This window comes from Schistocerca piceifrons, chromosome 1 (genome assembly GCF_021461385.2).
Source record: "Schistocerca piceifrons isolate TAMUIC-IGC-003096 chromosome 1, iqSchPice1.1, whole genome shotgun sequence".
Classification (NCBI taxonomy): Eukaryota; Metazoa; Arthropoda; class Insecta; order Orthoptera; family Acrididae; genus Schistocerca; species Schistocerca piceifrons.
The window spans coordinates 516,264,614-516,336,702 of record NC_060138.1 but is presented as its reverse complement, the minus strand read 5'-3'; the positions used below and the strand labels follow the sequence as shown (position 1 = coordinate 516,336,702).

General features: G+C 42.2%; 1 protein-coding gene across 1 annotated transcript; it reads left to right on the top strand.

Moving 5' to 3' along the window:
* The first annotated feature begins 26,256 nt into the window (after positions 1-26,256).
* Positions 26,257-57,097, top strand: LOC124743995. Its single transcript, XM_047248893.1, has 2 exons — positions 26,257-26,701; positions 56,486-57,097. Exons 1-2 carry the CDS (start codon positions 26,369-26,371, stop codon positions 57,095-57,097), a joined length of 945 nt encoding a protein of 314 aa, XP_047104849.1. The 5' UTR covers positions 26,257-26,368.
* Positions 57,098-72,089: the final 14,992 nt, after the last annotated feature.

Sequence of the window (72,089 nt, the reverse complement as noted above, 5' to 3'; positions counted from 1 at the left end):
CTGGCGTTCCCCAAGGTAGTGTTATAGGCATTTTGCTGTTCCTTATCTATATAAACGATTCGAGAGACAATCTGAGCAGCCGTCTTCGGTTGTTTGCAGATGATGCTATCGTTTATCGACTAATAAATTCATCAGAAGATTAAAAAAAATTGCAAAACGATTTAGAAAAGATATCTGAATGGTGCGAAAATTGGCAGTTGACCCTAAATAATGAGAAGTGCGAGGTCATCCACATGAGTGCTAAATGGAATCCGTTAAACTTCGGTTACACGATAAATCAGTCAAATCTAAAGGACGTAAATTCAACTAAATACCTACGAATTACAATTCCGAACAACTTAAAATGGAAGGAGCACATAGAAAATGTTGTGGGTAAGGCTAACCAAAAATTGCGTTTTATTGGCAGGACACTTAGTAAGATGTAACAGATCTACTAAGGAGACAGCCTACACTACGCTTGCCCGTCCTTTTTTAGAATACTGCTTGCGCGGTGTGGGATCCTTACCAGATAGTATTGACGGAGTACATCGAAAAAGTTCAAAGAAGAGCAGCACTTTTTTGTATAAACGCGAAATATGGGAGAGAGTGTCACTGAAATGATACAGGATTTGGGGTGAACATCATGAAAACAAAGGCGCTTTTCGTTGCGACGGAATCTTCTCACGAAATTCCAATCACCAACTTTCTCATTAGAATGCGAAAATATTTTGTTGGCGCCGACCTACATACGGAGAAACGATCACCACGATAAAATAAGGGAAATCAGAGCCCGCACGAAAAGATATAGCTGTTCGTCCTTTCCGCGCGATGTATGAGATTGGAATAACAGAGAAAATTGTGAAGGTGGTTCTATGAACCCTCTGCCAGGCACTTAAATAGGATTTGAAGAATATCGATGTAGATGTAGATGCATGTAGAAATTCCGTTTCCTCTTTGTGAGTAGATGGGTTCCTCTCAAGCCCCTTCTCATGAGTTTTTTCATTTATATCGTCCACAAGACTTTTCTACTGTGGGCTAATTGTTGTTTACCATTTTCAAGTTAATCAAGAAAAATGGTCTCTCATAACGTCGCCGTCTACCTAAAAGTAACCCCTTATTTGTAGACACTGAGTTTCAAAAGTACATCCAATAGAGGAAAATTCTCAGTAATTCACATGCACAGACGAGAAATTTTATTTCATTTACTTGATTAAATTAGAAGGAAACTATGACTATTTCAAATAATTGCGAAATCAATGATAGTATAGCTGAACTGTCTGCTAACCACGCTGCAAAGTCAAGTGTGCTTGTTTCTAGGTAACTAGATGTGACTCGAATGTCAACAATAAGAAAGAGCCTTTTCGCTGGAACTTAGATAAATACACTTACGGGAGTGGAAAGTACGACACTATGAACACCTTGATGAAACTGATGCTCCAGCATTTCTATCTCTGTGCGATATATTGACTAAAATTTCATCCTTACGAGAGTTTTTTCATCAATATAGAAAAAAAGCCACAGCTACTGATGAAGAATGGCGTGAGAACAAAATGTCTATTGTATATACTTTACTGAAACCCTTAGATTGCAGATCGCAATACAGCAGGCTCAGAGGATGTGCATGTGCAGCTTGTTTCTGTCTTTCAGTGGCATGAGAGATTTGGGAGCGTTATACCGACTGGTCGCAGGGACAGCGGGTTTAATCCACTGACTGCAGAACGAAGGATTCCTAGGTGGACTCAGGACAACAGTGTCCTATTGTAAACAGCGAGGGGTCTCAGTGATGTGGCGGTCAGATGGACACCAACCTGTCCTTAGATTACGTGGCGAGAGGTCATAGGAAACTACGATTTTCCAGACAGCACCCTCCAAACGTGCAATAATTATTTGTGGGGATTTTAGATATGACAACACAATTGATTTGGTAATTATTCAAGGAAGGTATTCTGCTTACCAGTATATGGCAAAAATAGTGAACCCTGCTTTCATAACTTTCGTGAGGAGGGTATCGAATGATATATTCCTGTACGATAATGCAAGACCCCAGACTGCAGCACACACCATAAACGCCTTGACGATTTTACAGATCCTTGACAGGCCTGTCTCTTTTCCTGGTTTGTCAACCGTAGAGCGTTTCTGGGATGTAATGGGAAGATGTATATTTTTATACCTACCTCTAGCCAGCAATCTTCATTAACTAACATAACATGTATTTCAAGCTTGCAAAGAAATTCCGAAAGATGACATTCAGTGGTCTAGACGCTGTTTGCTTCCATGCTGCAACGGATATGAAAGTGCATTCACATCAGTGGGGGCCACATCTCACACTGATGCTGATGATAGACATCAATTCCGAATGGAATAAAACTTCAATGATTTAATACCATTTTTGTGATGAACGTAACGTGAAGTTTTACAAATATCAGGAAGGTGCTTTATTGGAGTAACACTTTACCACATCTGTCAGTGTATGATACACGTCTGTTCTGCAATAGTCAGTACATTCACTAATGCACAAAAATATAAAGACGCGATCATACACAACAATGAAAGACGACATAAATGAGAAGAAGAGTTACTCCAGCAGTCAGCATAAGGTAAAGTAATTCAAGATGTTCTCGTTCCTCAGGTTATGCAGAAACATCTGCCTTACAAAGTCTCTCCTGAGAACACTACCAGCTACTACAGGATGTCCGGGTTAAACGTATGATAATATAACATGTGGTAATTTGAAACGTAATAAAGATCTTTCTGTGTTTACTTGGTACTTCGTGCAGAAGCCCATAATTGCTTTGTTAACATAAGCGAGCGTCCGTAGTCACTTTGGATTCCATCTCAGAAGGTGAGACGTGCGCTTTCTCTCGCGGAGCTGAAGTATGTTACACTGGTGCCACAACTCCCTCGTGACGTATCTTTCAACAGGATGACACACCATGCCATTTTGCGAACATTGTGAGCAATTTATTGGATCACGAGTTCCTAGATCACTAGATTGAAAGAGGTAATCCATCGCTTGCTTGGCCCCTTAGCAGGCCAGACATTTTTTTTCTGTGGCGTTTATCAAGAATCAAGAGTACCAGACACCAGTTCGTGATCCACCATCTCTGCACCATTGCATTCGTGCAGCTACCGTCGATGTTACGCCAGTAATGTTGCAAGAAACTTGAAAAAAAATTGCAATCGCCACTAACGGTACACACATTGGGGTGTATTAGGTGTGTAAAAAATCATTTTTAGTTACCACACCCGTAGAAACCTACCAGCAATACATATCGCAATTACTTCTCATGCTATTAAATTTTTTTTAACTTAACTTGGATAGTATATTTGGACATACGGTAAAATAGCATTTATATGTTTCTCGTCTCTAAGTTATCCACGGCTCTACGTTGTGTACTGCGCACTTTTTCGATTTAACATGCAAAGTTAACCCACTTTCACGTTTTCCATTTATACGTTTTCGCATTTTTACGCTATTATTTTTACTTCCCCAGAGTCATTGTTGTCACTCTAATACATTATAAAGACCAAGAAATCGTCACGAAGCGTTCCATATATGGTCTGGCAAGTAATTGTTGGTTTGCTGTCTGCATGCAATCTCGAACTCATTATTGTGGGCCATAGCTACAGTAGTGTTTCGCCACGATAACTTGACGATTCCGCTAGTGCTGCCAGAAGCGGAGGAAATCGACACTACTTTTAAAAAAATGTTCAAATGGCTCTGAGCACTATGGGACTCAACATCTGAGGTCATCAGTCCCCTAGAACTTAGAACTACCTAAACCTAACTAACCTAAGGACAGCACACACATCCATGCCCGAGGCAGGATTCGAACCTGCGACCGTAGCAGTAGCGCGGTTCCGGACTGAAGTGCCTAGAACCGCTCGACCACCGCGGCCGGCTCACTACTTAAAAGATACTCATTTGTCCCCGAGTGCTGCCAACGTCAAGCTGCCCTTAGATGCCAAGTACTACGTCCAAGTATTACGTCCACTGGCAAGTAACTTCAGTAAGCACGTGCAGAGGTGTTTACTTTACAAGTAAGACTTACTCAGGTTTACTGCTTCGAGTCACTGGGGCAAGTTTATTTCAGGAAATTTCTGCAAGTACTTATTGCAGAAGTGCAGTTCTCCTTAAAAACCAGAGCAGCCCCCACTGTTGCTGCATTATTATTAATAAATAAAAATCGTGACGAAACACAATATAAAAAATAGAAAAAGTGCTAGAGGAGTACATATTAACGATATCAAGAAACTATAATGAACTAATCATTTAGATTAAAAATGTTGACGATGTATGCATATTTCATACATATCTTGTCTATTGTGGAATCAAATATTCGATAAATGGAAACAACAGAGCAAAGTGTCTCAAAACACCATATTGTACATCTCATCAGAAATTGCCTTTTAGTTACTCTTCGATCTTTGCATGCAGTATTTACCACCTTTATCACAAATGTAATGCATTTCTGTTTACGGTAACATTAAAAAACAGCTAAAATTTAAAGTCTTCTTTACTGCCTGTCCACTTTCCCATCTGACGAAACATATTGACCGGTACACTCATTTCCCACTTCCTTAACTGATGGTGCCAATTATACGGGTTTAGGAGTTTCAACGGTATATGTGTTTCAGCGCAATCTGTCTTTGTGCCATTCTCCTTTTCGACAGTGATATTTTCGCACTGATAGCACACAACTTCTGCAAGTTTGAGAGATACTTCAACAGAATGACAAATTCTGCAAGTACTTGCAGCAAGATGGGAGAAACTAGAACGAATTTTCTCTCTGCTGTGGACTGTGCGCTGGTTTGAAACTTCCTGACAAACCAAAACAGTGAGCAGGATCGAGACTCGAACCTGACACCCCGGTCTGGCACGCAGTTTTAATTTGTCAGGAAGGTTGACGCAAGGAACTGTTAGCAGTAACTTTTCAGATATTGTGGATCGTAATATTCTACCCAAATCTGTGATTTGCGAGACAGGCAAATTAACTGCAATGACTCTTGAGGGAGGCTGAGCTGTCACCTAAAATAAAGAAGGCCACAGAGTAATCCGTTTACCACCCTACAAGCGCTATCTAAATCCGACAGAATTGGCGTGGACCAAAATAAAACCATTTCAGGGAGAACAATGTCACTGGTGAAACCTCGAAGGAAAGACTGTAGAATCTTGTTAATGTTGCTGTCCTTTCAGTTACTGCACAGGACTAGTAAGATTACTGCAGAAAAGTGCAGCAGCTGGAACAAGGGTATTGGACACGAGATGGAATAACGGAAATGATTATTGATAAAGATCACCAAGCGCTGATGATGACGATTCGAATCAAACACAAATGACAGTGATCTATAGTGAACATCATTTTGACAATTGTTCCAGACAAAGTTAATTACACTTTGTAAAGATTACTGCTGTGCTGTGTATAATAAATGCATTGCCCAAACAGATCCAAAAATCAGTTTTTCATTTTCGATTGATAGTGTCGTAAGTTGTACATTCATATACTTTCATTTTTCATTATTTACCATAAGTTGTAAGTAAAACTCTGGAGCATAAATATGTCAACAAATAAGGTGATTTGAAATCCGATGCGACGGAAGTTTCACTTAAGCGAGCAGTATCTCCGCGAGTGCCGGTTCTGATTTCGCATTAAGACAAAACGCGGGTAATGGTGCCAGCATTGCTGCAAGCAGCAAACGTTGCCTTCCCCTCATCGCCGGCCGCTGTGGATAGATAGATAGCTCTGAGCACTATGGGACTTAACATCTGAGGTCATCAGTCCCCTAGAACTTAGAACTACTTAAACCTAACTAACCTAAGGACATCACACACATCCATGCCCGAGGCAGAATTCGAACCTGCGACCGTAGCGGTCGCGCAGTTCCAGACTGTAGCGCCTAGAACCGCTCGGCCACTCTGGCCAGTTTGATTTCAAAGACCAGCAAAAAAGAAGTAATAATATTTTTATAAGTGAACTGAAGCACTGCTAATTTATACGCATTCACAATCTCGAAGTCAGGATTAGACTGGGTACAGACATTTCCTGAGGCAAACGTTAACTTTAACCTATTTCTGATTAAACGGAATAACTACTCGTAGTGCATACATGTTTGCATAAAGGTTAGTCTTAGACTCCGTTAGACAGTCTCTTATTATTTCCCGCCTGCCCACGCAGGACGCACTTTCGTGATTGATCGGTTACGTCCACCAATCATTCGTAACATTAAATTATTTCTTTTATTAATCATTGTAGCTCATTTTTTACTGACTGGCATTACATAGACAACAGTATGAGTAAAGTCTTTAGCATTGTTAGATTGGTTAATCATTTAAATATTAAATACTGTCATACTTCGTCATGTGAAATACTGCCAATAAGTGAAAGGTGAAGCTGCCGATGTGGCCGAATGGTTCTAGGCGCTTCAGTCCGGAACCGCGCTGCTGCTACGGTCGCAGGTTCGAATCCTGCCGCGGGCCTGGATGTGTTTGATGTCCTGATGAAGGCAAATATAATTAGTTTAAAAGCAGTTAGCGATAGTTTGTGTTCTTTGAGAGTTATGGCAAAATTTTTCAATATTACAATGATGTGCGCCTATGCCTGTGCAGAGGAATCAGATGAATATGAGAAGGATGTATTTTACTTCAAACCGAAGGAGGACATCGGCGCAATGTTCAAAGGCATGATGCAAAAATGATCCTTGGGGATCTGAATGCAAAAATAAGGCAAGAAGAACCGTACAGAAACATAATAAGAAAAAAAAGTCTGCATGAAATCAGTAATGATAACGGAATAAGGCTGACAGAGTTCGCCAATGACAAGAGATGATAATAAAACGTACATGGCATCCAAGGAAATACATTAAGAAGTGCACATGGGCCCCGCCAGATGTAGTTGCAAGAAAGATGTATTTGCTTTCTTTGTCAAGATTAAGGTCATGGCAATTAACTAACGGAGAACTCAAACAATGTCATTGTAATAGATTATTTATATTTGCAAAGATGGTAAGGGTACTTTACTGAGTTATTTGACGGAAAGGGGGAGGGAACACGGAGGAAACCTTGAATGTGGAAGAGGAGGAACAGGATTTGGAACTAGAAACTATACATAAAGGGCGCACAACAGTTATTATGGAAGCTGGAGTGGATGGAGACACAGATCATTACTGTTAGACAGACGATTGATGTGGCAAGAATCAAAAAGTATAGCGGAAAAGTAAAACACAATATAGAAAGTCTCCAAATTAAAGAAATGCAGGAACAATACACGAAGAAGATACAAGAGATTATCGAGAAAAGAAAGAGTACATGGAACAAAGGGGATAGGGGAACTAATTGGGGGATACCGAAAACAGCCACCAGTGCAGCCATGGAAGAAGTACTGGACAGGACAGAATACCAGAGAACAGTGAAATGGTTCGAAGAGGAATGCTCACTGGATATCCAAGAGAGAAATGAAGCGAGACAAAGAATGCTGCAAAGGAACACAACACTAGCGGCGGAAGACTAGCGAGAGAAGAGGAAAAGAGCGGATAAGTTACGCAGAGTGAAGAAAAAGTATTATGACAGGAGGGAGATAGAGCAGTTGGAGGAAATGAGTGATAATAATGAGATACGAAAGTTCTATGGAAGACCTACAGAAAGGAAGAGAGGATTCCAGGCGAGAGCAGTGTTCGATAAGGATGGAAACGTAATTGGAGATAAACAGACTTTCCAATATTTATGTATTCGTTTTTTTTTTGTCAAGACTAAGGTCATGGCAATTAACTAACGGAGAACTCAAACAATGTAATTGTAATAGATTATTTATATTTGCGAAGATGGTAAGTGTACTTTACTGAGTTATTTGACGGAAAGGGGGAGGGAACACGGAGGAAACCTTGAATGTGTAAGAGGAGGAACAGGATTTGGAACTAGAAACAGAATCAGATGTGAAAGAGCTGGAAGTCGAACCACCGGACTTAGAGGAAGTGAAGAATGCAAGTAAAAACTTAAAGAGTAATAAAACAGCAGTAGAAGATGGCATAGAGGGCGAATTATTAAAATTTGGGGGAAAAAAGATGGAAACGGCTGTTAATGTTAGTGAGGTTGTCCTTAATGACAATGAAGGCAACGCTTGACAAGTTCAGAATAGAGCACGAGTTGTCAGGAGAGTTGCATGTGGGGAGTGGGCTGCGGCAGGGAGGTGAGATCCCTGGGCTACTCTCTATCTTAGCACTACAGAAGGGTGATTCAGCAAACACCAGCCAACCCAGGGGGAACAATCTTTAACCGTCAAGTCCAGGTGGTAGCATAAGATAGTCAGGACATGTACAGGGAATGCGAGAAACACGAATTGTTAAGAAAGTGTTTATAGGAAAGCTTAAAGGGAGAAGGGGAGAGGAAGTCCCAAGAAAGTGTGACTTGAAGATATGGAGTTCCTCAAAGCAGCTTGAGTCAGGAGTTGGAGGAGGACCGCAATGGACAGAGAAGAATGGAACAAAGGAGATCTCTGATTTCAAAAAATGGCTCAAATGGCTCTGAGCACTATGGGACTTAACTTCTGTGGTCATCAGTCCGCTAGAACTTAGAACTACTTAAACCTAACTAACCTAAGGACATCACACACATCCATGCCCGAGGCAAGATTCGAACCTGCGACCGTAGCGGTCGCGCAGTTCCAGACTGTAGCGCCTAAAACCGCTCGGCCACTCTGGCCAGTTTGATTTCAAAGACCAGCAAAAAAGAAGTAATAATATTTTTATAAGTGAACTGAAGCACTGCTAATTTATACGCATTCACAATCTCGAAGTCAGGATTAGACTGGGTACAGACATTTCCTGAGGCAAACGTTATCTTTAACCTACTTCTGATTAAACGGAATAACTATTCGTAGAGCATACATGTTTACTTAAAGGTTAGTCTTAGACTCCGTTAGACAGTCTCTTATTATTTCCCGCCTGCCCACGCAGGACGCACTTTCGTGATTGATCGGTTACGTCCACCAATCATTCGTAACATTAAATTATTTCTTTTATTAATCATTGTAGGTCATTTTTTACTGACTGGAATTACATAGACAACAGTATGAGTAAAGTCTTTAGCATTGTTAGATTGGTTAATCATTTAAATATTAAATACTGTCATACTTCGTCATGTGAAATACTGCCAATAAGTGAAAGGTGAAGCTGCTATCAACCCGAATGTTGGTTGGCCGGCCGCTGTGGCCGAGCGGTTCTAGGCGCTTCAGTCCGGAACCACGCTGCTGCTACGGTCGCAGTTTCGAATCCTGCCTCGGGCATGGCTGTGTGTGATGTCCTTAGGTTAGTAAGGTTTAAGTAGTTCTAAGTCTAGGGGACTGATGACCTCAGATGTTAAGTCCCATAGTGTTTAGAACCATTTGATTTTCGAATGTTGGTTGGCACGCCACAATGTTTAACTAGGCATGATCCTTCAAATGTAAAGAAGGACAGCAGTCAGCGCAGAATCCGTAATTTATTGCAGATCTAGATTTCGATTACACTATAGTCATCATCGGTGCTTTACCAGAAGAGTCATACAGGCATAACCATGTCAGAGCATAAACGTGTGACCAGCAACGGCGTCGGTTTAGTTTCTGTCTCGTAAATACGTGTTTATGCTCTTACATGGTTAGGCTTATATGAAACTTCTTTTAATATACCTGTGGTGACTGTTATAGTCGAAATCTAGATCTACAATAAGTTACGGATTCTGTGACCGAATGCTGCCTTCTGGTACATTTGAGTATTCGACGGCCGCTGTACGCCACTGGTATTCAATGGATTCCAATTAAATTAGGCGTGATCCTATTTTAGGGAGTACGTCGTAGTCAACACCCGACCTCTGAACTGACTTACCCATCCATTTAAATGGGGATCTACAGATTAAGTGTACTCACAACCATGGAGCAACTCGCCATTTTTTACATTAACAAGTACTTCAATGAGTGAAAGATAAGTAAGCCTTTGATTTCGAGGTCATGCAGTGACATCTACTAACTTGTGGCACACAAACAGCTGCAAGTCAAAATTCCTAGGTACATCACATACATACAATGTTACTAAGGCTTATGCTATAAAGTTTTACATAACATCGGAGGATGGAACGTGTACAAGATATAGCAACGCAGGTGGTCTCAAATATGTCTGACTAATAATAAAGTTCACAGAAATGTCGTAACATCAGGAAGAAGAAGATGTTGTGTATATCAAGGCCACTAGAGACACATTTTTTGATCACTTGCACGCTTATGAAATAAGGAAATAGCTGTGGTATTTTGAAGGACAGGTAAGGTATTTGCCTGAAAACTTTGAGGAAACCGATGAAAACTTAAGTCAGGATGGCTGAGAGGGGTCCTGAGCCCACTCCTCCCGCCTTCTGCGCTAACTCGCTCGGCACGTGCGTAATGATGCTAGGAGTCATTTATTCCTTCCATATACAGCTGCGAATGGATTAGTCTGAATCGCTTGTACGTTTTAGTTATTTGTTGAGTATGGATGTAGACGTAGATATCCTGTGCCACATTGAAAACTCTGTCAATCGGAAAATCTTGTAGCCACCCGGAAATCAGTGTCCATTCATATAGATTTATAGAATGACATTTATTCACTAAACCAATATCACTTGAGATTATAACGGAACATAAATGAAAAAATCCAGAAAGAGTCTCTGGTCAAACGGTACGTACTCTCACAACTAGCGCCCATAATGTGAATTCTATTGACGAAACAGAAGAGAATACTTTTCTACTTTCTGCTAGTGACTGATGAACAGACTTTGCACTATTTATGTATTTGCTTTCTTGGTCGAGATTAAGGTTATGACAATCAACCAATGAAGAATTCAAACAATGTCATTGTAATATATTATTTATTTCAGTTTACAGCGTAAAACACTGCAGAGATCTTCTTCCGCAGCGATGAGTGGTTGGGAAAAAAATCATTCGATTACCTAGAGGCGTTTAATACGTACTCAAATCGCTCTTTCATACGATTAAGGTACTGCAAGTCTGAATCAGTATGGCTGAACTGATTTTAAATCACTTTTCAGTTGTTTGCATATGCATACGCTTAGCACGGCTTGAGAAAGCCAAAATTCAGTAATAGTATGAATCACATAATTATAACCTTTTAGATGCAGTGAGAAAAAACTGTGTTTACTGTTCACACAGGGCGTTGCGCAAGAAACCTGAAAGCTGACCTTATTCAGAGTGACTTTACCTATATATTATAGAGCAAAAATATCTTCAGTAACGCTAGAGAAAGAACTCTTAATGATTTTTGATAGTACACCGTGTGTTAATATGAACTATTAGCGAACCCGGCAAAGCTCGCAATTGCTAAATAGGGAATTGTATATACGTCCTAATCTCCGTCTCTTCCTTCTCTCCTCCCTTTCTTTGCCCATCTCCTCCTCCTTTCGCCTCTCACTTCCCATCTCCTCCCCTCCCCCAATCTCTCTCCTCATCCCCCTTCTCACTTCATCTCCTTCCCCCTTTCTCCGTCCATTTCTCCCCCCTCCCCTCCTTCTTCATCCATCTCCTCTCCCCACCCTCTCTAACCTTGAGTCTTTTTTATTGGTCTATTGTCTATTGTCAATGACAGTGTTTCTCATTATATTAATATCTCAGTATGTAGGATTGCAAAGTTTCGCCTGATTCAGATTCTATAGTAGTATTGTAGTCATAAATCGGTAAGCCATAAATACAGCATTTGTCTTTCCTCTTAAAACTGGTTGCTACGAAGAGAACAGAACAGCACACTGTTTTGTCTAAAATATATATAAGCAAAAATAATATATGGGGAAGAAATAATTTGTCTAATGGTTTAAATGCCCTGATATCTAAGTTAACACTGACTGAGAAAAAGAAAAGAAACCATACATTTTCACAGAACAGCATTGTCTTTCTTCCTGTCGGCATTAATGGAAATTCTATACATTGTTCAAAAAATTACATAGCTTACGTTCGTCTGAATTTTTAATAGAGCATCGTGTAAAAACTGAAGTAAATCGGTCGATAACTTTTTGAGCTTCTTGCTAACAATGTTTCCCCTTTATATACTATGTATAAATTTGTATACCACATATATTAAAGAAATATGTAGCCTATGTCCATCCGAGCGTGTATTAGAGTATAATGTTAAAATTTGAATTAAATTGGTCGAGAACTTTTCGAGACTTTTGCTAACATCGTTTCCCCTTTACTTACTACATATATTTTTATATGCCATGTATCTATAAAAGTATGTAGTCTATGTCCGTCAGAAAGTTTGTTGAAGTATGGTGTAAAAATAAGAAAAATACCGGTCAAGAACTTTTCGAGATATTTAATAACAGCGTTTCCCCTCTATGTATTACATATATATTTATGTACCACATATGTTAGAAGTACGTAGCCTATACCAGTTCGTACATTTGTTAGAGTATCGTGTGAAAATCTGAAGTAAATGGGCCAAGAACTTTTTGAGATTTTTGCTGATAACGTTACATATTATTCTTATTCTGTGTTACATATACAAATTTTGTAGAACCACGTACGAGTAGGCCTATGGGCGTTCTCTACCGTGTGACCGAGAATGTTGTGTTCGACCAAACGCAGGCAATCAAAGAGCGGTGAAACGAAATGGAAACATGAAACGACAGAGTGTTACGTTGAAATTGAAGGGTGCCATTTCAGCATGTTAAGTGAGCTCGACCGGGTTCCGGGAATTGAATTAGTCCTACCGTGGCATTTCAGCTTGCACTGAACGTGATTCTATGAAACAAATGCGTGTGCGAAGCCAATCGATAAGAGTCGTACGCAACGATGAGCGGGTTTTTGATCATGCAATGTGTTTATAAGGAAGTAATGCTCACGTTTCAGATCATTCAAACAAAATGGTTCAAATGGCTCTAAGCACTATGGGACTTAATATGTCATTAGTCCACTAGACTTAGAACTACTTAAACCTAACTAACCTAAGGACATCACACACATTCATGCCCGAGGCAGGATTCGAACCTGCGACCGTAGCAGCTGCGCGGTTCCGGAGTGAAGCGCCTAGAACCGCTCGGCCACACTGGCCGGCTCAGATCATTCCGTGGCGTTCGTGGAATCTGTATTGCATCAGTTTCTTTCAACATAAAATGATACATTAGAAGCAACAGCGCGCGCCTGAGGGAAATATTCTAAATGAAGTTTACTACGTTTGTATAAACATCCCACTGAAGTCACGTTAGCGAGATACCCTAACCTATCGCGCTGAGTATATTGGGTCGGACCATTTCTTGGTCCGAACGAACTTGAAAGTAATGGTCAATTTGCAGCAACGCCGACAACTTAAGCAACAAAATGCATTAATAATCAGCCTTAAAATTGATTGCAAGCACTTTAAGATCTACCTGATGACGATGAAACGCAATGGTTTAAGTTCTAGGATTCAGCGAGTACATGAGCTGAAGAGGCAGTTGGACGACGGAGAGTAACACAGAAAGAGCGATGTATCCAAGACTGAATTTGGCATCTTATAGATAAAAAAGAATGATGAAGCAACAGCGGGAACAAGCTAAGGCTTAAGAAGATAGCTAGACGAAAAACTTCCGAGTTAGAACTTCGAGTCATAATCAGTTGGAGAACCGACAAAAGAAAAAAAAAATAGTGGTTTGAGCGGAAAGACAGAGACGTCCCAAATACTGCCTCTTGAAATGACAAAAGGATATCAACCCTATCGTTCGAGAACTTATTGCAGAGCATAGTTTTTTAAACGTCCACATAAAGAATAAAATGGCAAACATCTTCCCAGAAGGCATGAACAAGCTAATCGATGGGTTAAAACTTGGAAAATGAGACAGAAATGCAAGAGCTAATGTGAGAATCGTGATATTACAGAAGCCGAGATGCGCGCAGCAATCACAACAATTAAGGATCTGGATTTTGCTGATGGCATCGTTCTTCTGGCAGAAACACCACAAAGTATACAACTAAAGGTACTACAAGATGTTGACTGACATCCAGTTATGTCGGCAGCCTTATCTGTAATATCGGAGATATGATGCACACATCAGCAGCAGAATTGGGAAAGCTTCGGCAGTCTTCCAACGAATGCGATCAGTACGGCAATTAGATTCTCTAAGTACCGAATAGTTATAATTAAACTTTCCCTATTTAACACGTTATAACACGAAAACTAGTTACCGTCCAAGTACTAAACTTGGCAGCATTAATGTCCTGAGTATAGGGTGCTTGATTTCCATGCATCACAGCGCCACCGTCCAGTTCCAACTATGACCACCAGGTGCCATGCTCAGTCATCGTGATTCATAGTCTACACACCTGACCAGTCGCAGCGCACTTGTTGACGTGTCAACAAGAGCTTGGACAGAAGAAGCAGGGCATCACTGGTGAACCTCTTTTATCAAAACAACAGTAATGCGCAGCTGTACTTCGAGAATATCACCGGCTGCAATGATTACGGAAGGATCCTCTTTCTCCACCTTCTGTGCGAAGCATGATGAAAAAGTTCAAATCAACTGGAGAACTGGGTGTCGCTCCCGGAAGAGGCCGACGACCGGTTGCACCACAGGTGGTTGATGAAATCGCTGTTGCTATGACAGACAACGCTGTGCACAATTCCCGATCGTCAAGCAGTGCTCTTGCTCTGTCACGACAGTTGAAAATCCCGTGGTTCACTATAAGGAAGGTGCTTCGAAACATTCTCAAATGATATCCATACAAGATCCGCACCACAGTTCGCGCAGCGCGGGGCAGCTGCGTGGTCTTTAGGTGTCTTGTCGCAGTTCGCGCGGCTCCTTCCATCGTAAGTTCGAGTCCTCCCTCGGGCATGGGTGGTGTTGTCCTTAGCGTAAGTTAGGTTAAGTAGTGTGTAAGCTTAGGAACCGATGACCTCAGCAGTTTGCTCCCATTCGATCTTACCACAAATTTTCCACAGCTCGCACAACGATGTGTTGACTTCGCTCTCCACCTTCACGTAAGGTCTGAAGTTGACGAGACCTGAACCTGGACCATCCTATGGATGGACGAAGCTAATTTTTCTCTGACGGGTGGGGTGAACACACAGAACCGCCGAGTGTGGGGATCTTCACCTCCAGTCACTGTGCATAAAGTTCCTCTGTGTGGCGAACGTGTCACTGTATAGTGTGGCTTCATGGCTACATTCACCATTGGTTCTTTCTTTTTTGAACAGGCTGGCGCTCAAGGACTAAAGACGTGCAGTGTGAATGGCCAGCGTTACTGCGATATGCTTCGCCAGCATGTCATGCCCGCCCCACAGGAGAGAGGTGCATTGAACTCAATAGCTTTCATGTAAGATAGGGCAGCACCGCACGTCGCTCGTGAAATTCACCTGTTTCTCCGGAACACATTTGGAAACGATCGAATTATCAGACGATCGTTTCAAAATGCTTGGCCAGCACAATCACCTGATCTCACCCCCTGTGATTTCTGGTTATGGGGCTACCTGAAGGATAGGGTTTACCAGGGGAACATTCACACATGTGCTGATCTGAAGCACAGCATATCAAGAGAGGTAGCCAGAATACCTACGGATATGCTTCTTTCTGCTGCGCAGAATGCAATCCTACACTTTCAGATTCTTCTGGACACTGACGGGCGCCATATTGAGTCCCTTTTGTAGAAGTAATGGTACCGTAGCAGCACATTAAAAGTGTTTCAACTGAATTGATTCTGCATTATTTCTCTTTCCCGTGTCCTTGACACTAATGGTACCAAGTCTGGTCCATAAGGCCAGTACGCAACTTCGCTGGAGACCTGTCAACCATCGTAGCCGATAGTGTAACACAAACGGTAAAATTTTGTGAATTGTCGAACCTCCTATCTCAAGTGATGGGGAAGGGTCAATAAACCATGAGTAAATAGTTCAGCCCTTGTTTCTTTTTTAAAAAAATTATGTCCATTAAACAGCATCTGAAGCCAGGAACAGTACTGTTTTCCTCAACTACGAAGATGCTACTGTGAGTGGAGACAATAATTAACGAACTTCGCGGGAACAGTAGCTGGGTATTTTAAGCGTCATGTCATTTGGCATAATGATGTTTTACCTATTATTGGCGGATTTCAACACAGAATCGTGGCCTGTGACCTACTAACAAGCATTATGAATTGTTTACAACTTTAACACGTCTCCAGCTTTCTACCTACCTCTGTGTGGAACAGCTGATTATTAATGGACAAGAAAATATCCCTAATCAGACAGTGATGTTTAGCTTTCTCCATTTTCATATTACTCCCAAGAGATAAGATTTCTTTTCCCATTACACTGAAGACATTTCATGATACTGAAGAGAGTAACATTTTTCGTTATACTTATTAAAGCTAGGTCGTAGAACTGTTGTCTGTTGTGGTGTTCCATATCACTCCGCTAGAGTCACGTGTAACCAACCCTCCGTCTACCTGGCCAACGAATGGTGATCACTAACTAAAAGCTGTATAAAGATTAAATATTTGGGAGAGTGCAATTGTCCGCGGTTTTGTTAATTACTTTTGCTGTGTACCGAGGGACATCGCATGTCTTAAACGTTGGGTGGCTATCGCAGTAACTCCACGAGATGAAATACCTGCGTGGGCGTTTATGCACGTTCCATGCATCTTCATCCCAGACTGGAGCAGCGCGATAGTCCAGAGCAAATACCCGCAGCTTTACAATACTGCGAGTGATCCAAGCAGCTTGTAGAACGTTCATTTATGTCACACATTTATGTGATAGCTGGAGAAGTTAACATTTGTGATGTTTTCTATGTTAAAGAAATCTAGTACATACGAACTTAATGTATGAGAGGGTTACGGAAGGAACTCTACCTGTTCATTTATGAGAGTTTCATATTATTTTTAAGGATTCTATTTCGAGTGTTACGACTGTAGCAGTGACGAAGGCCGATAGGTCCGCACCGCCACGGTCGAAACACAAATCCATTTCAGGTGCAGAAATTCAGAACTACGACACATCGACAAATTCAAACCAGAAGACAGTTATGGCTCTGAGCACTATGGGACTTAACATCTATGGTCATCAGTCCCCTAGAACTTAGAACTACTTAAACCTAACTAACCTAAGGACATCACACAACAGAAGACAGTTATGGGAACATCAGAAGGTACACAACTCTAATTTTTAATTCGAGTGTCAGCAATCTCGATATAATCCTGGAATCCATCTTATAGAGAAAGAGCATAAAAATAATTTTGTTTTGAATTTCAACTGTAACGAATCTGACTGACATTTTTAACGTTTGTTGTTGATCTCTATTAGAGTCACCGAAAGCTCGGAAACTGATATGCTCTGGTGACTGGGAGGTGATACATAAACCCTCCCGTGAGAAACTAAGCAGTCACATGCACAACAAGGCGCTTGCAGACTTATTCTGTACTAAAATGAGACCCTTTCTTGTGGGTTTGAGTGCGTAATAGATTGGTATGTCGTACATATACTGTGGTGATACAGTTTACATCCCCTTGCGGAAGTAATGGGTGTGATGGGAATGGCAAGGAGAAAACTACGTACTGAACAGCAGATCCCCTAAAAGCTAGGTGAGATATGAGCAACAGTGCGATTCCATTTATCAGTTTGAAAACATGTTGACGACATCATTGAGGCATAAAGGACGATTCAACATTTGTTTGCAGGAGGTGTCTGCAGTCCAAGTATACACTGAAATCATCGCGCCACCGTCAGGTCAATTAAGATCACTTCTTTAGCCCTCTGGAACGGCCAAACACAGCTGTCACATTTTCACTGCTAATGAAACCAAATTATCCTTGCTATTCCAATTTTTCAAAGAGTACGTCATTGGCCCCTTACTTAGCTTGAATTTATCGCGAACCTCTCGCCCAGCGCTAAGTCCCAAGCGACTGGAAAAACGTGCAGGTGACTCGCTTATTCAGGGTGAGTCACTAACTATTGCCACCTAGAATAACTCCGAAAGTATTACAGTAGCTGCAAAGTTTGTGGGACAACAAATGTTGCATGGGACAACGGGAGCCATAATATGACATTGGTTTTTATTGCGAGATGGTGTGGCTTCAGAGATATGAAAGTCAACTTTTTTTTTTAATGGGATGCTATACTTTGGTACTTATTTTCTGATAGCGGATATCGAGACGAATCCAATGATGTGTAACAGTAAGGTCTTTGAAGGTCAACAAAGGTCACAAAGGTGGCATGAACGCCCATTTAGAGAAGGTGTTCGAAGTGATGACCATTGGTATTAATGCAGTGCTGCAATCTTCTTATCATGGATTGAGTGGAATTCCTTACCACTTCGGCGCATGTCGAAGCACATGCTCTTACAATTCTCTCTCGTAAATCGTGTAAATAGTAAATATTCGCCGAATACGGAGTATCCATTCAACGTGCCTTTGACATGTAAACACCATTCGACGGTTTCGCAATACAACACTAATAGGAACGGTACGACTAGTAGCGTCGAATCAAGCGAATGTGAATGATGTATTCCTTCGAAGAACAAGTCGATATGCTTCTCATTTACGGAGAATGCCAACGAAATTCAGTGAGAGCTAGAGACTTATAACCTGAAAGATATCCTCAACATACTCACCCTACACATAGTACATTTAAATATGTGTATGATAAATAGAGAACAACTGGATCTTTAACGCATCGAAAACATATCTGGCAAAGGAAAGTTAGTAACAAGGAAACAGAAATTGGTACTCTTGCCACTGTGGTTCGAGATTCTTGTGTTTGTTAGCGTCAAATCTGAAAGGAAACTGGCATGAGCCAGAGTAGTGTTGTTCGTGTGCTGCATCGCCATAAATATCATCCTTACCATATCAGTTCCCACCAAGAATTAACTGGTACGGATTGTATGCGTCGCACTGTATTCTGCCGATGGGCTCACCTTCAGATTCAGATGGATGAACATCTATTAATTTGATTTTATTTACTGACGAGGCTACATTCACGAACCATGGAAATGTTAATTTGCATAACATGCATTACTGGGCGACTGAAAATCCATGTTGGCCGCGGTAAGTTGCACACAAAAAACAATGGTCGGTGAATGTATGGTGTGGGATTTTGGGGAACATAATTATAGGCCCCTATTTCATTGAAGAAAATCTTAATGGTAGGAAGTACACCACATTCCTGCAAGAAACACTAATTCTGTTATTGGAAGAAATACCTTTAGGAACAAGGAACAGAATGTGATATAAACAGGATGGGTGTCCGGCACATTTTTCGCTGATGGCTAGAAATGAGTCGCAGGACAATTGCCAAATCGTTGGATTGGACGCGGAGGAGATGTGTCGTGGCCGGCTCGTTCGCCAGACTTGATATATCTGGATTTTTTCTTGTGGGGATTCGTAAAAGACACTGTTTATAAAGATGTTCCAGTTACACCTGAAGATATGCCAGAGAACTGTCAGAGCATGTGCTTCGATAAGTGCCGATGTGATAAGGAATACCAGTCAATCCATGATGATAAGATTTCAGCACTGCATTGATACCAATGGTCATCACTCCGAACACCTTCTGTAATTGGACATTCATGTCACTTTTGTGACCTTCGTTAACCTTCAAAGACCTTACTGTTACACATCATTGGATTCGTCTCGATAGCCGCTATCAGAAAATATGTACCAAAGTATAGCATCCCATTAAAAAAAGTTGACTTTCATATCTCTGAAGCCACCCCACCTAGCAACAAAAAACCAACATCATGTTATGGCTTCCGTTGTCCCATGCAACATTTGTCCCACAAACTTTTCAGCTCCTATCATACTTTCGGAGTTATTCTAGGTGGCAATAGTTAGTGACTCACCCTGTATAAGAAGGGTAAAAGAACGGACCCGAAAAAATACAGACCAATATTCCTAACTTCGGTTTGCTGCAGGATCCTTGAACATATTCTCATTTCGAATATAATAAATTTTCTTGAGACCTAGAAGCTTATGTCCACGAATCAGCGTGGTTTTAGAAAGCATCGCTTCTGCGCAACTCTTTCGACGAAGATCAACAGACAGATTCCATATTTCTAGATTTCTGTAAAGATTTGACACGGTGCTACACTGCCGACTGTTAACGAAGATACGACCTTATGGAATAGGCGAGTGTTCATCAGTGAAAAGGGTATAGTCAGAAGTGCACCGGGGGAAGTGTTATAGGACAACTATTATTCTCTATACACATAAATGATTTGGCGGACAGGGCGGGTGGCAATTTGCGGTTGTTTGCTGATTATGCTGTGTGGTGTACGTTAAGTTGTCGAAGTTGAGTGACTGTAAGAGGATGAGTTAGACAAAATTCCTAATTCTTTTGATGATTGGCATTTAGCTCTAAATGTAGAAAACTGTAAGTTAATCCGGATGAGTAGCAAAAATAATATCGTAATGTTCGGATACAGCATTAGTAGCGTCCCCCTTGACACAGTCACGTCATTTAAATATCTGGGCGTAACAATGCAAAGCGATATGAAATAGAACGGGCATGTGAGTATTGTGATAGGAAAGACGAATGATCGACTTCGGTTTATTGGGAGAATTCTAGGAAAATGTGCTTCATCTGTAAAGGCGCCACATGTTGGACCCTAGTGCGATCTATTCTTGAGTACTGCTCGAGTGTTTGGGATCCGTAACAGGTCAGATTAAAGGCAGACAACAATGCAGTTCAGAGGGAGGCTGCTAGATTTGTTATCGGTAGATTCGAACAACACGCAAGAGTTAAACGGAGATGCTTCGGAAACTCAAATGGGAATTCGTGCAGGGAAGATTCATTCTTTTCGAGAGAAACTATTGAGAACATGTATAGAGCCGGATTTGAAGTTGATTGCAGAACGATTCTTTAGCTTCGGACATATAATGCGCGTATGGACCACGAAGACAAGATATTTTTTCCTCGTTCTATTTGCGAGTGTAACAGGAAAGGAAACGCCTAGTATAGGTACGGGGTACCCTCCGCTACGCGCCATAAGGTGGATTGCGGAATACAGACGTAGATGTAGGTATCAGTGGAGAGCTCCACTGCGGCGTGCTACGGTACTCTGGGACGGGAATTTCGGTCTGTACCAGGCCGACAGACATCCATGTCTACTGCAAACAAAAATTGACTGTTGTTGTTGTGGTCTTCAGTCCTGAGACTGGTTTGATGCAGCTCTCCACGCTACTCTATCCTGTGCAAGCTTCTTCATCTCCCAGTACCTACTGCAACCTGCATCCTTCTGTATCTGCTTAGTGTATTCATCTCTTGGCCTCCCTCTACGATTTTTACCCTCCACGCTGCCCTCCAATACTAAATTGGTGATCCCTTGATGCCTCAGAACATGTCCTACCAACCGATCCCTTCTTCTGGTCAAGTTGTGCCACAAACTTCTCCCCAATCCTATTCAATACTTCCTCATTAGTTTTGTGATCCACCCATCTAATCTTCAGCATTCTTCTGTAGCACCACATTTCGAAAGCTTCTATTCTCTTCTTGTCCAAACTAGTTATCGTCCATGTTTCACTTCCATACATGGCTACAAATACTTTCAGAAACGACTTCCTGACACTTAAATCTATACTCGATGTTAACAAATTTCTCTTCTTCAGAAACGATTTCCTTGCCATTGCCAGTCTACATTTTACATCCTCTCTACTTCGACCATCATCAGTTATTTTGCTCCCCAGATAAGAAAACTCCTTTACTACTTTAAGTGTCTCATTTCCTAATCTAATTCCCTCAGCATCACTCGACTTTATTCGACTACGTTCCATTATCCTCGTTTTGCTTTTGTTGATGTTCATCTTATATCCTCCTTTCAAGACACTATCCATTCCGTTCAACTGCTCTTCCAAGTCCTTTGCTGTCTCTGACAGAATTACAATGTCATCGGCGAACCTCAAAGTTATTACTTCTTCTCCATGGATTTTAATACCTACTCCGAATTTTTCTTTTGTTTCCTTCACTGCTTGCTCAATATACAGATTGGATAACATCGGGGACAGACTACAACCCTGTCTCACTCCCTTCCCAACCACTGCTTCCCTTTCATGTCCTTCGGCTCTTATAACTGCCATCTGGTTTCCGTACAAATTGTAAATAGCCTTTCGCTCCCTGTATTTTACCCCTGCCACCTTCATGATTTGAAAGAGAGTATTCCAGTCAACATTGTCAAAAGCTTTCTCTAAGTCTACAAATGCTAGAAACGTAGGTTTGCCCTTCCTTAATCTAGCTTCTAAGATAAGTCGTAGGGTCAGTATTGCCTCACGTGTTCCAACATTTCTACGGAATCCAAACCGATCTTCCCCGAGGTTGGCTTCTACTAGTTTTTCCATTCGTCTGTAAAGAATTCGTGTTAGTATTTTGCAGCAGTGACTTATTAAACTGATAGTTCGGTAATTTTCACATCTGTCAACACCTGATTTCTTTGGGATTGGAATTATTATATTCTTCTTGAAGTCTGAGGGAATTTCGCCTATCTCATACATCTTGCTCACCAGATGGTAGAGTTTTGTCAGGACTGGCTCTCCCAAGGCTGTCAGTAGTTCCAATGGAATGTTGTCTACTCCGGGGACCTTGTTTCGACTCAGGTCTTTCAGAGCTCTGTCAACCTCTTCACGCAGTATCTTATCTCCCATTTCATCTTCATCCTCTTCCATTTCCATAATATTGTCCTCGAGTACATCGCCCTTGTATAGACCCTCTATATACTCCTTCCACCTTTCTGCTTTCCTTTCTTTGCTTAGAACTGGGTTTCCATCTGAGCTCTTGATGATCATACAAGTGGTTCTCTTATCTTCAAATGTCTCTTTAATTTTCCTGTAGGCAGTATCTATCTTACCCCTAGTGAGATAAGCCTCTACATCCTTACATTTGTCCTCTAGCCATCCCTGCTTAGCCATTTTGCACTTCCTGTCGATCTCATTTTTGAGACGTTTGTATTCCTTTTTGCCTGCTTCATTTACTGCATTTTTATATTTTCTCCTTTCATCAATTAAATTCAATATTTCTTCCGTTACCCAAGGATTTCTACTAGCCCTCATCTTTTTACCTACTTGATCCTCTGCTGCCCTCACTACTTCATCCCTCAAAGCTACCCATTCTTCTTCTACTGTATTTCTTTCCCCCATTCCTGTCAATTGTTCCCTTATGCTCTCCCTGAAACTCTGTACAACCTCTGGTTCTTTCAGTTTTTCCAGGTCCCATCTCCTTAAATTCCCACCTTTTTGCAGTTTCTTCAGTTTTAATCTACAGGTCATAACCAATAGTGTGTGGTCAGAGTCCACATCTGCCCCTGGAAATGTCTTACAATCTCTGTCTTACCATTATATAATCCATCTGAAACCTGTCAGTATCTCCAGACTTCTTCCATGTATACAGCCTTCTTTTATGATTCTTGAACCAAGTGTTAGCTATGATTAAGTTATGCTCTGTGCAAAATTCTACCAGGCGGCTTCCTCTTTCGTTTCTTAGCCCCAATCCATATTCACCTACTACGTTTCCTTCTCTCCCTTTTCCTACTACCGAATTCCAGTCACCCATGACTATTAAATTTTCGTCACCCTTCACTATCTGAATAATTTCTTTTATTTCATCATACATTTCTTCAATTTCTTCGTCATCTGCAGAGCTAGTTGGCATATAAACTTGTACTACTGTAGTAGGTGTGGGCTTCGTATCTATCTTGGCCACAATAATGCGTTCACTATGCTGTTTGTAATAGCTTACCCGCATTCCTATTTTCCTATTCATTATTAAACCTACTCCTGCATTACCCCTATTTGATTTTGTGTTTATAATCCTGTAGTCACCTGACCAGAAGTCTTGTTCCTCCTGCCACCGAACTTCACTGATTCCCACTACATCTAACTTCAACCTATCCATTCCCTTTTTAAATTTTCTAACCTACCTGCCCGATTAAGGGATCTGACATTCCACGCTCCGATCCGTTGAACGCCAGTTTTCTTTCTCCTAATAACGACATCCTCTTGAGTAGTCCACGCCCGGAGATCCGAATGGGGGACTATTTTACCTCCGGAATATTTTACCCGAGAGGACGCCAACATCATTTAATCATACAGTAAAGCTGCATGCCCTCGGGAAAAATTACGGCCGTAGTTTCCCCTTGCTTTCAGCCGTTCGCAGTACCAGCACAGCAAGGCCGTTTTGGTTATTGTTACAAGGCCAGATCAGTCAATCATCCAGACTGTTGCCCCTGCAACTACTGAAAAGGCTGCTGCCCCTCTTCAGGAACCACACGTTTGTCTGGCCTCTCAACAGATAACCCTCCGTTGTGGTTGCACCTACGGTACGGCTATCTGTATCGTTGAGGCACGCAAGCCTCCCCACCAACGGCAAGGTCCGTGGTTCATGGGGGGAAAAATTGATTACGTATTTTAATTTCCTCGAGGCGGTAACTAAAACTTTACGACTACTCCCGTCCCATTAAATTAGCAGACGGAACGAACACGAGAAGCAGAGCATGAATGATCATCTTTTTGTTGGAATCATGTGAATAACACAACGATCATCACCAATATAAACTGGGACTGTTGTTGAAAAGTGTCCGTTATAAATAAAAAAATTACTTAGTAAAGAAGTAAGCGGTACCTTCCAGTAAGCCTTAACGGAAGAAAATTCTTGCAATAGCAGTAAATTTGTCCATAGGTTAACCATTTTCCTGTCATTAATTAAACTATCGAAAAATTATTCCTGTCGCCCGTTTATTTTGTTCATAAAACGGCGTAGCGCACTGCAGTAGGCAACAACTTATACAATCAAAATTTTCACACATTCCGCTAGCGAATGAAATGTATACAAAGACGACACTGCTTATAGAATAGCAGACAACGGAGTGATGAACAAGCAGTAAGAGGTGTGGAGCAACGGGGAATCTCATGCTTTTTTTAAGGATGAAAAGAACCATATACAGAGCAGTTGCAGCATAGCGCACGACCATGACAATGGCTATATCCCCAGAGCAGGGATAGTCATCCTTTTCACGTACCGCCCGCTTTTTTACCTGTGTTCATAGTAAAAACTAATCACCCACGGGTTCCACAGCAATGGTTATTTATAAAGTAGGGAAGTAACTTTATGTTATAAACCTTACAAAGCAGAGTTATGGTAAGTTAAAGTGTATAATAATAATAATTACTTACCAAATATTTTGTGTCACAATTTTATGAAAACCTAATGAAATTTTTTTAAACCCTTACGCCCATCACGAAAGCTGGAACGCCCACTAGTGGGCGGTAGGGACCAGGTTGACTACCACTGCCCTAGAGTACGAAATCTTTTCGTGCTGACTAAATGGTTGCATCACTATATGCACCCATGAAAACGATACATCTGGATAGTCGGTGAGTTAATTGGGCCTCAATAAGGATGCCTCTTGGTTCGTCTAACGCTTATATACTGGTGAATCTCTAGCCGTCAACGGGACGTTACATTCTGTTTAAAAAAACAAAATATGCCAACTTGCATTGACTTCTGCCATTAAGTCCGACAAACCATTACATTTGGGAAACAAATGCAACATGAATATTGGTAGATACAGCATGTTGGCATTAAACCCATTAATGAGAATGATCTGAGTGGGATATATAATGCCCACCTATCCTAAGTGCGAGGCCGGGGTACGCAAAAACGTACTTTGGAATTCCTGAAAATGTACTTCACATCCATTACGCAAATAAAAAAATTAAATTCGGCTACGTATGCAGAAGGAATGAGACAGGGAAGATGCTACAGAGCTCGAGCGAATTACAACTCACAAGCAGTGGGTTACGCTCGTGCAGTGAGCTAAGTGTTGCCTGTCTCTGATGTGGTTGGATTATTGCGAATAATTATATGAAGAACGAACATCACAATTGAGAGCTCTAGTTTGCGCTCCAGCGGGCCACCCTCTCCCCCCTTTACCCCTCTCCCCCTGCAACAACGATCGATGCTCGCGTTTCAGGCCACAGCAAAACGAGTGCCCGGCGCGGTGCGTGCACGCATGCTTGCGTGCGCGCGTGAGTGCGTGCGGGACGGCCAGGGCGGAGCGGACGTGCATGATGGCGTGCGTGCTAGCGTGCGTGGCGGGTCCGCGAGCTTGTGTGTGTATGTGTGTGTTTGTGCACGTGATCCTGCGTAGCTGCGACCGTCTATATGTGTGTGTGTGTGTGTGTGCGTGTGTGTGTGTGCGCGCGTGTGTGTTTGTGCGCGCCCCTCCCCGGGCGCCGAGGCCGCAGTTCCCTTCGCCGCCGTCCGTGTTTGTTCGCACGCGTTCGCCGGCCGCGGCGGCGCACCAGCTCAGTTGTTCGTTCGCATTCGCGGCGGACGCAGCTCGGCCGGTATCCCGCGCTCGCCAGCGCTCGTTGCCCAGCGCCTCAGCTCTCGTTCCACAACGCACGCCACGTATCGGACGAGAGCCGCTCGGCGGCGTCGCGTCGAGATGGAGTGGTCCAATGACCTGTCTTTGCAGCTGATAGAGGCTTACCGCGATCGGCCCGTTCTTTGGGACGTCAGCCACAACTATTACAAGTTGGCCAACCGTCGCAACGAGGCTTGGGCTGAGATCGCCAAGCTCTTCAACTGCGACGTCATGGAGGTGAAGAAGAAGATGAATTCGCTACTGTCGTCCTTCCGCCGAGAACGACAGAAGGAGGGGCTGCGGCGCTCGGGCACCGGCCCGGAGGAGGTGTATCACTCCACGTGGTTCGCTTTCAACAGTCTCAAATTCCTGTTTGACAGATACCGGCCTCGCCGCCACAGGCACAACTTTGAGGTGAGTTCTGCCAACAACAGCCGCCCTATCTGTTTTCTGAATGTTATATTTACTGTACAAATTGCACGTAAGTATTCTTTTTTCCGCAGGCTGTAATATATTGTATACAGTGCAGGTATGCCTTACTCTACTAAACTACAATAGACATAGACGTCGCATGAAAGTTTACCGCAAGTGTATTTCAGCTAACATCCATATTGTTGTGTCTTATTGTCTACAGTCCGAAGACTCATTTCATGCAGTTCTCCATCCTCGTAATCAACCCTCTTAATCTTTGCATAACTACTGCAATTACTTCCCTGACTGGGTGTTGTGTGATGTCCTTAGGTTACCAGAATGAGATTTTCACTCTGCAGCGGAGTGTGCGCTGTATCGTCCTTAGGTTAGTTAGGTTTAAGTAGTTCTGAGTTCTAGGGGACTGATGACCGTAGATGGTAAGTCCCATAGTGCTCAGAGCCATTTGAACCATTTTTTGAATTACTTCCTTTTGAAACTGCTTACTCTAAGTAAGTATTGGCCTTCCTCTGGCAGTTCTCTACGTTGGCGAAATTAATGATTCGTTGATGCCTCAGGATGTGCCCTATCAATCTATTCCTTTTTTAGTCTAGTTGTGCTATAAATATCTTTTCTCTTCAACTCGATTCAGTACCTCCTTATTGGTTATCCGACCCAATGATCTTCAGCGTTCTGCTGTAGCGCCGTATTACAAAAGCTTCTATTTTTGCCAGCACCGTGTGAAGTCCACATTTCCCTTCCGCATAACCTACACTCTAGACAAATATCTTTAGAAAAGGCTTTCTAACACTTAAATTTACATCTCCTGTTAATAAATTTCTCGTTTTCAGAAAAGCATTTCTTGCTATTGCCAGCCAGCAGTTTATATTCTGCTTCGAATATCTTTAGTTATTATTATTATTATTATTATTATTATTATTATTCTAAAGCAATCTACGTGATGAGAATAAGAAAAGGTCTGTAACTGTATAAATACATAGGAAAAGACTAGTTGTAGGCTTGAGCAAAACAACAATGAAGGCTTTTAGCTCAGTTTCCCCATTGTAGACCTGTTGAATGGCGCGCTGTTTACGTTACAGGCATCGTTTGAATTATGCCCTAACAGCACCTGTCTTTAGTCATTTCCCAGTGATTTCACACAGACGAGATTTTTCGGGTTTTACTGCCTTCATAATGTTAGCAGATGTCCAACCAAACTGCGTTCATTTTTCCCATAAATGGAATCATCCAGAAAGGCGGAAACATGGAAACATACTATTCATATACATATTATGAACATCATGGAGGCTACGAATATCGTTTAACCGTTCAGGATATCCTCCAACTGATAAACTCAGGTCATTGTACAGCTCTTGGAAAATAATATCTATCGCGTAGTTTTTAAGAATGAAACATGACTAAATACTGTGTTTCCTGTCAGAGTCCGACCATTACAGGTCACATTATGTGAGGCGGCAGGATTGAGATTTGGGCGTTCTATTACACAACAGGCGATGCCCAAAATCATTTCTTAGTATGACGTTTAGGACTGTTTTGGATGTAGCCAAGCGAATTCCTATTGTATATCAGGGTGTGGAACTAGAATGTCTTCTCCGTTATCTTTGCAAATGAGCCTTGAAGTCCGATACGGAGCGACCATGTTGTCGACTTGACTGTTCAGCACGATAAGCGAAAGATGAAGCCCTGTGCTGTAACGTAACAAATATGTGAAAACGAGACTCGAAAATTAGATAGTCGTACGCCTTTTATTTTTACTTCCAAGTAGTGAGGCTTTGTCCGTAAATAATTTCAGACACTCAATGACAAAAGCACACCCAAAGGCTGGCTGTAATTCCTTTTGCTTCAAGCCAAACAGTTTTTCATTGGCGCCAGTAGTTTGATGATGCATGTAATAATGAGCTGAAGTTGGTGGCAGTCAGGTTCATCACCGATATTGTGGTAGCCAGCAGTTATTTTTTGTTCACTGTTCGTTATTAAACTCTGCAATGTACATCACTTGAACATTTATCTATACAAATAAAAGTAAATTGCCATATGTATGAAAGAACACCTAAGAAATGCTCAACTGATTTTGTTGATTTCTTTCTGTTTTTGTGTTCGTAATTGTCAGGTTAAAGCTTGTATGAATGAAAATTTTTCGAAAATCCACCGGAAAAGTCAGAAATTAGGATGGTAGTTTTGCGCGGAAATCCCAGTAAAATAAATGCGACGGTGGATTTGACAATATAGGAACATAACAAAAACAAATTCCGCACTGAACAGTGATATTGCGCTTCAAGAAAGGAATACAAATAAAACCAGTATTTCAATGTTATAGTTGGTGATCAAATCTTTGATGTTGCAAAGACTGAAGTGATATCAATTCGTGGTAATTTGGTGTGTTGTAAACATTCAATTTGTTTCAGTTCGTGTTTTCTTTCATTTGCGTCGAAATATCGGACGGCGTACGCGCAGCGCTGGCCAACTACATGATGACGAAGTGCACAGACAGTGTCTGGAGGCAAATCCAATAAGAAATTCCCAAGCGCGATCCATTATGACTCTGGAACAACGGATACAGTGAGTTCGACAGTTGGACCTTACGCACAATATACATATACACGTTCACAGTAAACACTTTCAGTAAACCGGCTGCGAGAAAAAACATGCTAAACTGTGCTGTGAAAATGTGCGGTTTTGTTTTCTTTCTCGCAGTTACTTCTAACACACAACAGGAAAGTTGTGTTCGTGGCTAACTTTATAATCTTATCTGTTCCTATATTAAAACCATTCGAAATACTGTCATTAAAGCCACTGTCCCCGCACAGATCCAGCAGCTGGGAAGGTCTCTCTCATACCCCGCGTACTAATCATTCCAGCAGATTTATCCACTCATTTTGACTTCTATTCCCATTCAAGGTTCTGTTTGCAATAACAGTACATAAGGTCAGAGATAGGTGGGGGGAGGAAATGGATATATCGAAGGGGGAGGAGGATATGGACAGAGATATGAGGGAGGAGGAGATGGATGGAGAGAGTGTGGGGTAAGAGATGAACAGTGAGCGGGCAGAACTTGATGAACATATAGGGGGGGGGGGGGGGGAGGAGACGGAGATGAACAAAAGGAGGGTGGAGAAGGAGAGGGATAGAGAATGGGGGGGGGGAGAAGAAGATTAGGACGTATATCCAATTCCATACACATTTAGCAATTGCGTAGCACTGTCAGGTTTGCTAGTGGTTTATATTTACAATTACACTTTACCAACGACTTTAAGGGTAGCATAGCTACGGTGTCTCTTGCGGAACTTGCACGCAGCTGAGGAGCACATTTCTCAGTGGAGAGATTCATGTGTAAAAATTAATTGTTTGTACGTATTCGATCTGATAAAATTATCTTTGCGGCTCGTGCGCAACTTACTCATTGCTGAGGAATATGCTTCTTTGGGGAGACATTCTAGGAAGTTTTAACAATTCTACAAATGAAAGGCGACAGTACACTGGTGGGATACCGGGTTTCACTTAATAGGTCGGAGGTCCATTACAAGCTCAGTCTCATAGGATGCAGGTCAAACACAAGAGGAGGGTAATTCTAAGCAGATTCGGTATTACTGCCGTAAACTGGCGTGGCTGTATTGGGAAAGAACAAGAGCTCCAGGCTCAAAGGGAAAGCGTACGTATCCCACTTATAACGAAAATACATGTTTGAAGTCGGTGGTACGTATAAAACATCGTCCGAAATTGTACTAAATTCTTTGTCTGATAATTATTTGAGCAATTAGTTCAGGACGCCACTCCAAATATAAGTGGTTGCGTAACATACTTGACCCCTTAGCAACAAACAAGCCTGAGCACATAGGGAGCATCACGGCGGATCCTGTGATTAGTTACAGCGAGACTGAATATCGTAACATCCAAATCCACCAAAAATAAACGCAAAGTACATCTACTTAAAAAAGCAGAAGGAAATCCATTTGATGTCTTCGTAAGAGACAGTCTCCGTTCCTTGAACCAACTATGTAAGAGTACACAACGTGTGGCTTAATTTCGAAGAAATGCTATGGACTGCAATTAAGAGATGAAAAAAGCATGCCAGATTTAAAAGGACCAACATCTCCAACATTAGCTTTAGTTTACTGGAGCTTGAAGTTCAGCGTGGACTTAAATGTGAGATGCTTTTAATGGTTCCCACAATGAATCTCTGTCCCGAAATCGGGCAGAAAATCTAAAGAGATTGTGGTTGTATGTAAAGTACACCAGTGGGTAGACATGATCACTACCGTCAAGCGCCATAGCAATGGTAATGTTAACGATGACAGTTTCATTAAACAGCGATTAGTAAACGAGGTCCGCCTGCTTAGCTGGGGGTAACGTACTCGCCTCCCATGCAAGCGGACCCGGGTTTGATTCCCGGCCGGGTTGGAGATCTTCACCGCTCGGGACTGGGTGTTGTGTTGTCCTCATCATCATTTCATCCTCATCACCGGCGCGCAAGTCGCCCAATGTGGCGTCTACTGAAATAAGACTTGCACTTGGCGGCCAAACTTCCTTGGATGGGGCCTTCCGGCCAACGATGCCATACGCACATTTCAATTTTTTAGTAAACAAGGTTTTCCGAAATTCCTTCACCAAAGAAGACGAAGTAAATATTCCAGAACTGGACTGAATAACAGTTGCAAACATGAGAAACTTTGAGTCGGTATCCTCGATGTAGCGAAACAAATATTATATACCTCTTAGGTTGCCTTCAGAGTATGCTTACAGAATAGATCCACATTTAGCAATCTTGTATAACCACGCTTTCGACAAAAGATCATACGTAAAGATTAGAAAGTCGCGCATATCGCTTCACTACACAAGAAACGATACAGAAGTAATCCACAGAATTATAGGTTCGTATCATTGACGTCGATTTGCAGTAGGATTTTTGACCGCACACTATGTTCGAACGTTATAGCCTCATAGGCCCTCTGCTGATTTTAAATTGTATAAACGATTTAAGAGGTAATTTGAGCAGCCGTCTTAGATTGTTTGCATATGAGGCTGTCGTTACGGTCTAGTAAAGTCATCAGGAGATCAAAACCAATTGCAAAATAATTTAGATGAGATATCTGTATCGTGCGAAAAGTGGCAGTTTGACTCTAAATAATCAAAAGTGTAAGATTATCCACTTGAGTACTAAAAGGAACCCGTTAAATTTATATTACCCGATATATCTCTCAAATATGAAGACCATAAATTCAACTAAATACCTATCGATTACAATTACGAACAACTTCAATTGGAAGGATCACGTAGATAATTGTTGAAAAGGTACCCAAAGACTGCATTTTATTGGCAGAACACTAAAGAGACTGTCTATACTAAGGTTGTCCGTCCTCTTCTGGAGTACCGCTGTGCAATATGGGATCTTTAACAGATAGGATCGACGGAGGTCATCGAAAAAGTTCAAGGAAGTGTAACTCGTTTTGTATTATCACTAAATAGGGTAGAGTGTTACGGATACGATATACGAGTTGGGGTGGCAATCATTAAAAGAGAGGTGTTTTTTGTTGCGGCTGGATCTGTTCCAGAAATTTCAATCATCATCTTTCTCTTCTGAATAAGACAATATTTTGCTGGCGTCCATCTAAATAGAGAGAAATGATCATCGTAACAAAATAAGAAAAATCAGAGCTCGCGCGAAAAGATTTAACTCTTTGTTTTTTCCGCGTGCTGTTCGGGTGTGAACGGTAGAGAAACAGTTTAAAGGTGGTTCGATTGCTCCTCTGCGAGGCACTTGAGTGTGAATTGCAGGGTAGTCCTGCAGATTTAGATGCAGATGTAAATATAGATGTAGAAACAGTGCTCCAGCATCTAGTTCCATAGCGATAATGTGATTCCTCACAGGATTAGTAAAAGACGATTACTGCTCGAAAACATGAATCTAGAAATTTCTGTGTCCACCAAAATTGTCCTGATCTGACCCCATATGATTTTCCCAAAAATAAAAGAAACTATCTGCAGTGTGGAAGTGGGTGTGTGTGCCCCCCCAACAAAGAAATTTTGAACAACCCTGCAAGGGATCGTTTCACAACTCCCTTACTAAGTGTCTAGGGATGATTTGCCGATGCGTAAAACCCCTTGGGAACTTCTCAAAGAAAATATCATAATCAGTAGTGGTTCTGCCTTGTAGCAGCCCCCCCCCCCCCCTCCCACCAGGCATGATACTGTGCCACCTCGCCTTGTACCGTGCATCTCTCTTCAGTTCTGGATAGTTGTCCTTTTCCTCCCTTACACTGTTTTGATATCACAATCTTCCTCTCCCTCTCTTTCCTTTTTCTATCTTTTCAATTCCTTCCCAGTTCCTTTTCTTAAGACGTGGCGTAGATTTTTCTTCCTTTTCCTTCTGGTGTCTAAGAGGCCATCCACTTCCCCAGCTCTTCTCAACATTCCTCGTTCCCCATGCTATCCTCCCAACTCACACTCTCTAGTTTCCTCGAAACCCATTCTGCCAGTTCCTTTAGACTTCTTTCCTCGTAGTTTCGGTATGTCCAGGTCTCCACCACATGTGTTGCAATATTTGGACATTGTGGGAAAGAGGTTATAAAATGAACATAAATAAAAATAAAACAAAGATAAAAGAGTGTAACACACTTAAATCAGGGGACTTTGATTAGTAAATGAGACGTTGAAATTGAGAGAAGTGTTCTTCCATTTGGACAGCAAAATAACTGATGACGAGTAAGGTAAAGAAGATGTAAAATGTAGACTGGCAATGCAGAGAAAATAATATTGAAAAAGAGAAACATTTTAATATTGCAGTATAAATTTAACTATTAGCAAATGAGAAATATAGTTTGTTGGTGCATAAGTTCGTAGCGTTTTTCTATGAGTTTAATAAACACAACAGGTACACAGAAGAGAGACTCTAGTCATCAATAATATATTCTCCTTAACTATTTACAACAGTCTGCCAACACTGTGGTAACTTCTAGGTACCGCCACTGCAGAAATCACGGGGTTTTGAGGCGAAGAACTCGTCGAGTCATTTTCACAGCGCATTTTCATCCGGAACGAAATTTCCTTGAAGTTGTTCGATAGAGAGTAGAAAAAGGTGAAAATATAAGGACGCGAGATCAGGTGGGTGCGGAATGACTTCTCAACCCAATTCCTGAATAGTCTTGTTTGTCAATCTAGCAGAATGCGGGCGTTGAGAAGCACTATTTCACGCAGTCTTCCAGGTGGTTATTCTTGGATTTCTTCTGCAAGACGCCTGTATCGTTGACAATAAATGCTAGCAGTGATGACTACATCTGGGGGTAGCAATTCGTAGTCCACCACACAGTCGCTGTTCCACCAGATACATAACATTATCTTTTGCGGATGCGCGCAAGCCTTTTTACGTGGATATACTACTTTGTTTGCCCAACCATTCCTTTCTTTTCCTTATATTAGCCAAAAGAGACCATTTCTTGTCACCAGTAACGATATAGGATTGGAATGGTTGGTATTGTTCACGACCCAATTGACGACGAGCAAGCAGAGATGCACATATGGCCACTTTCTGATTTTTGTGATTTTGTGATTGTACCCGTACATAGACACAAAGCCCATGCCTACTACATTAGTACAAGTTTATATGCCAACTAGCTCTGCAGATGATGAAGAAATAGATGAAATGTATGACGAGATAAAAGAAATTATTCAGGTAGTGAAGGGAGACGAAAATTTAATAGTCATGGGTGACTGGAATTCGTCAGTAGGAAAAGGGAGAGAAGGAAACATAGTAGGTGAATATGGATTGGGGGGAAGGAATGAAAGAGGAAGCCGCCTTGTAGAATTTTGCACAGAGCATAACTTAATCATAGCTAACACTTGGTTCAAGAATCATAAAAGAAGGTTGTATACCTGGAAGAATCCTGGAGATACTAAAAGGTATCACATAGATTATATAATGGTAAGACAGAGATTTAGGAACCAGGTTTTAAATTGTATGACATATCCTGGGGCAGATGTGGATTCTGACCACAATCTATTGGTTATGAACTGCAGATTGAAACTGAAGAAACTGCAAAAAGGTGGGAATTTAAGGAGATGGGACCTGGATAAACTGAAAGAACCAGAGGTTGTACAGAGTTTCAGGGAGAGCATAAGGGAACAATTGACAGGAATGGGGGAAAGAAATACAGTAGAAGAAGAATGGGTAGCTCTGAGGGATGAAGTAGTGAAGGCAGCAGACGATCAAGTAGGTAAAAAGACGAGGGCTAATAGAAATCCTTGGGTAACAGAAGAGATATTGAATTTAATTGATGAAAGGAGAAAATATAAAAATGCAGTAAATGAAGCAGGCAAAAAGGAATACAAACGTCTCAAAAATGAGAGCGACAGGAATTGCAAAATGGCTAAGCAGGGATGGCTAGAGGACAAATGTAACGATGTAGAGGCTTGTCTCACTAGGGGTAAGATAGATACTGCCTACAGGAAAATTAAAGAGACCTTTGGAGAGAAGGGAACCACTTGTATGAATATCAAGAGCTCAGATGGCAACCCAGTTCTAAGCAAAGAAGGGAAGGCAGAAAGGTGGAAGGAGTATATAGAGGGTTTATACAAGGGCGATGTACTTGAGGACAATATTATGGAAATGGAAGAGGATGTAGATGAAGACGAAATGGGAGATAAGATACTGCGTGAAGAGTTTGACAGAGCACTGAAAGACCTGAGTCGAAACAAGGCCCCGGGAGTAGACAACATTCCATTAGAACTACTGATGGCCTCTGGAGAGCCAGTCATGACAAAACTCTACCATCTGGTGAGCACGATGTATGAGACAGGCGAAATACCCTCAGACTTCAAGAAGAATATAATAATTCCAATCCCAAAGAAAGCAGGTGTTGACAGATGTGAAAATTACCGAACTATCAGTTTAATAAGTCACAGCTGCAAAATACTAACGCGAATTCTTTATAGACGAATGGAAAAACTGGTAGAAGCCGACCTCAGGGAAGACCAGTTTGGATTCCGTAGAAATGTTGGAACACGTGAGGCAATACTGACCTTACGACTTATCCTAGAAGAAAGATTAAGGAAAGGCAAACCTACGTTTCTAGCATTTGTAGACTTAGAGAAAGCTTTTGACAATGTTAACTGGAATACTCTCTTTCAAATTCTGAAGGTGGCAGGGGTAAAATACAGGGAGCGAAAGGCTATTTACAATTTGTACAGAAACCAGATGGCAGTTATAAGAGTCGAGGGGCATGAAAGGGAAGCAGTGGTTGGGAAAGGAGTGAGACAGGGTTGTAGCCTCTCCCCGATGTTATTCAATCTGTATATTGAGCAAGCAGTAAAGGAAACAAAAGAAAAATTCGGAGTAGGTATTAGAATTCATGGAGAAGAAGTAATAACTTTGAGGTTCGCCGATGACATTGTAATTCTGTCAGAGACAGCAAAGGACTTGGAAGAGCAGTTGAACGGAATGGACAGTGTCTTGAAAGGAGGATATAAGATGAACATCAACAAAAGCAAAACGAGGATAATGGAATGTAGTCAAATTAAGTCGGGTGATGCTGAGGGAATTAGATTAGGAAATGAGACACTTAAAGTAGTGAAGGAGTTTTGCTATTTAGGGAGTAAAATAACTGATGATGGTCGAAGTAGAGAGGATGTAAAATGTAGACTGGCAATGGCAAGGAAATCGTTTCTGAAGAAGAGAAATCTGTTAACATCGAGTATAGATTTAAGTGTCAGGAAGTCGTTTCTGAAAGTATTTGTATGGAGTGTAGCCATGTATGGAAGTGAAACATGGACGATAACTAGTTTGGACAAGAAGAGAATAGAAGCTTTCGAAATGTGGTGCTACAGAAGAATGCTGAAGATAAGGTGGGTAGATCACGTAACTAATGAGGAGGTATTGAATAGAATTGGGGAGAAGAAAAGCTTGTGGCACAACTTGACTAGAAGAAGGGATCGGTTGGTAGGACATGTATTGAGGCATCAAGGGATCACAAATTTAGCATTGGAGGGCAGTGTGGAGGGTAAAAATCGTAGAGGGAAACCAAGAGATGAATACACAAAGCAGATTCAGAAGGATGTAGGTTGCAGTAGGTACTTGGAGATGAAGAAGCTTGCACAGGATAGAGTAGCATGGAGAGCTGCACCAAACCAGTCTCAGGACTGAAGACCACAACAACAACAACCCGTACACCCTATTTTTTAATCTTCCCCATTGCATGCAAATGTCGCACGATGGTGGAATGATCACAGTTCATCAAATCAGCCAGTTCTCTAGTACATTGACATGGATCATTCTGGATTAATGCGTTTAAACGATCTTCATGAAGTCCCCATGCCTTTATGAACGTGGGGGACCACTAATGTCAAAACGAGCCTCCTTAAAACGAGAAAACCATTTTATTGCCTTGCACTGTCCAGGGTTATTATCTCCATACACGGCGCAAATTTTTCTGGCCGCCTCCCTCTATTGATGACAAATAGAAGAATATGTTGGAAATATTCTGATTTCTCCATTTGGCACTCCATTTTCTAGCGTCCACAGCCCCACTATCTCCAAATGGCAATATGTGAACCAAAATAGCAACAGTGAACTAACTACAAATGGAAATGACTGTCAACAAATAAATCCATAGCAACCGGAATATCAACAGCGAAATAAAAACGCCATGAACTTATGCTCCAACCTATTATTTGTCTGGAGTATGGCCTTATATAGAAATGAAAGGTGGACGATAAATATTACTGAAAGTGATAAGAAAAGAATAGAAGCTTTTGAATCGTGGTCTTACAGAAAAATGCTGGAGATCAGATGAGTGAATATGATAATTAATAAACAGGTACTGAGCAGACTTAGGGAGAAAATAAATTGACAGTACAAATTCACTAAAAGGAGGAATAGGCAGGTAGGATTCATTATGATGCACAAAATAATAATTTGATGATGGAGGTAAGTTTGTGACGAGGGGGGTTGGTGCAAGGCGTGGTGGCGGGGCTTGGTAGATTAGAGAGAGAGAAAGGTTTTATAATTCCAAGCAGGTTCAGATGAATGTAGACTGCAATAGTTATGAGGAGATGAAGAGGATATATTAGGGCGGAGAGAGCCTAAAACCAGTTTTCTGATCGGAGACCACAGTAACGACAACAACCTACATTCCTTCAGCATTTCGTTATGATTTTTTCAACAAGGTCTCTGCCAAAGCATTTGGCAACCCAACGGCAATTAGTGCTGCATCATTTTATGATTTTGAAGAGTTGCGCTCTAACCTTCTTTCCTTTGGGAAACTCTCATTATTTACAAATCATATTTTCTGCAACAGCCTGCGAATGTCGTATCGAAATTTTACTTTTATAGGCATATATGTTTTAGAAAGCGCTAGATTGTACATCTGTGTTTCCTGACTGCAGACGCAAACATGAAACGAACAGTATGTGGTACAGGGTGACAATTATTGAACTATATGACAAAAACGTAAATTAGTTACAAACTACGGCGTGCACTCACTTTATTCAACATGTAAGCCTCACTACAGATACTCGGATTCAGGTTATCACCTATTCGATATGCCTGCCATCATTGGCAATGATGTGACGCAGACGAATCGCGAAATTCTGCATGACCCGCTGAAGTGTCGGAACATCGATGCAGTCGATGACCTCATGAATGGCTGTTTTCAGCTCAGCAATGGTTTTGGCGTTATTGCTGTACACCTTGTCTTTAATATAGCCCCACAAAAAGGAGTCGAAAGTGTTCACATCCAGAGAGAGAATATGCTGGCCAATCGAGACCCATGCCAATGGCCTCTCGTGACCGCAGAGCCAGAATGCAGTTCCCAAAGTGCTCCTCTAAGACATCAAACACTCTCCTGCTTCGATGGAGTCGACCTCGGTCTTGCAGGAACCACATCTTGTCGAAATCAGCGTTACTTTGGATAAGGGAGATGAAATCATCTTCAAATCCTTCTCGTACCGTTTGGTAGTCACCGTGCCAGCAAGGAATATCGCACCGATTATTCCTTGACAGGACATTGCACACCACACAATCACCTGTTGAGGGTTAAGAGACTTCTAGATCGCAAAATGCGGATTCTCAGTCGCCCAACTGCACCAATTTTGCTTATTCAGAATGAAATTTTGACTCTGCAGCGAAGTGTGCGCTGATATGAAACTTTCTGGCAGATTGAAACAGTGTGCCGGGCCTAGACTCGAACTCCGGACCTCTGCCTTTCGCGGGCAAGTGCTCTACCGTCTTCTTTTTTTTATCGTTGTGTTTGGTCGTTGCGGCCGTCACATGACATCCGGTCAAGTCCGTATGTTGATCCTTCCACTCAGTTTTTTATTACAGAGGCCAACCAGCTCTCTGACCGAACACGCTGAGCTACCGTGCCGGCATCCGTCTGAGCTACCCATGCACAACGCACGCCCCGTCCTCACAGCTTTACTTCTACCAGTACCTCGTCTCCTACCCTCCAAACTTCACAGAAGCTCTCCTCCCAAGCTCGAGCCTCGGTCCAGCACACAGTTTTAATCTGTCAGGAAGTTTCAATTTTGCTTATTGACGAACGCATCCAAATGAAAGTGGGCTTCGTCGCTAAACCAAAAGAAACCATGCACATACTAATTCCCATCATGCTCCGCGGCCAACCGTGCACTTTGAACGTCCTAACGCAAACCTTTCAGAAGTTATGACGATTTTATTTCATGTAGTTCGGTAATCGTCATCCTGTTATGTAGTTCACTAAGGATTCAAAATATCTTAGATAATCAATATACAGCAAATTGCTCCCCTTCTATCATCCCAACTAAAGTGATTGCTTTGATGTGAAACGCTTTCATTTAAACACGTTTCCTGTTGCCCAATTGTCATCCTTGGCGAAATGTAGATTATGAACACGTGATCTACATCCAAATTCACGTCTATGTGTGTGCTCTACAATCCACCTTTCGGTGTGAGGCGGAGGGCAGATGTTGTACCACTGCTATTTCACCCTTTCCCTGTTCCATTCGCGAATGGGTGTTGCGAAAATAAGCTTGCCTCTAAGTCTCCATGCTAATTCAAATTTCTCTGATTTTCTCGTCTGAGTAGTTCTTGAAATGTATCTGGATAAAGTAAAACGTTGTACGCTCCTACCCGGCAAATGATCTCTCGAAATTTTAACAACAGACCTAACCGTCATGAACATTACCTCCTTTGTAGCGTCTGCCACGGAGTTTATTGGCCATCTCCGGAACTATTTCGTCTACTGGAACTACGAGGACGCAGTGTAGGTAAATTACCCAGTCTATGTAATCCGACCTAGGAATTCAAATATTCATTATACCTATATCTTCGCAATACTCGTCTGATTGCAAGTCCTCTTCATGAGAACACCCAGTCTGTTAATATTTATCAGATCACGCAATACTTCTTTTCATTCCAGCTTGCTGACTGTTTACTTCGTCTTTGATAAATTTAACTAGACAGCTCTGTCCTCAGCAAGTATAAATTCTGCTTCATTCTCTGGTAAAATTTATTTTCAGGCTGTAAAGTTCTTATCCAAAACGAATGTCCCTTATTCTGGAATTTTCCAGTTGTTATGCTAACTCCCATGATGAAAGTTCCGCTCGTTTCTTTCTAGGGTAATCGGTTCGTCAAATTTCTTTCCTTTAAGGACATTCATTTATGTAAACATGGATTGTTGAACATGAAGTAAGGAAAGAGAAGGAAACTGGTCGCAGCATATTCAAACTAACTATTTCTGCAGTCAACTGCAGTTTATTTAGAAAAACCACTGTAAATTTAATTACAATTCGCTGACAGGGATTTGAACCCCTCTCCTGTCGAATACGACTGCAGTGTCTTTACCACTGAGATCCTCCATACCTAGCAAGGTTCAAAGCTATGACAATTGTCTCTTTGCAGTGTTTCTGTAATTTCTGTAGGAGCTTAACAGCTATCGTAGCCATTGAGGCCCACATGAAATCTCCCTTCTTCTTCGGGCCCACATGAAATCTCCCATCTGCTTCGCTCATAAGAGCAGTTTTAGTACTGCGTTCATTTGAACCCTGTATTGCTGGAGTAATTCTGAAATCGCCACAATTTACATTAATAAACGGGGTAAATTTCTGAAAATCGCAGGTATATGAATTAAAGAAGTTCAGTGTTACGGTTCCGAAGCCCCAAAGTATAGATTGAACAAGATTTACTTTGATTCAACTGCACTGACGAAAAAAAAAAAAAAAAAATAATCACAACACCGAGGAGGAGTTGTGTGACATAAACGAAAATTGGTAGGCGTGTTTCTACATCTGAAAGATGTCTATTCAAATTTCGCGCCAGTCGGATAAGAGTAGCCCTAATAGAGCCACAATGAGGATGCAAATCAGGTTTGCTTTAAATACCTTTTGTAACTGTTGTTAAGTGTTAGTTACCATTGAGATTTTAGGTTGGACATGGTGAGTCAAGAATGCCTTTAAGGCGACAAAGACGTCATTATCAACACCTCACTGCGTTTGAACGAGGTCGTGTAATAAGGCTACGAGAAGCTAGATGTTCCTTCTGCGATGTTGCAGAATGCCTTGGCAGAAATGAAGCCGCTGTACATGACTGCTGGCAGCGGTAGTCGCGAGAATGTACGGTCTCAAAACGTCCGGGCTCCGGACGGCCGTGTGGCACTATCGAGAGGGAAGACATCGTGTTTGGTGTATGGCTCTGGCACATCGTACTGCATCCGCAGCAGCAATCTGAGCAGCAGTTGGGACCACAGTGTCGCGACGAACTGTTACAAATCGATTACCACCGCCATTTGTGACTTCAGTGGTGTCAAGCGAGAGCTAATTGGAGGGCGGGGTGGAGGTCTGCTGGTTCTGCCTTGGTGCCAGTGATGGCCATGTGTTGGTAAGGAGGATGCCAGTTGAAGGTCTGCAACCAACCTCTCTGTATGCGACACACACTGAACCTGCACATGGGGTTGTGATCTGGAGTGCAATGGCAGCAGGAGCACTGTCGTGGTTATCCCACGCACCCTTATCGCAAATTTGTACGTCAGTCTGGTGATTTGGCATGTTGAGCCGCAATTCATGAACAGCATTCCAAGTTTCTTTTCCAACAAGATAACGCTCGCCCACATAACGCTGTTGTAACCCAACGTGCTCTACAGAGCATCGACATGTGGCCATTGCCTGCTCGATCACAAGGTCTGTCTCCAATTGAGCACATGGGATATCACCGGATAACAACTCCAGCTCATCCACAGCCTGCATTAGTCGCCCCTGTATTGACTAACCACATGCAACAGGGATGGAACTCCGCCCCCAAACTGAAATCTGACACCTATGCAACTTAACACAATGCAAGCACATTTGCATGCTTGCATTCAACATTCTGGCGGTTACACAGGTTACTAATGTACCAGCATTTCACATTTGCAAATGCTTATCTCACGCTTACATTAACTTGTGATCTTGCAACGTTAATCACTTAAACCTTGACAAATGTATTGGCAAATGTATTCGCGAAATTTCATTACTCTACATAAATTAATTTTTGGTGTTGCCACTATTTTCATTCAGTTTATCACACGATGAGCTTGCTGCCGTTTAGTTTTTGTGGCTTTTTTTGCCATTTTACATAGTCGTTCACGAGACTCCGTGTTTGGCCGGCCGGGGGCCGGGGTGGCCGAGCGGTTCCAGGCGCTTCAATCTGAAACTGCGCTTGCTACGGTCGCAGGTTCGAATCCTGCCTCGGGCATGGATGTGTGTGATGTTCTTAGGTTAGTTAGGTTTAAGTAGTTCTGAGTTCTAGGGGACTGATGACCTCGGATGTTAAGTCCCATAGTGCTCAGAGCCATTTGAACCATTTGAACTCCGTGTTTGGCTGTTTTGATCCCAGACCAAAACTTAGAATTCCACAGAATTGAAACAGCAATTGTAAATGAAGCAGTTTGGAATAACGGTATGCAGAATAATTACAGTACCAATCGAAAGTCTTAGAACCATTCTAAAGCGCTATGAGTGGGCTATGAAAACAAAACAAAGGCTACAAAAATCATATCTGTAACATAAAATGTAGTTGTAAATCTGGGGAAAAGAAAGATTCTCGTAATTTCAGAAGTAAGTAGCAGGATATATGTAAAGTAAACCAGCGCACAGTGATTTCGGAGTAACAGTGAGATGGCTTATTTTGGCCATGGACTTGAAATCACTTGATGGAATTCATAAAACTATTTAAGTATTCACGTTTAAAAACCGCAAATCAGTGTCAGTGTCCCAAATCAATATCGTTTCTCTTTCGTGTGCACAGGAAACAGCATTAAAATAATTGTTCTTTTCGATTGACAGTTTGCTTATAGGATTAACTCTCGGGGTCATGGGCCAGGTTGACGTTCGAATAGGTCTCTTAAATTTCTGCCTGCTCAAGTGTATTGCCTTGTGAAAACATCAGTTTTTATTGCATTTATCTGATTATGTTATGCTAGTATGCGCAAGCTACGTGGAACTACTAACGACCGCAGCTCAACAACGTTCGTTACCCTAAACTGTGTGCAAAGGATACTGAACGAGACTCTTAACAGAGCGCTGACGAAACGTGGGGCATTCCAATCAACGTTCGTCCATAAGCACGAGAGATCTTACGGACAATGTGGCACAGGAATTAAAGATACGGGTTGAGATGTACGCCCTAGTTGGAGAGATAGAATTGAAGTTCACGGCCATTTCTCCTACGTTGCCCGTCCAATGGAGCTTTAAGGGGTATCTACTTGTGCTTCTCGTCGCAAGTACTCATCTCTTCCAACTTTAGTTCTGTACAGGGAACGTCAGAAGGAGTTATTAAAGGCGTATGTGAGTGTTTTATTTCTTAATCGCATTTCGCTTTTAGTGCAATCGTCACAAGGCAATGAAGTATTACTAGAAACTGTAAATATCTAGTAAAATAAAATAAATGCTTGTTTCTGCAAGGCGCACCTGTATATGGTTGATATACGTCTTTCGCGTTCGTCAGTGGTCGTTATTCACAAATTTACTTGTGTACCATCCTCCATTGGCACAGAGTCTATTTTCTTCCACTTCTTCTGCAGGCTTCTCATTTGCTACGGCGGTGCATAACAGCCGCGTATGTTTCTCTTTATATTGGTTGTTTAGTTCGTAAGACATTGTCAAAAATAGTTTACACCAACTGATCAGAGTTCACAGTCTCGTTTAAATTTGACTATCGAGAAAGCACCTACTTTTCTGTCTATTCGTCGTTACTTCAATGAACAATACTTTTAACGTGAAGTGCTAAGCTATACCTCGTACAGTAACACGACTTCCGCGATAGGTGGAACAGAGCGATAACCGTGTAGGTCGAATTCGCTGAAGTCGGTGTCCAATTTTGCGTATTAATACATACAAATTGTGTTCATTTGGGACCAGAGATTAAAGAAAACAAGGTAATTTATAAGAAAAACGTACAATAAAATATTCAACAATACAACAAATTATATTACGGTACAATATTGTAACAATGTACACCGAATACGTTGTGACGTAGAAAGCTTCATAAAAACAATGTCGCCTGACGAGCCAAATTTTTTCTTCTCACGCAAAATTTCCTCGTAGCATGCTAATCAAGTTTTTATTCCCCGTTTTCTAGCACTAATGAGCATTTATTGGAGTCTATTTTCTCTAAAATTTGTAAGGTAAAGGCACCAGAGAGATAATTGACGCTTCGGTTCATAATGGAAGCGAGACTAAAGAAAAATCAAGACACGTCCATAAGATTTGATGACCCGGAAAAAGCATTTGACATTGTCAAATGATACAAGATGTTCGAAATTCTGAGGGAAATAAGGGTGAGCTACAGAGAGAGAGAGAGAGATGGGTAATATACAACATGAACAAGAGCCAATAGGGAATAATAAGAGTGGAAGACCAAGAACGAAGTGCTCGGATTAAAAATGATGTAACACACTAACACAGGGATGTAGTCTTTCGCCCCTACTGTTCAATCTATACAACGAAGAAGTAATGATGAAAAAAAAAAGAATGATTCAGGAGTGGAATTAAAATTCAAGGTGAAATTACAATCACACAATTCGCTGAAGACATTGCTATCATCAGTGAAAGTGAAGAAGAATTACATGATCTGCTGAAGAGTATGAAGGGTCTAACGAGTACAGAATAAGGATTGAAAGTAAATCAAAGGTGAAAGTAATGAGAAATATCGGGAATGAGGCCAGCGAGAAACTTAACATCAGGTTTGATGCTCACGAAATAAAGTTAAGGAATGCTACTACGTAGGCAGCAATGTAACCAATGACGGATGGAACAAGGACATCAAAAGCAGACTAGCACTGGCAAAATGGGCATTCCTGGCCAAGAGAAGTCTTCTTCAAATTAAGGCCTATGTGTGTGTTTTTTTTTTTTTTTTGCGTCATCAGTCTTCTGATTGGTCTGATGCTGCCCGCCACGAATTATTCCTCTCCTGTGCCTACCTCTCAATCTCAGAGTAGCACTTTCAACCTATGTCCTCGATTATTTACTGGATACATTCCAATTTCTGTCTTCCTCTACAGTTCTTGCCCTCTACAGCTCCCTCTAGGACCATGGTAGTCATTCCCCAATGTCTTAATACATGTCCTATCATCCTGTTCCTTCTCCTTGTCAGCGTTTTCCACATATCCATTTCCTCTCAGATTCTGCACAGAACCTCCTCATTCCTTACCTTGTCAGTCCACCTAATTTTCAACATTCGTCTGCAGCACCACATCTCAAATGCTTCGATTCTCTTCTGTTCCGGTTTTTCCACAGTCCATGTTTCACTGTCATGCAATGTTGAGCTTCAAACGTATATACTCAGAAATTTCTTTCTCAAATTAAGGCCTATGTTTGATACTGGTAGACTTCTCTTGGCCAGGAATGCCGTTTGCTCCATTGCTAGTCTGCTTTTGGTGTCCTCCTTGCTCCGTCCGTCATTGGTAATTTTGTTGCCTAGGTTGTAAAATTCCGTATCTTCATCTACTTCGTGACCATCAATCCTGATGTTAAGTTTCTCGCTGTTCTCACTTCTGCTACTTCTCATCACTTTCGTCTTTCTTCGATTTACTCTCCATATTCTGTACTCATTAGGCTGCTCATTCCATTTAGCAGATCTTGTAATACTTCACATTCACTCGCGTTAGCAATGTCATCAGCGAATCGTATCATTGATATTATTTCACCTTGGATTTTGATTCCACTCCTGAACCTTTCTTTTATTTCCACATTGCTTCTTGGCTGTATAGATTGAACAGTAGGGGCGAAAGACTACATCGCTGTCTTACATCCTTTCTAATCCGAGCTCTTCGTTCGTGGTCGTTCACTGTTATTATTCGCTCTTGGCTCTTGTACATATTGTATATTACCCGTCTCTCCCTATAGCTTACCCCTATTTTTCTCTGAATTCCGAACGTCTTGCACCGCTTTACAATGTTGAACGCTTTTTTTCAGGTCCACAAATCCTATGAACGTGTCTTGATTTTCCTTTAGTCTTGCTACCATTATCAACCGCAACGTCAGAATTGACTCTCCGATGACTTTATCTTTCCTAAAGACAAACTGATCGTCATCTAACACATCCCCAATTTTCTTTTCCATTCTTCTGTGTATTATTCTTGTCAGCAACTTGGATGCATGAGATGTTAAGCGATTATTGTGCGATAATTCTCGCACTTCTCAGCTCTTAAAGTCTTCGGAACAGTGTGGATGATATTTTTCCGAAAGTCAGATGGTATGTCGCCAGACGCAAACATTCTACACACCAACGTGAATAGTTGTCTTGCTGATTTTAGAAACTCTGGTGGAATGTTATCCATCCCTTCTGCTGTAATTGATCTTAAGTCCTCGAAACCTCTCTTAAATTCTGATTCTAATACTGGATTTCCTAACCCCTCTAAATCGACTCCTGTTCCTTCTTCTATCACATCAGACAAATCTTCTCTCTCATCCGCTATCTCCTCTGCATTTAAGAATGGAATTCCCCTTGCACTCTTAATGTTACCACTCTAGGTATCAAACATAGGCCTTAATTTGAGGCAGAAATTTCTGAGAATGTACGGTTGGAGCTCAGCGTTTTATAGTACAGCAACATGGTCTGTGGGAAAACCGGAACAGAAAGAATCGAATCATTAGAGATGTGGCGCTGCAGACGAGTATTGAAAATTTGGACCGATAAGGTGAGGAATGAGGTGGTTCGACGCAGAATCGGGGAGGAAAAGAATATGTGGAAAACACTGACAAGAAGAAGGGGCAGGATAATATGACATCTGTTTGGTCATCAGGGAATAACTTTCATGCCACTAGAGGGAGCTGTAGAGAGTAAAATCTATAGAGGAAGACAGACTGGAATATATCCATCAAGTGATTGAGAACTTAAGTTGCAAGTGCTGCTCTGAGATGAAGAGATTGGCACAGCAGATGAATTCGTGGCGGGCCGCATCAAAACCCTTTTTCAACTGAACTGAGGCCTTACGTCAAGTCTGCAACTATCATTTCATCTTCTGATTGAGCTGTAAACAGGTTATTCAGTGTTTTGCTCTCGCTCGCGCATTTCAGTAAACTCATCAATGGTTAGCTACTGATTGTGTGAATTCAACAGTTCTTGAAAGTGATCGCCACCCACCTCTAAATTTGTCTGACAAGAATGACTCCCTGGTCAGTCGATTGAAGCATACACATATTCGGTGGCAAAAATACAACTGTCACATGTGAGTCGAAATTAATTAGAGCAACAGGAGGATGTCCTAGTGCGATGTCGTTTAATATCACGTTAAGTGGGATTTGTTTTAACTGTCAGTAACGTTCGACTTAAGGTATGAAGTGATGACCAAACCAGTCCTCAAAAATGGAAGCTGTCACCTAAGCTTTAGCATTCGACTTCCAGATTACAGGAAACCTAGCTTTCGATTTATTTTTTAATGCTCTTGGATTTTCTAAGCGATATACTAAGAGAGATTTGAATCTACAATCATAGCTGCATTCGCCAATTACAATGACTTTTGAATCGGCTACACCAACCGTTACTAGCTTTAAGCGTTCATCTTTAGCCGCCTCCCCAGCTTCTTCTTTCAGTCTCTCAAAAATCAGCTTAGCTTGAGAGCAAACCGTCTTCTGATCAACAGAACAATTTTTCATTCTTACTTGATTATCACACCATAATTTTAACGTTGTTTTCACCTGAGCGATAATACCTTGACGTTTACCAATGACTCTTGAATTCAAAGACTAAGCATTTTTCACAGCTTCCAGTATTTTTCCTTTATCTTTTATAATTGTTCTGACTATTGATACCGGTAAATCAAACTTCTTTGCCAAATTTTAATTTTTGTATCGAGTACTTTGATAATATTAAGATCAAATTCCAAAGTTAATGATTTCCTTTTCTTGTTGATGCAAATGAATCAGTTCTGTTTTGTTTAGATGATATATCAATCAAGCCATCTCTGTGGATAAAACGATTCCGCACGAAACTGTGTAGGCGGAGCGGTGAATAGAGGTGCGCAGCACTCAAACAAACGAATCGCGTTAACTCCGATCTGCGTAAAACGGGGCACTAAATGTATTTTGAGGTGAATATGGGCAGTTTATGAAATTATGACGAACGTCAAACCAAGTTAGGTACAGCAACAGCAACTTTGTTACCACGCCGCCTCCGTAGCCGAGGTTGCACCCGGACGCTGTATTTCTGTGTTTCTTTTTTTGTTTTGTAGGGAAGCTGAATATGGAGGTAACAAGATAGAATCCCCGCGTTGTAAGTAAATTATCACCGTAATTATGTCAGCAACGGGAGGAGAGGTGATGCTATACAGTTCTACAGTCAAACCTCCACCCAGTGTCTTGTATAGCTGATGACATGTGACACTGATGAGCCACCCGTCGGAGGGGGATGAACTCGGCGGCTCCATTGGCACAAATTTAAAGGAGTGGGCTATCCTCCGCTACCGGATTTCACTATATTTTGACAACGACTAATGACATCCGACATTTTCGTGCCAGTCTAGGTGTATTGTGTGTCTTAGTGACTTATTTGGTATTCCTTCTCCAGAGAGGAAATGCAGACTGTAAATAATTATACCCAGTATTCCATTTTTCTTTCGACTTTAATATAAAAATAAGTAGGCCCTCTTTTCTCCAAAAAACATGACGTAGTGCACCCCCAACGCTATTCATACTTATCGCTTGATCCAGCTATACGCACACAAGAGAGGTGGCGCAGTGAACACACTGGATTCGCGGTTCAAACCCTCGTCCAGCCATCCTGATTTAGGTTTTTCGTGGTTTCCCTAAATCGCTGCAGGCAAATGCAAGAATGGTTCCTTTGAAAGGGCACAGCGGATTTCCTTCCCCATCCTTTTCTAATCCGAGCTTGTGCTCCATCTCTAATGACCTCGTTGTCGATGGGACGTTAATCGCTAATCACCTCCTCCTCCAGATATACATACTGCAGTCATCCAACACGGTCATCTGCCTCAAGACACGACACTCATATGTTATACCACTTTAGATCACAGCAACGGAACTTATTAATAAAATGTCGCCCAGATAATCTGAGAATGTGTACTAGAGCGGTTTTCGAACCCAGATCCGTCACTAAGTTAACTGTCAAATCACACCACATGAACCGATTCAAAGCATCAACTTATTACACAGTTTCAGATGGTCACATATGATCAACGCACCACATACCAGACAGTAAAGGGTTCACCCTCTGTAACAACACTGAGGTCGTCGGGAATTCAGAAACTCCCTTCCATCCTGCCTCTTGGCGGTGCTAGCACTGTCGGTGAGCTTCTGTGTGGTTTCGAAGGGAAGGAGAGGAGCCAGTGGCAAAGTTGAAGCTAAGATTCTGTCCTTGAGGTTGTGTGTGTGTGTGTGTGTGTGTGTGTGTGTGTGTGTGTGTGTGTGTGTTGTAGAGCCCTGAGCCCTTCAGCGCAAGTGTGAGACAAGTTACGCACACATAGCACATTGAAATATTACTTATTCGGGAGTTTATTTCTAGCACTCTAATAATCATAGTCAGTTGTTAACACTTGCCAACCAGAAGTAAATGTGTTAGACAGGTTCGGGGACTAGTGAGGAAGTATGTTAATCCTTTTACTGACTGATCTTACAGTTAATCTCCCTAGTACATCGAGAAACATCTCAAAATGTTCTCTTCCAGTGGACGACATCTCCTATTGCATTTATCTCTGTTCAGACACAATGTTACCTGTTGCAGTTTTCCTGAAGAGCTCCTGATTTCATATCCATCTCATCTGTTCTACAGATTTTGTTTTTAACCAATATCACACTTTGTTAAATCCAAAGGACATAACTTTTGACATAACCGCATTATTTCCCATTATGTACTTGTAGGAGGCGTTTCAAAAGCTGCTGTACTTCCCAAATATCCTGTTTGTCTGTTATTTGCCTCGCAGCAATGGAAAAGTTACAAGACTGAGTCCTTCAATCCACACACTACAGCCGTGGACCGCTTTAAAAACAAGCAAACTATTCTACACCCTTGTGCAAAACTGAAGGGCGAAAGTAATTATCGGATGATGTGGCACTGCCAAGTAACATAGCTCGATGTAACGAGGAACACACATGTATAGAAAGCACACCTACTGTACAATACAGAAGGTAATTAAAAGAAGTATGCAATGTGACGGGCAGAAGTGACACTTTTATTCAAGGACAATAATTGCATTGCAGTCACCGTGATTCATAATGCTTCCTCGGGACATTGTAAATGGATGGATGTGTTTCTTAATAGGATGTGTGACCACGACGGACAGCAATGCATGCTCTGCAACGTCTCCCTGCTCTACTTAGAGATTCCTGACAAAGGAGCAGGTAGACAAAAGGCATTTATTACAGTTATCCTGGGAAAAACGAAGTTATTAGTTCGCAAGGACCGTTATTTACTCACGTTTTTAATTTAATTATAAAACAAAGCATTATTTCGTTTGCAAAGCTTGCAACAGGATCCTGTAAGAACTCGCACTAGACGTTGAGGTTCTATACTTTGAAAAATGTCGTAGAAAGTTTATCGAATTAGACAGGTTACAATATACAGCCTTTATGTACTACTGAGGTTATGATTTAACCTTTAGGCGACGGTATATGACACATTAATGATAGTAAATACAATAATAATTATAAAGTCAAATAAATGTGCTATTATAAGTTATGAAAAGTTCACACATTGGATTCCGCAGCTATCCTAAATTTTAAAAAAGATCCATGCAGTTAATTTTACAAAATTGTTTAAGATTTCGTAGCCGTTTCTTGACAGACTGTCTGTTGAATTCTGTCTCAAGATCTTGGGGCAACATTTGCTTAATGATCCTTCTGACGTTTTGCCAGCTCAGTGGCTGGTATATTGTTAAAGATTCACCCTCCATTTCTGGTGGAGGGCTGATTCGAACGCGCGGTGGGAGATTGTACAAAGGGTGTTCCAGGAGAAATGGTCAGTATTTAGGGATATGACAGTAACGATCATTTGAAGCAAAAATTCTAGTAAACATGCGCTCTAAAATGCGTACTTGAAGATCTATGAACACTTTTTCATCTTCGATACTGTGAAACAAATCGCTTCTACTGCAAGCTCTTTTCTTCCATATTTTGAGAGGTGGCAGTATGTTATCTCTACTGAAAGCTCAAAGCTCTTAAGACATGTATTTTACAGCCCGTATTCATCAAACACTTTTGTTCCTAATGGTCGTCCCTGTCCGTTCCTCCAGGGACACCCCATATACCTGTCGCGCCAACGTCTTGACGGCTTTAACTAGTTGTTATCGCTGAGTTTCTCCCCTTGTTACCTGCAACAGCTGTTTGCTGCCGCGCGGGAATACAGAACCCGTTGTTTCATCTTCGTTGCTAAAACCATTGCCATGTTCGTGAATTTCTATGGCTTCCTTGAACAAACAGACGTGGTAGCCCTTCTCCACGGCGAGAGCCTGCATCTCACTCCGTGCCTGTCTGTAAGCAACTTTTGTTATGTCGTTGTTCTCTCACAGCACGTGTTCCACCACGGTCGATAAACCTACAATACCGGTTATGTTCAATGATCCCGGTATTGGTGGTTCGTTACTTTTATTGAAGCTACCACTGAATAAAACCCTCTTTCTCTATTTGACTCAGAACGCAGAACCAAACCTTTATCACAGTGCCTTACAACTCTGTAAAACTAACGAAGGAGAGAGACCAGTAAGGCTCTCAATTTGGAACACTGAGAGGTTCCAGGCTTTTCACGATGACGAAGAATCATTCTCCTTTGATAGCAAGACATTAATCATGAAGTAGCAGTTATTATTCGATCCGCGGGCTGTTCTATTGGATGATATGATGGCTGATTCTAGCTCCGTCATCATGAAGGGTTTCATAATTTGATGATCGTCATTGGTCGGTTCGAATCTCGTTTTCGGACGTTTGCAGGGTTAATCAGGACGGAAACCACATGATTAGGCATTTTGGCATCGTAGAGAGCCACCCATCCTTAACATTACAGAATCTTCGGTGTGTTGCCATATTGTCAATAATGGTTCAAATGGCTCTGAGCACTATGGGACTTAACAGCGGAGGTCATCAGTCCCCTAGAACTTAGAAATACTTAAACCTAACTAAGCTAAGGACATCACACATATCCATGCCCGAGGCAGGTTTCGAACCTGCGACCGTAGCGATCGCGCGGTTCCAGACTGAAGCGTCTAGAACCGCTCAGCCACTCTCGCCGGCTCGCACATGGAAATTAAACCTGTTGCATAGAACGTACTTTCTCAACAAGGCAATAGAATGAGGTAAGTATGTGCGCGCACAGCTAAACGTTGGTTACCAACTGTGGAAACCGGAAATTCTCGAAAGGGGGGGGGGGGGGGGTCGACATTAGGAGCGGTGGCAGAATTAGGTCCCCTAACCTTATCAGTCGAGTATCATTTATTTTTATATTTGTTTCTACACAGTCACATGAGCATTTCACAACGCTGTTGCTGCTTTTGGTTAGTCAGTAGTCATCTTCAGAACATGCACGGATCAGAATAACAAACTGAACATGAGAACGGTTGGTGTTGTCGGTTCGCCCCAAGCGCAACATGGTCTCAGTAGCAGCTGTGCATTTACACCGTGAGGACGTTCATGCGTACCCCAAGAACATGAAGCACTGAGTTTGCTTTGTATAACCATGAAAGTCTTATCGCATTCGTAAGCAGTTTCACAAGTTTTGTACAAGAAACCTACACCACTGAGAAAAAACATTGATTATGCCGTGTGGCTGGGGCCTCCCGTCGGGTAGACAGTTCGCCTGGTGTAAGTCTTTCGAGTTGACGCCACTTCGGCGACTTACGTGTCGATGAGGATGAAATGATGATGATACGGACAACACAACACCCAGTCCCAGAGCGGAGAAATTCTCTGGCCCAGCCGGGAATCGAACCCGGACCGTTAGGTACGACATTCCGTCGCGGTGACCACTCAGCTACCAGGGGCGGACAAACTGATTAGTAACGGCAGCTGAGATAGGGAAGTAGTATAACTGTGTACAGGAGAGAAGGTGTGACTCGCCTCGTACTCTGGTTGCAACTGCAACAGCTTAGCTGCGAGTCACTTTTGTTACCCTGATCCATGTATAAAGACACATGCTTCAAGCAGTTTCCGTTGTGACAACGCAGTAGTATCCACTAGCAACGTCTGCCTTCAGCCTGAAGATGACCAATGGCTGGTCGAAGCAGGCAATGGCATTGTGCAACGCTAATGTGATAGTTGAAATAAAAATGTAAAAACAAAAGAACGACAACACTGTCATTAGACTAGAATGCCTTATGGTACAGAATGCCTTTCGTTAAATACAGGTTGATTTTTTCTACCGTGTACAAACTCTAGGGATTGATTGATGAGAGGTTACGGAACAAAAAATTCTAAATAATTTATGACCGAGCGGTTCTAGGCGCTACAGTCTGGAACCGCGCGACCGCTACGGTCGCAGGTTCGAATCCTGCCTCGGGCATGGATGTGTGTCACGTCCTTAGGTTAGTTAGGTTTAAGTAGTTCTAAGTTCTAGGGGACTGATGACCTCAGCAGTTAAGTCCCATAGTACTCAGAGCCATTTGAACCATTTTTGTTCAAAGTACAGTGATTGATAATCTCGTTAGGGTGGGGGCACGATATGGATAGAACGGAAACTATGGGCAAAGTAGAAAATTATCTGAGACATAGAAAGGGCCACAAACTGTTACTCTTCTCAACTTGTTGCTGATTTACAGTTGCCAGTAACTGCCAGACGTGTAAGACAAATTTTTCCTCATGACAAACATCTTGCATTCAAGAAATAACTGCAGAAACACGCTCTAACATCTAAACATAAACAGGCGAGATTGGAATTTGGTGAAAAACATCTGTCATGATCTTCGGAATGGGATAAAGTGATCTTCATTACGAGGAGAAGAAGTTTGATTTAGATGGACAGGATGGATTTCAATATTATTAACATGATCAGAGAACAGAGCAGCAGGTAACAATGAGCAGAATTTTTTATGGTGGAAGTGTTATTATTTGAACAGACTTGAGTGGTGAAGTCACATTGCTTGGCTGAACACAACAATGAACTCCATCTTGCATACAGAGATGTTAGAGGCAGAATTGATTAGAACGTGTAAGAACCTAGGGAACGAAAGCATAATATTTCAACAAAACAATGAATCTGTGTGTGTTTCTTCTACAAACAATAAGTGGTTTGACGATAAAGATTTCATGTCTTTCCCTCGTCTGCACTTAGCCCGGATTTGAATACCATGGAAAATCTTTGGTGAATACTTGCAAGCCTGTTTATCGGAATGGAAGGCAATTTGAGACCGTATATGAGCTGAAAGAGCGACAGGAGCAGAGGGGCGACAATTTTACTGCAAGGCCTAACAAAATCAACGCCGAAGAGGTAGAGCGAATATTGGACAACATACTAACAATGCAGTAACACAACAGGAGAGTGCACTTATACCCGTTTCCATCCAGGAAATGCAAACGCCTGTTTTTTTGTTATTCATGTTATGAAAGAAACTATGTAATTCCTTTATGACTGTTTATGTCTTATATGCCTCTACTACTTCCATAGTAAATTCGATACATTTATGGTTCAGACATTGTACTGTTACTTCCGTGAACCCTGCCTTTATATTATTTCCTCTACTACTGTATCCGTTACCATTCTAATAAACTAATGAGTCCTCTCCGCTCGCCAAATCCCGTACAGATCCGCAGTAAGCTCTCCTCCAATCTCCCAGATGGAAGGTGTGGAAATTGCATCTGCTCAGCTCCGAGACGAAAAGAGAGGCAGCTTGAACAATTAAACAACGATATTGGCTGTTTAGATTGAAATAGAGACCCTGTGTCTAGTATGTTCCTACAAGACTTTAATTATTGAAAACAACACGAACATGTTCTCTTCTTACACGAGAGTAACTAGCCTCATAACAATAAAAGTGTATCTATTCGCAAAGGATTGCTGTGGGGTCTAGAATGAACTCCGAAACTTCTAGTAAGGGGGATGAATACTGTATTCATAGCTCTTCCTCTAGACTTAGCACTCACTTAAGCTCAGATGGCGTAGCGGGTAAGTCACTGGAAACGTCTTCGGGAGAAACGGGGTTGAAGTCCACGTTTGACTATCGCGAGTTTGGTTTTGATTATCACGCTATATCATTTCAGACGATTAGAGGACTGCTATTTGTCCAAATGTCGTAGTGTTGCACCTTGTCGCCGGTGGAGCATTAACGTAGTTTCTTTTCTTTCGTACTAGTAGATACGACATATTAGTGCACATAGAAATCTCTCTGTAAACCAGGGTCTCATATGGGTTCGTTTACCAAGTATTTTAAGAATGTGATTCAAGAAGTAATTAACTCTTGTGACAAAATGTTATCCACAGTCAGATAGAATAGTACCCCGTTGTGTGGAAGTAATACCCAACATAATTAATATTCTCACCACGCTGGTGCAAAAAGTTTCTGCATCGGTACGCCAAGTCATTTATGCCTGTATATGGCAAACAGGGGCACGTCATAACGGCGTGGAGAGCATGCACACCGGTTGTGATTCTCAAAACAGTCGTTGCTTCTTCGCTGGTAACCGTACGTACCAGCCGCTGGGTGACAGGTTTGGAACAGTTCTCAGGATCGTCCTTTAGCTCTCAAAGAAAACAACTTCAACTGACATCGATATTTTCGCATCTACGTCAGTTATTTTGATGGCCAAATAGCAGATCTAATATAGCACCCTTAAAGGCTCATATACTAATCAAACTGCACCAATATCGGCTGTTTTAATTCGTCTACGTACGATTATCCCTGTTTTAGTTTTCTTAATGTTCGTTTTATGGCATCTTTTCAAAACACTGCCCATTGCGTTCAACAGATTTTCTGAACTCTTACCGTCGCTGATAGAATTACTATGTCATCAGGAAATCTTAATTTTTTATTTCTTCTCCGAGAACGTTTATTCCCTTTTCCAAATTTATCTGTGGTATCTTTTATTTTTTGCTCTATATACAGACTGAATAACATGCGAACATGTCACTTAAGTGTATTTTGCCTTTACGATTCTGAAATTTCTACATCAACAGTGACGTTTAGTCTGTCATGAAAAAGTGACTGTGGTCGTTTGCTATTTAACGTCTGTTCTGCTCATTGTGGGCTTTCTTGTTATTTTTTTGCTTTGTACAGTATTTAATGAAATGTTATGCAACTTTTTTATTTAATAATTGTAATAGCTGGCCGTATCAGGTAGTGAATAAATAGTGCTGCTGTTTGGTGTTATTCTTCGATATTATTCTTCTGCCAGGATGACGACGGTGACTACGAGGGAGAGGACTTCATTACGGACGAGGAACCGGACATCCCGACGGACGTTCTGAAGATGGAGTACAGCGAGGATAGCCCGGTGGCGGGAGACAGCGCTGTGCTGGAGCGGTTCTCGGCGGACGGCGACAAGAAGCCTGCGCTGAAGCGCAAGCGCGGCTGGTCGGAGGAGACGCGGCTGGCGGACGCGTGCGGCCTGCTCAAGGCGGCGGTGACGGCGGGTGCATTGGCGCGGGACGATTGCGCCGTCTACGGCGAGCACGTGGCCAACAAGCTGCGCGCGCTCGACCACCGCACGCGCGCCATCGTGCAGCACGCCATCAACAACGTGCTGTTCGAGGCGGACATGGGCAAGTACAGCGAGGCGGGCGCGCCACACTTCCAGCCGGCGTACTACGAGTGCGCCACCCCTGCCGGCTTCCCGCCCGCCTGGGCGCCGCCCACGCCGCAGCCCCAGCAGGCCGCCGCCGCCGCGGCCGCCGCCGCCGCCATGATGTGCCCGCCGCCGCCTCCGCAGCAGGCGCCGGCCGGCGCGCAGGCGCACGCGTCGCCCACCGCCGCCTCTCAGCCCCCGCACCAGAGTCCGCGCGCCTGAACCGCGCCTCAGCCGCTGCCGTTCTCAGTGGTGCGCGGCACTCCTGCCAAACTGTGTACCCTCGCTAGGTCCCGTTACACTTTATTTCCGTTGTGTCAATTTTAGGTGAAATACGAGAGGAGTTGAAAAGTTCCCACGTTCGTCGGGAGATGAAAATTGTAAAAGTGTGATGAAAACCTGCAAGTTGACAATCTTACACGCTTTATTTTCTGCTTACTTTCGCCATTTCACAAACGAACACATTTTCCACCTGGTTTATTATTACATATTATCGCTTATTCCATGAATCTAAATCTTTCTTCATATTTCGGAAAATAAAGTAATTAGAAAGTGAAAGGTCTGGTAATATGAAGTACGTGGAACATAATTTGGACATACATAGGCCTTTCACGTGCAGATCCTTTGACATGAAGAATCGAGTACCAGTCCATATCTTCTCGAGGATTCACGTTTCTCGAGTGCAAGAAATATGTCATTTCATCCTCTCATCTATGCGGAAAGCTGTGTAGCTTTACCCCCAAGATAACCATTTCTAGCTTGATCGAAACGCTTGCACGACTCTGTACTTTTGCTAGACTGATCCATGTGACAGACCTAAACTTCTTGTCACATGCTCCATGTTAGTTATCTCTGTTCTTATAACATATCGAACAAGTATTTATTCACTCGTTTGCGCTTTGTGTTTTGTTATGTGCTAGTACTCATAAATCGTAATTTCTCCAAGCCTACGCATCTCTCATCGCGTTAGACGGGCTTGCGATTGTCTCATTTCACGCTTTGACATTCTTGGGCGTCTCATCATGTACTAGGAATTTTCTTTACATTTAGAGAAAAATTATTTTCCATCACGTTGTAAAATGTCGTACAACACGTTTAAAGAATTAAAACTACGACAAGAAAATGAATGCTTCATATGTGAATATGTCAATTTTTTCTCTCCTGTGGTAAACTGAACTTTCGACTCTGTTTAATTTCACCTCTTATTCTTCCTGAAGATGGAAAATTCTGCGATAAATTTTGTGTTTAAGTCTTCTTGTTTCTCATATTTTTGGTGGACGGCTGGACTCCTTGTAACATGCATTCCCCCCTGTATCCATGTTTAAACTCTCTTCGTGACATTTTGTTTTTATAGCGATATGTAACCCAAATGCTCTGCTTTCTTCTGCCGCTAACAAGAATTTCATATTCAAGAACATCATTTTCGTTCAGAAGTTTAAACGCTGTTATGCGTTTAGTCCATGTCCTTTTAGTAATATCATATTTTCAGTTAAGTAATGTTGAAGGTGTACATACCGAATATCGCAACCGCTGACAGGTTTGCGAAAGAGAATAAGCTTGAAGAATGTTTTTTTTTTTTTTTTTTTTTTTTTTTTTTTTTTTTTTTTTTTTTTTTTTTTTTTTTTTTTTTGCGCCTGATCCTCAGAATCGTAGTAGTATAACATGAGTAACTGAGTAATTTAGCCAGCAGACCAACCTTTCTCAAACTTCACACTTAAATTATGTCACGATACAGTAGTCATTTGCGTGCAGCAGTTCATGGAGAACATATATGTAATTTTGATGGACTTCCTACGAAATGTCTTTTGTTATAATACTTCCTACTTCGGAATATTTTGCACTTTTGGGCAGATATTTTTACGAATACGTATATGAGAGATTCTGTCCTTGAAAATCTGATCAAGTACTTTCTTCACTATGGTTCTCAGGAAATTATGTGTGCTCAGTGTTGCTATCATCGTCAAACGACTGTCATTCTTAGCAATTACACAGATCTCAGTGTATTATTTCTGTGCGTAATTGACTGAACATATTACTTTGTAAATGTACTAGCTATAAATGACTGGGTTCAAAGCGTGTAAATAAAACAACCGAAAAATGTGTAATAAAACGATTTTTCGTTGGCCATTTTCCTTACAAACATCTGTTTCTGAACGAGCTTCACTGGATGCTGAGTGAAATATGTCGCAGCTACTTGAATCTCCTCGGTGCGGCATCTTCTTTCACAAAATTGTAGTGATGCCATCCCGAGTTCTACGTGTACTCTGTCTTACAGCGAGCAACGCTGTAGCCAGCGAAATGGGAAACATAAAGACAGGACCAACGAGTTATGCACTGGCTTCTTTGGTGTTTTTTCCCTATGTTTACATGGGTAATAGATAATCTCCTTACTCAAAACCATTGCAGGAGACAAAAATAGCAGAAATGAGGAGTTACAGCTAGAGGATGATTCATGCAGCAACACTTTGAGTACATCCTCTCTTTTCTCATCGTTGTTAAGACAGCCATATTCTATTGTAATAGTTGTTACTGATAGTGAACTTTATAATAAGGTAAGAACAAATTATTTACTCACGTAAATACGTTAAACGCTATATTTTGGCAGACACTATGTGATCAAAAGTATCCGGGCATAAGGCTGAAAATGACTTAAAAGTTCGTGGCGCCTTCCATCGGTAACGCTGGAATTCAATATGGGGTTGGCCCACACTTAGCCTTCATGACAGCTTCCACCCTCGCAGGCTGGAAGGTGCTGGAAGGTTTGTTGGGCAATGGTAGCCCATTCTTTATGGAGTGCAGCACTGAGAAGTATCGATGTCGGTCGCTGAGGCCTTTCACAAAGTTTGCGCTTCAAAACATCCCAAAGCTGTTCTGTAGGATTCAGGTCAGGACTCGGTGCATGCCAGTCCATTACAGGGATGTTGCTGTCGTGTAACCACTCCGCCACAGGCCGTGCATTATGAACAGGTGGTCAATAGTGTTGAAAGATGCAATCACCATGCACGAATTGCTCTTCAACAGTGGGAAGCAATAAGGTGCTTAAAACATCAATGTAGGTCTGTGCTGTGATAGAGCCACGCAAAACAATAAGGGGTGCAAGCCCCCTCCATGAAAAACACGACCACACCATAACACCAGCGCCTCCGAATTTTATTGTTGGCACTACACACGCTGGCAGATGATGTTCACTGGGCAGTCGCCATACCCACACCCTGCCATAGGATCGCCACATTGTGTACGGTGATTCGTCACTCCACACAACGTTTTTCCATTGTTCAGTCGTCCAATGTTCACGCTCCTTGCATTAAGCGAGGCGTCGTCTAGCATTTACCGGCGTGATGTGTGGCATATGAATAGCCGCTCGACCATGAAATCCAAGTTTTCTCACCTCCCGCCTAACTGTCATAGTACTTGTAGTGGATCCTGATGCAATTTGGAATTCCTGTTTGATGGTCTGGATAGATGTCTGCCTATTACATATTACGACCCTCTTCAACTGCTGGTGGTCTCTGTCAGTGAACAGACGAGGTCGGCCTGTACGCTTTTGTGCTGTACGTTTCCGTTCACGTTTCCACTTCAGTATTACATCGGAAAAAGTGGACCAGTGGATGTTTAGGAGTGTGGAAATCTCGCGTACAGACGTATGACACAAGTGATATCCAATCACCTGACCACGTTCGAAGTCCGTGAGTTCCGCAGAGCGCCCCATTCTGGTCTCTCACGATGTCTAATGACTACTGAGGTCGCTGATGTGGAGTACCTGGCAATAGACAGCAGCACAATGCATCTAATATGAAAAACGTATGTTTTTGTGGGTGTTTAAAATTGTTCAAATGGCTCTAAGCACTTTGGGACTGAGGTCATCAGTCCCCTAGATTTAGAACTACTTAAACCTAACTAACTTAAGGACATCACACACGTCCATACCCGAGGCAGGATTCGAACCTGCGACCGTAGCAGCCGCGTGGCTCCGGACTGAGGCGACTAGAATCGCTCGACCACAGCGGCCGGCTTTTGGGGGTGTCCGGATACTTTTGATCACATAGTGTATCTTCGCTAATTTGTCTCTTACAACTGAGACTGCCGGCCGCGGTGGTCTAGCGGTTCTAGGCGCTCAGTCCGGAACCGCGCGACTGCTACGGTCGCAGGTTCGAATCCTGCCTCGGGCATGGATGTGTGTGATGTCCTTAGGTTAGTTAGGTTTAAGTTCTAGGGGACTGATGACCACAGATGTTAAGTCCCATAGTGCTCAGAGCCATTTGAACCATTTTGAACAACTGAGACTAAAGAAAATGTTTAATTGAAATTAAAACATGCCGCGCGAGGTAGCCGAGTGGTCTGGGGCATCCTGTCACGGTCCGCGCGGCTTCCCTAGTAAGAGGTTCGAGTCTTCCTCGGGCAATAGGTGTGTGTGTCGTCCGTAGCGTAAGTTAGATTAAGTAGTGTGTAAGCTTAGAGACCGATGACCTCAGCAGTTTGGTCCCATAAGACCTTACCACAAATTTTCAGTTTTACAAGTTAAAACAAAATATAGGTCATACCTCATATGGTAAGACATGCTGTTATATCTAGTTGGTGCCACAGTTTTCAGGGTAGATTGAGAAAGATGGCTTTTGAGACGAGTCCAGTCACGCTGTACGCTGTTTCAAATTGTGGGCGTGCCTATCCACAGTCCGAATCGTATTTTGACCGTTTTTATAGTCTAGTTGTGGCTTGATAGCCTCGTGAATTTTCTAATTACATCTTGCTTCGAGTTCCTTGTCAAACTCTGGATCCATATGTAACTGATCAGTTAAGCTGGTTTTCCAGCCGGCTAAAGGTAAGAAAATATCAAGTTTTACATCCAGTGGGACCACACACAATGAAGCAATGTTATCTTCAGTCAACCCTCGGGTTGTGGACGAATTTACTTTTTACTAGGTGTTATGGAACACCTACGTGGTTTTACGGATACCACCACCTCATCTGCCCTGATCGTTCGGTTACCTATTTCCACTACGGTGTTTCTTGTAGGCCGCTGACCATACGTAGTCACCCACATCTGCTAATGCGTGGATCATATATCCGTGCTCACGTATCTTATATTCTGAGAATTCATGTGCTGAATACAATGCTCTTCTCAAGTTTGCAAAAACATCCTAAAACTGGTCGTAGAGTTCTGCCGTAGCTCTTCGATCCTGAAGAGAACAAAGCGGGGCACCGCCCTAGTTATTAGGAGCAGAGGGGTCTAAATTCTCGTTTTAAGTAGTTTCACTTTTGACTTCAGGCGAATTTCGGGACGGTTCTCTTAAATAAGCTAAAGCCAATATTATTGTCCATCTTTGTCCCACCGACACAGTGTTCCACCTCAACAAACTTAATCTTGATGGAGGTTAAACTCTTTAACTTCCCTTTGTCTTTTCGTCTTTAAATCTGACAAGCTCAGCAAGTCCCTGTCTGGTGTATTTGGTTACTATCGCATCGAACCCTCCATGCATGTCATTTTCCGTCCCTAATGACATCCTCGTCGACAAGATTTTAAACGCTAATAACCCTTTCTCCCTTAGAGCCCTAGGTAAGAAAGTAACACCTTAACAATAACGTCGTGGACGGTTATGTAGTATACAAGATAAGGTCATAGGAACGAGAAAGGTGTCAAGGGGCCTGAGATACAGTCACAACACAAGCTTCGGCAACATGATAATAACAGTTCCCTCCGCAAGGTTTGTAGATAGAAGCAGGTAAGTGACCTCATTGTTGTCTAACATATAGTATGTAGTAATGATTACGTCAGCACAACCAAAATTTCATTAGTCTCTGTGGTTACACGACTCATAAATGTAAGGCGAAAATACTGTGTACATTTATGAAACGCAAACTTGTTAATAGTCTGAAGTTAAGTCGTTCATACCTGAAATTAATTCCACAAATGCGAAATTTTAGCATCACAGTATTGTATCGAAATATTTCTAACGTGCAGCATCCAATTATAGAGAGAGTTTTGTAATACAAATTAGTTTCGTCAGGTGGAGAGACATATTTACTGCAGCAATATTGTTGAAGATTTATGGCCACCTATTGACGTATTGCCTGCCGGTTTTCGTCTCGGGAACTTGGGGCGACGTTTGCGTACTGTTTTTTTTCCGACGTTTCGCCAGCACTGTGGCAGGCTTGTCAGAGATTTAACCTCCGCTGATGGTGGCGGACTGGAGTAGAGCTCGCGACCAGCGTCTGACCCGGTCATTACGGCTGTGGTTAACTACAACGGTCGTTCGTTGCAGCATGGGAATCCAAGATCCGTTTTCCCTTAAGACTTTCTTTATTTTTATTATAACTGTTGTCTTGTTTATTAATGTTCATACCTGAGAACCACAGCCGTAATGACCAGGGGAAGGCCGTCAGACGCTGGTGCGACAGGTATGTGTCAGTAATCTCCGGTCGCTGGTTCGACTCCAGTCCCTCACCGACAATGCAGATTGATTCTTTGACAACGCCATTCAGAAAAATTACTAAACAAACGTCGGCCGAAGATCCAGAGACAAAAGCCAACAGGTGATACAATTACTGGCAAGTTGCTTGCTTGCTATTGGTTTCGTGCTGCATTCGAGTGGTGTTTCATAACTGAACACGCTTGCCTTTTATGGTGACTCCAACAGTATTCATTTCTGGGAAATATCAGTATTATCTCGCTACAATGTCGCCCACGAATTGCTGTGAAATAACAGAACCTCCATCCCAAAGAAGACCCTCCACTTGGATTTCACATGGGAAGCAATCTATACCCAATTTTCCTGCAATAGCTTTTTGTTATCGAGTCTATACCCCTCAACAGCTAATTGCTAGATTATTTTCATACTACTGCATAATTTCGGCCTTCGGCCATTTTCAGGTACCTAGATCCATTTGTTAAGTGTTTTGTTATAACCAAATCGGCGATGGCAAATATTGTCAAATCTTAAAAACCAAGTTTAAAAGAAAATCATGACCGTACTATAAGCAAACTGACCTAAATAGCTGAGATAGATTCGTTTCAAGTTGCAAGTATTGTTCGTCTTGAGCGACATTCGCATTGATACACTGAGGGGACAAAAGTCATGGGATAGCGATATGCACATATACAGATGGCGACAGTATCGCGTACATAAGGTATAAAAGGCAGAACACTGGCGGAGCTGTCATTTGTACTCAGGTCAGTAATGTGAGAAGATTTCTGGCGCAATTATGGTCGCACGTCGGGACTTAACAGACTTTGAACGCGGAATGGTAATGAGAGCTAGACGCATGGGACATTCCATTTCGGGAATCGTTAGGAAATTCAGTATTTTGAGATACACAGTGTCAAGAGTGTGCCGAGAGTACCACATTTCAGGCATTGCCTCTTACCAGGGGCAACGCACTGGCCGACGTCCTTCATTTGACGACCAAGAGCAGCGGCGTTTGCCTAGAGTTGTCAGTGCTGACAGAACAGCAACACTGTGTGAAATAACCACAGAAAATGCGGGACGTACGGCGAACGTGCGGCAAAATTTGGCATTAGTGGACTACGGCAGCAGACGACCGACGCGATTGCCTTTGCTAACACCACGAGATCGCCTGATGTGCATCTCCTAGGCTCGTAGTCATATCGTTTGGACCCTAGACTACTAGAAAACCATGGCTGATCAGATGAATCCCGATTTCACTTGGCAAGAGCTGATGGTAGAGTTAGTGTGGCGTAGACTCCATGAAACCATGGATCCAAACTGTCAACAAGGCACTGTGCAAGCTGTTGGTGGCTTCATTACGGTGTGGGCTACGTTTATGTGGATTGGGTCTTCTGATTCTTTTGAACCGGTCATTGGCTGGATACTGTTATGGTCGACTACTTGGAGACCACTTGCAGCCATTCATAAACATTGTGTTCCCAAACAACGATGGAACTTTAATGGATGACGTTGCGCTATAACATCGGACCACAATTGTTCGCGATTGGTTCGAAGAACATTCTGAAGAATTCGAGCGAATGATCTGGCCACCCAGATCGCCCGACATGAATTTCATCGAACATTTATGGGCCATAATCGAGAGACTTTTCGTGAACAAATTCTTGCAGGGGCAACACTTTCGCAATTATGGACGGCTGTAGAGCAGGATGGCTCATTCCTGCAATGCCTTGCCGAGTCCATGCCACGTCGAGTTGTTGCACTACTCCGGGCAAAAGGAGGTATCCCATGACTTCTCTCACATCAGTTTAAAACACTGTAAAAAGCCGAAGTGCACTAAGCTGTTGGACAGTAGGCCAGAGTTCCAGAATAATTTCGGAACACCTTTATATCTCCCTCCCCCCCCTCCCCCAAAAATCTCTCTCTCTCTCTCTCTCTCTCTCTCTCTCTCTCTCTCTCTCTCTCTCTAGGAATTCTATTGTCGCAACGACTAATGATCGCGCTGTCTGTCACCACCGAAGTTAAATTCGATATTAACACTACAGGTAGTGTTTAACAGCATTGCTTCAAACACCTGTAGGCATTCCATATCTACTCATCAACTAGCATAGTGTTGATCCGCCAGTTAAAGCTGTGTGGCAATTCTTTCTGCTGTTTTGTTTTATTCATTATCTTGTAAAGGATATTAAAAGAATGCAGTATTACGACAAGGTTCTTCAAAACATACATCACTGGCTACGTATCGACAGTTGCGAAAGAAAATAAATTTTAAAGATATGCCGAACATTCTCTTCCCAGCTGGCGCAAAAAATTAACAACAAAACCGTAATACGACTGATATACCTGAAATGTTGTTGATTGGCTTGGTGAATTACTTATTTTAATTTTCTTGTAAGTAATGTCCCTGGGTATTTAGCTATGCTTTTTTCTTATTAAGCAGGTAATTTTAATCTCTGTTCTGAATGGCATATTACTAAATTGGCTTTGCTGGATTTATAACGGACAACTTGTCATTAGGTGTCAAATACGTGCTGGATAAATTAATAGAAAGTGCTAATTAATAGACATTCCAAGCACTGTAAAAAGTAACTTTCAGATTTACCCAAAGCACAACGCGTTTATAATGAGAAGGGAGGATCAGATACTGTGTAACCTGTCGACGATATAGTGAAGTCTTAACATTTAAATGCTACTCTCCTTAGAAATACTGTTTCCAGGTCAAATCTTGGTGAAGTGATTTTATTTTTGTTTACAGTGTCTACATCTACAGCTACGTGATTACTCTGCTATTCACAATAAAGCGCCTGGCAGAGGGTTCAAAGAACCACCTTCAAGCTGTCTCTCTACCGTTCCACTCCCGAACGGCGCGCGGGAAAAACCAAAATTTTTCTGTGCGAGCTCTGATTTCTCTTATTTCATCGTGATGATCATTTCTCCCTGTGTTAGTGGGTGCCAACAGAATGTTTTCACAATCGGAGGAGAAAACTGGTGATTGAAATTTCATGAGAAGGTCACGTTGCAACGAAAAACGCCTTTTTTAAATGATTGCCACTGCAGTTCACGTATCATGTCTGTGGCACTATCTCCCCTATTTCGCGATAATACAAAACGAGCTGCCCTTCTCTGAACTTTTTCGATGTCACCCGTTAGTACCACCTGACGCGGATCCCAAACTGCACAGCAATACTCCAGAAAATGGCGGAAAAGCGTGGCGTAAGCAGTCTTTAGTAGATCTGTTGCTCCTTCTACGTGTTCTGCCAATGAATCGCAGTCTTCGGTTTGCTCTACCCACAAAGTTATCGATGTGATCATTCCAATTTAGGTTATTTATAATTGTAATCCCTAAACATTTAGTTGAATTTACAGTCTTCATGTTTGTGTGCCTTATCGCGTAATCGAAATTTAGCGGATTTCTTTTAGTTCTCATGCGAATAACTTCACACTTTTCTTTATTCATGGTCAATTGCCGCTTTTCGCACCATACAGATATCTTAACTAAATCATTTTGCAATTCGTTTTGGTCATCTGATGACTTAACAAGACGGTAAATGACAGCATCATCTGCAAACAATCTAAGACAGCTACTCAGATTGACTCCTCTGTCATTAATATAGATCAGAAACAATAGAGTGCCTATAACACTTCCTTGGGGAACGCCGGATATTACTTCTGTTTTACTCAATGACTTTCCGTCTATTACTACGAACTGTGACCTTTCTGACAGGAAATAACGAATCCAGTCACACAACTGAGGCAATACTCAATACGCACGCAGTTTGGTTAGAAGACGCTTGTGAGGAACAGTGTCGAAAGCCTGCTGGAAATCTAAAAATATGGAATCAATTTGACATCCTCTGTCGATAGCACTCATTACTTCATGAGTATAAAGAGCTAGTTGTGTTTCACAAGAACGATATTTTCTGAATCCGTGCTGAGTATGTGTCAATAAATCGTTTTCTTCGAGGTACTTCACAATGTTCGAACACAGTATGTGTTCCAAAACCCTACAGCAAATCGACGTTAGTGATATGGGCCTGCAATTCAACGGATTACCCCTACTTCCCTTTTTGGGTATTGGTGTGACTTGAGCAAGCGGTTGTATATAATTTCTAAATATGGAGCTATTGTTATCAGCATGCTCTGAGAGGAACCTGACTGGTATACAATCTGGACCAGAAGCCTTGCCTTTATTAAGTGATTTAAGCTGCTTTGTTACACCGAGGATATCTACTTCTATGTTTCTAATCTTGGCAGTTGGTTTTGATTGGAATTCAGGAGTATTTACTTCGTCTTCTTTGGTGAAGGAGTTTCGGAAAACCGTGTTTAATAACTCCGCTATAGTGGCACTGTCATCAGTGACTTCAACGTTGTTATCGCGCAATGAAGGTAATTGCGTTTTGCCACTGGTGTGCTTTATGTATGACCAGAATCTCTTTGGGTTTACTGCCAGATTTCGAGACAGAGTTTCGTTCTGGAAATTATTGAAAGCATCTCGCATTGAAGTACGCGCTATATTTCGAACTCCAGCGACACTTTGCTAATCTTGGGGATTTTGCGTTCTTTTAAATTTGGCACGCTTTTTTCGTTGCTTCTGCAACAGCGATCTGACCCGTTTTGTGTACCATGGGAGATCAGTACCATGACTTACTAATTTAAGTGGTTTATATCTCTCAATTGCTCTCGATACTCTCTCTTTGAAATCATTCCACAACTTTTCCACGCTTACATAACCAGATCGGAAGAGGTAAAGACCGTCTCTTAATACGACTTCAAGAGCATTTTTGCCAGCTTCTTTTAAATAGATATACTTTGCGTTTCTTTTTGATGGTTATAGGTGTCGCGGCATTCATCCTGTCAGCAACTGCCTTGTGGTCGCTAATCCCTGTATTCATCACGATACTCACTTTTTGTCCAGGATTATTTGTTGCTAAGAGATCAAGTATGCTCTCGCAACTATTTACGCTTCGAGTGGGCTCATGAACTAATTGTTCAAAATAATTTTCTGAGAAAGCATGCAGTACAATTTTGGACGACGTTTTATGCCTGCCGCCGGCTTTAAACGTATAATTTTTCCAGCATATCGAGGGTAGACTGAAGTCACCATCAACTATAACTGTGTGAGTGGCGTACCTATTTGAAATGAGACTCAAGTTTTCTTTGAACTGTTCAGTAACTATATCTTCTGAGTCGGGGGTCAGTAAAACAATCCAATTAATAGTTTAGTCCGATTGTCAAGTTTAACATCCACCCTTACTATTTCGCAGGAACTATCCGCTTCAATTTCACTACAAGGTAAACTACTTCTGACAGCAATAAATGCTCCACCATCAACTGTATTTAATCTATCCTTTCTGAACACCGTTAGATCGTTTGAAAAAATTTCGGCTGAACTTAATTCCGGCTTTAGCCAGCTTTCTGTGCCTATAACTATTTGAGCGACTCCTGACCTGTAAAGTGGAACCCGGAAACCCATCACCCGTTGACGCAAGTCAAGGAATCTGCACCCTACACGGTTACAGAACTGCCTGAGCCTCTGATTCAGACTCTCCACTGGGCTGTGCACCAAAGGACCACAGTCGGTTCTATCCACGATGCTGCAGATGGTGAGCTCCGCCTTAATCTCACTAGCAGGACTGCCAGTCTTTACCATTTCCGCTAGCCGCCCGAAACCATAGAGAATCTCCTCTGATCCAAAGCGACACAGGTCATTGGTATCGACATGGGCCACTTGCAGTTGGCTGCACCCCTCCTTGGTAGCCATGTTCCTAAGGGGCCCCATTACGCGGCTAACGTTGGAGCTCCCAACTACAAGCAAACTCACCCTCTGTGAATGCCCGGGCCCTGCAGGTCGAGAAGCTTCCTCTGAAACAGGGTGGACGATTGCATCTGTCTTAGAGACTACGTCAGCCACAGATAAGGCCCGAAACCTGTTCATCAAACGAACCGGGGAGGTCCTACAATCGGCCCCTGGAAAGTGTTTCGCTGTCTGCCAGACTTTACAATGATCTATCACTCGACCACGGGCGTGGGGTCAACCTCAGTGCAGGCAGTACCCGGGGCGGCCACAGCAGTGGACCTATCGGGAGACACGTGGGACGTGCTCGACGTTCCTCGCATCCCCACATCTGACCCCCACAGTGATGCCACTTGGCAGCAGCCTCAAGCTATGTGACAGAAGCCAACACAGCCTGGAGCTGTGAGCAAAGGGTCACCAACTCAGCTCGCATCTGTACACAGCAATCAAAATTCCTATCCATTACTAAAGTCGCTCCTGTTTGAAGCTCGTAAAAATATGTAACAAATGAACGGTGTACTCGCCTTATTAGCAGCACGAATTCGACATGCTCTCGCAGTGATGGTCTAACCAACACCGGGCTACATTAAGCAAAACAAACAAAAGCCTGTACGATATGAGGGTCGATAACAACGGCGGTACTATATGCTACACAGTTCTTAAAATAAAAGGTTATGCCTAGTAAGCACTCGAACACGCAAGAACTATAACTACACAGGTATCCGTAAATAAGTCGCTCCTGTTGGAAGCTCGTAAAATATATGTACCAAACGAACGGCGTACTCGCCTTATTAGCAACAGGAACACAAGGTGCTCTGTCACTGGCAGTCTATCCGACAGTCTTCAAAACTGTCGTGAATCATTCTGTGATCTGAGAGGTCCTGGAGACAGTTTCTGCCTTAAAACTTACTGTTACCCATACTGAGTTCTCTATTGTGATAAGTACCACACGTGATTATCCAAATGTCTTGTGGATGCTTCCAGCAGAACAAGGATGGAACATTTAGGCAGACGTTGGTTTGACTGTGTGGAGAGTGTAAGAAAGCTGTAGTAACTTCCAAGTTTCTTGTGTTAGAAAAGCTGTGTTGGATAGTTGGGTCGCACGGGTCGAGAGCAAATCTTCCCAAGTAGACGATTAAGTGACCGTTGTAGGTTGTTGAGTTTCTAACGGCATATGACATTTTCTTTGTCCAAACTCTTTGTATCGAGGGGAAGTTTTCTGGCTCTGCTGTATGCCATGGAAGCCCTAAGATGGACATGAAAAGTGAATGCACTACTTGTAATATCAACATTTCGTTGACAAAATATCATTTCGCAATATTATGAACATATTGCTGAATGTAATACTCAATTCTTGAACGTCGGGAATACGCGCGAGAGCCTCTCACAGCCGTGTCCCTCTGACGACTTGCCATTCCACACATGTATCAGGCCAAGATACTGAGAAGTGGTGTATAATGTATATCTAAAAAAAGAAAACGGCGCCTTTAAGACGCGCTTCGCTAAGTCAAAAATCAGAGAACGAACTCTTTGAAATATAATGCGGTCATAGATTTTAAAGGTATTTGCTTGCAGGCTTTCAAATAACTATGCACCCTCTGACTCAGAGTTGCAATATTAGAAGTTTTGGCTGGTTTCGTTGTGTAGGGGCTGGGATACGTAGTTGCCGCATTACTGGCCAAATTCCGATGCTGCTGGAGTAGTCTCTGATGTCCCGTTCCTTTTATGACACTGTAAGACCTCTTAATGCTACATACGTACGAACATACGTAAACATCGACCTGAAGCTCACTAAGTAGGCAAATTTGGTCAGTAGTTTTGAACTAAATATTTTGTTTCAAATATATTGACATCTGTAGCAGAATTTTACAAATCTGCCTTCTGTGAAACAATGTTATTCGATCACAAGGAATTTGTGTCTAGTACTTCCTCTAGGCCTGAGGGTATTTCTTAATTTGTGTTTACATCTTAAATTCATAGAATGCCATTCTATGCTAAATTGTAGACTGGCAGCATACCGTGTTTTATCGTTTTAACTCCCCACATGGCTTTATATTTATTCCTAGAGTAGAATACAAACTGTCAGTTTCTTTGCCTCACAGACAACCTTGTTAATTTTTTACACATTGTGAAATAGTCATGAAATTTATTGTCCTTTATTCTGATGTAAGCTGCAAAAGAAACTACTTCCTTTTTTTTTTTTTTGCAAGAAATCCGTATTCCATCCTACTAGCGTTTTTGCAGTGCTGTGTAGATGTAAATCTGATTGGAAATGCTACATAACAATATTGCAGAGTACGAATTAAAAAAAAAAACTGTCAAAGTCACCCCATAGCAAAATGTTATGGTACTTTGAGCTGTGGAGTCTAATTTTTAAATGATATTATGCCAAAACTGCTTCTTTATTCGCATCCTTCATCTGGGTGGGATATGATAAACTATTGCTCTAAGTACAACTCTGTACGCCCTCTCAACAACATGCCGCAGGGCTGCACATGGTCACGTAATGCCCCACCACCCTCTAAATTCCACACGAATAGACCAGCAATATTACGAAGACACGAAACATATACACGGGTCACGTGGGGAAGCATCCACCCACTATAACTCAGCTTGCTCCGCGCATGCGTGAATCTGGCAGCTTGGGCGCACTGGAAAAATTTTTCCGGGTAGTATATGGCTACTTGCTGCTGCTGCTCATACGGCAAACAGCCACGCTTCAAGTAGCCAGAAGCGGGAGGAAGGCACTGCTCATACGCGAATTCAGCTCTGCGCATGCGCACGAACCCGCTGGCAACTGTTCATACGAACCTGGCATCTCATTCATCGACACAAAGCACCGTCCCCGTCACAGCGGAATTCCCAGCCACGCTGCTGGGCAATGCGCTGGGGCTACTACCCCTCTGGTCCGGCTAACATTTGGCACCACGTGTTTGCTAACGAGCTCGGCCTGCCGCGCGGCCCGAGAGGAGGCCGCCAACTCTGAACTTCGGCGAATATTTCCAGGGCGCTGCAACTC

Excerpts from the sequence above, each read along its gene's own strand:
- LOC124743995 (XM_047248893.1), top strand. The coding sequence starts at position 26,369 with ATGGAGTGGTCCAATGACCTGTCTTTGCAGCTGATAGAGGCTTACCGC. Across the intron at positions 26,702-56,485 it reads GCCACAGGCACAACTTTGAG|GATGACGACGGTGACTACGA; the intron begins GTGAGTTCTGCC and ends TTCTTCTGCCAG.